This window comes from Aegilops tauschii, chromosome 7 (genome assembly GCF_002575655.3).
Source record: "Aegilops tauschii subsp. strangulata cultivar AL8/78 chromosome 7, Aet v6.0, whole genome shotgun sequence".
In the NCBI taxonomy this organism is placed as follows: domain Eukaryota; kingdom Viridiplantae; phylum Streptophyta; class Magnoliopsida; order Poales; family Poaceae; genus Aegilops; species Aegilops tauschii.
In genome coordinates, this window is record NC_053041.3 from 418,735,169 (window position 1) to 418,807,257 (window position 72,089).

General features: G+C 46.6%; 2 protein-coding genes across 7 annotated transcripts; one reads left to right on the forward strand and one right to left on the reverse strand.

The window, feature by feature from the left end:
* The first annotated feature begins 43,334 nt into the window (after window positions 1-43,334).
* On the forward strand, window positions 43,335-44,919 carry LOC109743213 (uncharacterized). Its single transcript, XM_020302296.4, has 2 exons — window positions 43,335-43,895; window positions 43,990-44,919. Exons 1-2 carry the CDS (start codon window positions 43,551-43,553, stop codon window positions 44,587-44,589), a joined length of 945 nt encoding a protein of 314 aa, XP_020157885.1. The 5' UTR covers window positions 43,335-43,550; the 3' UTR covers window positions 44,590-44,919.
* Window positions 44,920-48,122: 3,203 nt separating this feature from the next.
* On the reverse strand, window positions 48,123-56,621 carry LOC109743211 (putative 1-phosphatidylinositol-3-phosphate 5-kinase FAB1D). 6 transcript variants are annotated; one of them, XM_020302295.4, is made up of 12 exons: window positions 56,386-56,621; window positions 55,495-55,622; window positions 54,266-54,973; window positions 54,025-54,169; window positions 53,580-53,927; window positions 51,674-52,612; window positions 51,223-51,545; window positions 50,950-51,076; window positions 50,701-50,865; window positions 49,195-50,601; window positions 48,850-49,110; window positions 48,123-48,764 (listed from the first exon to the last, which is right to left on the reverse strand). In XM_020302295.4, exons 2-12 carry the CDS (start codon window positions 55,518-55,520, stop codon window positions 48,408-48,410), a joined length of 4,806 nt encoding a protein of 1,601 aa, XP_020157884.1. In that variant the 5' UTR covers window positions 55,521-55,622; window positions 56,386-56,621; the 3' UTR covers window positions 48,123-48,407. The 6 variants fall into 6 exon arrangements, with proteins under 6 accessions (XP_020157884.1, XP_020157881.1, XP_073359979.1 ...); XM_020302292.4 differs by having other exon boundaries at window positions 51,223-51,548; XM_073503878.1 differs by lacking the exon at window positions 56,386-56,621 and adding an exon at window positions 55,785-56,083.
* Window positions 56,622-72,089: the final 15,468 nt, after the last annotated feature.

The following is a 72,089-nucleotide window of genomic DNA, read 5'->3' on the forward strand; positions in this document are numbered from 1 at the left end:
TAGTTTACTCATCATATATGTCGAGATGCCATGCCCATCCATTATCAATACATATTCCATCTGTCATCATACCATGTTTTCCACTCAAATGCTGTTCTTGTGCATCAGACATCAAAAAGGAAGAGGGTGATTGCCGAACCTGAAGGAGCACCAGCAAAGTCCTTGAAAAACATGGTGGCGCCGGAGAAATCAGACAGCACCCCACTTATATTGGCTGTACAACCAGTGACACAAAACGTAGGACCGACTCCAGCAGACTGTACCCATACTTCACTGGCCACACCACTAGCCCCACCACACAGGACCTGCACTCCAGCAAAAGGTATACCGATTTCATTTGCCATAGCACCAGCTGTACCACAGAAAAATCCCACTCCAGCAAAAAGTACAGCAAGTCCACCGGCCGAAGACCTATCCCAACTGCAGAGACGGCCAATTCCTGCAGATTGGAACCCCATTCCATTTATTCCCAGTTTAAAAGACAATGCTTTCAATGTTGTTAGGGACTACGTGCATATATTCCCATCATGGGAAGATTATTGTGAAGACAAACACCATTTTCACATCTTCCTGTCCAACTTACATGTAAGTGCTATTATTCATGGTTATTATTTTCCTGTTTTCTGCTGATTGAACACATCAATGATTTACATTACATTGTTGTAACTAGGCGAGGGTCAATCTGGATAGTCATGACGAGCAAAGCTTGCTTGTGCTTTTCAAGGAAGCATTGTAGCAGTATCGGTGTTACCTGAGGAAATCACACTTTGATGGCAAGTCTATAAACGAATTTCCGGTGAAGTCTCCTGTGCTAAATTTAGAAGACATTGAATGGAAAAACCTTGTTATGCACTGGTCTCGTTCCCAGGATGAGGTACTGTCTATGAAATCACATGACAATTTGAACTTCTACTTTTCCGCATGTGTCGTACGGATCTTTTTTGCAGGAAATATGCTCGAAGAAGAATTCCGGTTTGACAAGAACGATAGGATATCGCAAATATGCTGCCCGCTGCTTTGCTCTTGTTAGTACCTGTTGTCCTGTATCACTGTACTTGCATACATACCTGGTTCATTATGTGACAGCAGTATGCATGATAGCTTGCTTATCAATTGTTCGCTCCAAATTATCTGATCTATATGAATGGTTACATTAGTATATAATATATCCACTGCCAATGTTTTTTAGCTCTGCATTGTTCTTGTAAGTACATGCTGTCCTTTATCAGTGTACTTATAATGACAGGTAGTTGTTCATGTACCATCACTCTGCAGCTTATTTTCCTTTGCCCTCCATTTTCTACACATCAGCTTACTCTTACCATAAGGTTGGTACTGAAGAAGTTTAGCTGTGCATTGCTCTTGGCTGTACCTTTTGCCTGTATCACTGCACTTACATTTATAGCTACTTGGTTATGTAGCATCACTCTTCATCTTATCTTAAATATTCTCCATTTTTCGTATATTATCACATCTATATTTACTCTTAACAAAATGTAGAATAAAGGCAATGCTTTTGAAGAAGATTCTGTGGTAAACTTCTTGAATTGCCCCCCCCCCATCAGCATGGACAAGGCCTTTATAGAGCCTGTCTTCACCAATAATGTAAGTTTGTCCATCTCAAGTCTTCAAACTTTGTTGTATATATTTGGTTAGGCATGACTGCAACAGCTGTTTATTTTTGGTGTTTGCATCAAATTGCTTGTTTAAAGTTTATTATGTAGTTCATAAACAAAAGTTTGTCCTTTCTCAATTTAAGTTTTCAGTTGTACAACCAAGTTCCTTCTTCATACCATGTAAATTAAACTATACAGAGCAAGTGATCTTCTTTTGCACTGCATGTATGCTTCTGTTCTTCATCCGTAATCCAGTGGTGTGGTGAACCTACCCACTACAGCACAATGTCATATTCTGCAATGTCTTAACTATGAACAATGTCATATCATTCTACTATTATTTAAACCGTCTCTTTATTTGCCAATCTGAAATGGTATAAATTGACAGCACACTAACCATTGATACTTATGAGTTCTTGATCTGTAATCCAGTGGTGTCGTGAAGCTGCCAACTCCTTCACAATGTCATTTCCTGCCATGTCTTGACCTGAACAATACCATATTGTGTTAATGCAATTTTAAACTATGTCACTTTATTCGTCAGTAAGAAATGTGATGAATTGTCAGCACTGATACTTTTATGTGCAAAACCTGTCATCTGTCTGCTTGTTTATCTTTCAGAGTGAGGAAGATATAAGTGTTGAACAAGCGCAGTCTCATCATCTTGCTCAGCTGCTTGCGCTGCAGCTCCCAGCAGGGCTAACCTTTCTTGAACTCTATTGAAATGCTGTCGGTTTTGTATATTATTTTGTCGGCGTGTTTATTTGCACTGGTGGCGATCTTTGATGCCCAGTGTATGTAATCTGCTGTCTGCTTGTGCTTTATTATCATAGTGGCGAACTTTGATGCCCAGTGGATGTAATATGCCGTAATTTCTTTATTGTATAGTCTAGGTTTTTTCTTATTCACGATGCTGAAGTTATTTTACTGTATATATATCCTGTCTTCGCAGTAAACCGGCCAAACCGTAAAATTACGGTACATAATCGGGCCGTCATGCAATCAAGATGTAGGTTGGGCCTGAAACGTGCCGAACAGCTCACTGGCCGGCAGCAGCCCGAAATGAACCCCGGTCCATGATTGTGCGAATCAAATCACGGGCTTTTAATAGGCCAAAATTGTCTCGGTCCTTGTTTGGCCCAATCAGATATCGGCTGCGAGCAGGCCGGATGCAAACCGGGCCATAGTTAGGCCCAACTATATGACGGGCTTTTAACAGGCCGAAATTAATATAGGGCCGAAATGTTAAACGGTCCTTTAACAGGCCAAAACTAATATCAGGCCGAATTACTAAGTGGGCCTTTAGCAAGTGGGCCCAAAAGCATAGTGTCCAGTTGACGGGCCGAATCTGATATGGGCCATAATTGAGCCCAAAGCCTCTTAAAGGGTCGGACCTGATCTGGGCCGTAATTTGGCCCAGAACGTGGTAGGCTTTTAACGGGCCGGATCTCATATGGGCCACTATTAGGCCCGGAGCGTGGCAGGCCATTAATGGACCGGATCAAATATGGGCCGGCATTTGGCCCAAAACATGGCAGCCAGTTAATGGGCCGGCCTACTAGGGTCCTCAAAATCTTGTGGGCCTACAGCTGGGCCGGCCCATTAATGTCGGTGAAATCTCGTGGGCCTTTAGCTGGGCCGGCCCATTATGATCCGCAAGAATCATGTGGGCCTTTACCTGGGCCGGCCCATTATGGCACACAAAAATCTTGTGGGCCTTTACCTGGGCCGGCCCATTATGGCCCGCAAAATCTTGTGGGCCTTTAGCTGGGCCAGCCTATTATGGTCCGCAAAATCTCGTGGGCCTTTAGCTGGGCCGGACCATTATGGTCCGCAAAATCTTGTGGGCCTTCAGTTGGGCCGGCCCATTTAAACTTGATGGGCCGGTCCACGTGTCAACATATCATAGGCGCGTCTCGCCCATTGGATGAGTGACACATGTGCAACGCGGACCTGACACGTGTCTCCTCCAGCCAATGATGATTTTACACGTGGAAAATCCCCATTGGTCGGGGCTGTTAACGGGTTATCGGATCCAAAACCCGACCCAATAGCTTAACGGCGTTCCGTTACGGTGGATGCCACGTGTTGGTCACCCTTGACGAAAGCACTTCTGTGACGCGCGATTTATCGTCATGGAAGTGGACACTTCCGTGATGATAATTTTGGTAATGTCATGGAACACTTCTACGACAGCACAGGTATGACTATCTTGATTCTGTCATAAATTTGTCATGGATGTACATGCATGACAAAAAACGAGACCTACTGTGACAAACACGTATCATCACGGAAGTGTATTTTTTTTGTCGTGAGATCAACATGAATATAGAGTGAAATGTGATAATCTATTTTCCATGCTTAGATGAATAACAAAGCCATAAACGTTTCACACAAGTAAGATGAGGGTACAACCTATCTGGCCGCCATCCATAGGAGTGAGCATCATTAGCTGACTTGTCGATGGCCCTGCAGTTGTTGTGGCTGTCCATGTCGGGCACGCACATTCAATGCAGGGAATTGTTGCGTGGGGTCTATAGCTCCCTTCTGGTGTATGCTTCCCTTGTTGGAGCAGCTGCGGTGAGTCAGAAGACGGTGTGGCTGAAGATGCAGAAAACGCATAATGTTAAGAACGACACATCTCTCTGATCTGAAGAAATACCCTAAGAGATCAACAGCAAGGTACGAGAGTGGTCACACGTCTGTTGACTGAAGATTAAATTGGGGTCACATGATTTTATTTTATTTTGGTACTATCAGATCTGCGCCGGATGGCTTGATGGCCGTCTTGTGCCTCCCGGCTGACACTGTTTGGGATCTTCCCCGAAGAGCCAGCGACCACCGGTAGAGCAGTCTGCCTTTGTCGTCCGTGGCCCCAACCAAAACCCCGCTCCCGCCCCACCGCACTGCCGTGGTTGCGCCGCCCCCGGGCCAATCCACAGAGACTCGCCGTCATCCAGATCCGGCGGCGGCAGTACCTTCAACCCACGCAACTCTAAGATAGCCATCTAAGCGCTGCTTCTGCGGCGAACTTGCGCCCCCGCACCCTTATGTTAGATACCAGCCAACCGGCAGCCTAGGAGCTCCGCCGCCTCGAGGGGTGTTGCTTCCCATTGGGAATCGATTGGCCCAGAATAAAAATTCAGACAACTGACACCTAAACAAAGTGATTTGAGATGAGGGTGCGACCTATCTGGCAGCCCGGTGAAGTAGGCAGCTCCAGCTGCCGAGTCGGTGAGGCCGGCGCGGTTGCGGTGGCTACCGGAGGCAGGGAAGCAGAGATGTCGTGACGATCGACGGCTACGGGGAAGCAGCGCCGGGGCTCTGGACGGATCCGAAGTTGGAGCCGCTCCGGTGCTGTGAACAATGGCGGGGGTGAATCGGCTTCGGTACGGTTCACGCGGCCGTCGTCGAGGCAGCTCCAGCAGCACGGAGTAAGAGGCACACGGCGCAGTGCACGATGGCAAATGGACAGCGTCTCTGGCATTAGGAGGAGGGCGGTTGTGAATTTGGTGCGGTGGGGGCGCCATGGAGGAGGGGCTGAGGTTTCGCGGCTCGGGAGAAGGGAGCTTCTGGGGAGAAGGTGATTTGGCGCCCACGAGGTATGAATGGGGAATTGGGAGGGGAGTGGAACCATGTCTTACAGACGCATTTGTCTGAAATGTGGGGGGAGTTACAGTTCTACCCCTGCCTTTAGGCTTCTCGGCTTGGGTCTGTGTGAGGGTCAGGGATAGTAGAGTAACTTTGCTTCTCCCAAATAGTGGGCGCGCGCGATTTCGGGCAAGGAGGGCGTGTTTTGAAATATAGTGGGTGCGAGCGATTTCGGGCGAGGAGGGCGTGTTTTGAAATATAGTGGGCACGAGCGATTTCGGGCAAGGAGAGCGTGTTTTGAAATAGTGGGTGCGAGCTATTTCGGGCAAGGAGAGGGTGTTTTGCCGACCATGGTTTATGAATTATTTGGTACATGTCATTTTGGACGAGGAGAAGGCGCGCTTGGATGAAGTTACAACCCTACTCTCGATGTACAACGGGCCAATTTATGTGTGTCCCACATAGGCCGGTAATTTCACGTCTCCCATTTATTTGCTCGAGCGAATTCCACCGAGCAGAGGGTGTTTAACAGTTCGTTCAAATTTTGGGAGAACGAGCATCCACGTCTACCTTACCAAGTCGATTTGAATCAAATTTTGAAATATTAGCCTGCCACTTCCTTTTTAGATGGAGAGATGATGCTCGGGAGTAATGTCTTTTTACATGCTCGTTGCTAACGATTTACTATATGACAAATAGTTGACCCACTCAAAAACGGGAATCAAACCCAAAATGAAATATCTCGATTCAATGAAATAGCTTGTTCACCAGGTCAAAATAGTGAACTAAATCCAAATTGAACACCTCAATCGAGTAGCATGTTGTACAGTATTATAGTACTCCATGAACATGTTGAAAGTCAAATTAATGAACTTGTTTGATATATGCATATCTCCGTTCATGTGTGGATTGCAGAAAACATGTTCTCCAATTTAAATATTTGAATGCAAGTTTATATCGAAACATGGTTTATGTCAGTCTTTGATGCATAAAACGCGACCACCCCCTCTCCAGGACTCCTGCTCTCTCTCTCTCTCTTGCCGACAATCTTCAATTATGTCATATGCATCCAACACACAAACCTTGTTGGTCCCTCTCCCTCTCTTTGTGTGTGTGGGGGGGTCTTTCTAGTTCGCATGCATATATATACTCCATATATAGGTCTCTCTCACACACTATGTATGATTATCTAGTCCAAGTTAAATATCTTGGGTGGACTCATCGTACGCACACAAATTCCTTGGCTCGTTGCCCGTAACTCTCTCATGCACCACTCTGTTGTCTTGAAGCTCTTCCCTCCCTCTCTCAAACTCTCCATCTCCCTGGGTCACACATACACATGTGTATCTCTCTCGCACTCGATAGACCCATCTAAAACTCTATCTCGCTCCCTCGTTGTCTCTCCATCTCACATGCACACACACAATCTCATGCCTATCCAAGTATGATGGTCTCTCACTCAATTATAGGTACAAGCAGTCCCTCCTATATGTATATGACTAGCTAATCTTAGTCTCCATCACAAACATGTGCATGGTCTATCTCGATTTCTCTCGGGGGCATCTTTCTATCGCGCACGCACCTCCCTCGATCTCCCACCCATATAGTCCCCTCACGATCTCGAGGGGATCTCTCTATCACAAACACACCCTCTCTCCCTCCCCATGCGTCCATGTTCTCCATGCGTCCCTCTCGACCTTTGTTCCTTGTTGGCCAGACCTCTATTGGACATGTGCTATAGGGGTATCTCTCTTCGTTGCAAACAATCATGCACTAGCTATCTTCGTGTATCTCCTCACCTCGCTTTTCTATCTTGGAGATGCATGCGTGATATGTTTGCATAAGAAACGAAAAAACACACCCTCTCTCTAATTTATCGTTTGTTGTCGCTTTCTCTTTCACACACATACTCTTTTTGCACACTCACTCATTCTCCTTCACAGGCACTTGATCTCTCTCGACTTAGGCACTCTCTTAGGTCCATAGCATATAGATTTATTTAAAAGTCAAAAATCACAAAGTTTGACCATGTACGTGGAGAAAAAGATTTGCATCTAGAACGGCAAACATATACCATCAGATTCATCATGAGATGTAGTTTTGTATGATGTATCTTTGGTATTGTAGATATAAATAACATTTGCGTAAACCTGGTCAAAGTTTCCAAAGTTTGACTTCTAAAAAATTTACATGCAGTGCATTATTGAGCGGATGCAATATCTCTTTCCCCCTCACAGCTATCTGACGCACCACTCAGCCTTATCGGGGCTCCTCTATCTCTCTCAAACTTTATATATCCCTGGTTCACACATACATATGTCTCGCTCGCGCTATATAGACCCATCTATCACTCTCCGCCCTTGTTCTCTCTCTATGTGACACGCACCCCCCCTAAGTACCATAATCCCTCACTCCATCATAGGCGCACGCACTCCCCCCTAAGTATGATTATCTCTCACTAGACATCAGGAACACACGTATTGTCTCCTTCCATCCATACATCTATCTCGATATCTCTCGGGGTATCTTCTATCGCGCACACACCTTGTCACTCAATCTCCCACCCATGTAATCCCATCACGATCTCCAGGGGATCTCTCTATGACAAACATACACCCTCTCCTCCCATTGTCTGCATTTTCTTCGTACTTCTCTCTCGACCTCTCTCCCTTGTTTGTCAGACCCCTCTTGGCCATGTGTTAGGGGTCTTTCTCTCTCGGCTGCAAACAACCACACACTATCTCCTCACCTTGCTTCCACTGTCGAAGATGCATGTGTGATATGTTTGCATAAGACACGCACGCTTTTTCTCTACTTTTATCGTGTGTTGTCCATGTCTCTTTCACACACGCACACACACTTTTCAGTCACTCTTTCTATTTCACACACACTCTCTCTAGTTAGGTACTCTCTCACGTCCACAAGCATATGTATGTTTTGAAAAGTCAAACCTCAGAAAAGTTAGACCAGGTATATGTGGAGAAAAACATTTACATCTGGAACAATCATTAGATTCATCACAACATGTACTTGCTTCATACTATCATTTATCTTTGGTATTGTAGATATAAGTAATTTCTTTATAAACTTGGTCAAAGTTTCAAAAGTTTGACTTTAAAAAAAATGTTGGCACTACATTATCGAACGGAGGGAGTAGCTCTTTCTCTCTCTGCTATCTCTCATGGGCCTCCCCTCTCACTCGAACTCTCTATACCGAGGGATTATACGGTCACTGTGTCAGCGTATAGCTTTGTATATTGTTTAGTTGACCGGTCAACCAGTCCACATGCTGCCTTGTCAGCTCGTGTTCTCTATCTTCGTGTGCTGGCCCATGTGGCAGTGGGTGAAAATAAGTAAACTAGAGGCCCATCTGACACGCGGTGAAGTAAACAAAGTTGAAACCACTCGGGGTAGCACCCCGCACACTAGTAAATTGAGGGAACACTTCTTCCGCGTCAAGGAAGCACTCGCGCACACTTCACCACTGCGCGGCGGCATGCACAGAAGGACGCACTCGCGCACACCCAGCACACAACACACACCAGCACACGTGTACACCGGCATCGCCACCGGTTGAGATGGACGGCGAGGCAGCCAACAAGCGGAGGTGGCTCGAGCCAAAACCGTATCTGGCGAGCCTGGACTTCATCAGCAGCCTCCCCGACGACATGCTGCTCTTCATCATCGGCCTCCTCCCCACCAAATCTGCCATGCGGACCGCCTTGCTCTCCCGGTGGTGGCGTCCCCTCTGGCGCCGCATCCCCCTCAACCTCACCGTCGACAGCCACCTCTGCGATGGGGATTGCAAACGCATGGCCGCAGTCTCCATGATCCTTTCATCGCACCCTGGGCCAGCCAGACGCCTTGACATCCGCATGTTCAGTACCAACTGCAAGGTCCAAGCCAAGTTCGACGAGTGGTTCTTATCCCCCACCCTAGATCAGCTCGAGGAGCTCAGCTTTGAAGCTGGACGATGTCGCTATCTGCCGCCGTCCGCACTCCGCCTCACGCCAACGCTGCGCCGCGCTAGCTTCAGCTCCTGCTATCTTCCCCAGATTAATGTCGCGCCCACCCTTCTTCTCCCTCAACTCAAGCAGCTCGACCTCTTCAACGTTGTCATCTTGAAGAAGGCTATGGAACACCTGCTCCACAGCTGTACTGCGCTCGAGTACCTTCATCTTGAGCAGATCCACGGGTTCATTAGCCTCCACATCGCCTCGACGAATCTTCGATGGATTTATGTGTCTTGCTGGCCCCACAACAAGACATCAATTGGGAAGAGATCACTCTAGTTGTTCCATGTTATGGTCATTGAGAATGCGCCTTTTCTTGAGAGATTGCTTGTATCTGATCTAGAAGGTCCAACAAAAATCAGGGTCATTGACGCGCCGAAATTGACAGCGTTGGTGTACTCGTCTGCCAAATTCTCCGAACTCTTTATTGGATCCATAATCGTTCAGGTACATCACTCATCTTCTTCTCCCTCTTCTTGAAATTCACATTTTAAAATTTCTTCTTGATGTATTTATGACCGTATTCCATAAAATGATTCTCACAAGCTTGACCCAGTCTCTACGCACAGTGAAGATCTTGGCAATAAAATCTATCGGCCCCAATCTGGATCAAGTTGCTGGATTCCTTACATGATTTCCGTGCATGGAGAAGCTACTCATCGAGGTTAAACTTCTTTCCTATGATGACAAGTGTAGTGTTCAAAACTGCATCTATGCACTTCACGAAAGAAATGTTTTTAGTATTTTTTTCTCACGTGATCACTTGCATTGTTTTTTTGTTGTACTACTATAGTAGCCTAGGCTAGTCATAGTGGAAAGTAACTTAGACTAGTAACTCTATGGTTACCTTAAGAGCAAGTACTACCTCCATCTTGGTTTACTCTTCCTATTTTGTAATATCAAAATTTTACCATAGATTTAACTGACAAAATGTCAATGCATGTCACTAAAAATTATATCATTGGATTCATATTTGAACATAATTTCAAATGGTATAATTTTTGGTGACATGCATTGGCATTTTCTTAGGTAAATCTATGGTCAAAATTCTACACTAAATACGAGGTAGTACAAAAGTGGGCTATGACGTGCCAAATTTACTTGTGATGCATTTGGCATCGATGCCCCTCCATTGCTCACATGGTGCCCCAATCTGGATCACCTACTTTGCTCCAGTGCCAAATTAACTCACGCAATGAAAAAACACTTGCGTGGGAGAGAGAGGACTGAGGCAATAAAAAAACACTTGTTTGGGAGAGTGAGAGGCTGGTGTAGTTGGTTTGATTGATTTGTTTATACATGTGGGTCTATGTGCATAGTGGTGCCAACTCTCTCACATCGCGAGAGCGGTGCAAAATCTTCTGATTTGACATCGACGCGTATTATGTGGCATACTTTTGAAAAATATGGCATCGGCCACATAGTGGAAGGCAACAAATGCCCAAGCTCTTCACGTGCTCCTAGGTAAATGAGAGGAAAGAGAAAGAGAGAGAGAGAGAGAGAGAGAGAGAGAGAGAGAGAGAGAGAGAGAGAGAAAGAGAGAGAGTGAAAAAATATCACTAGCCAGCCAACCCTATCGTATGAGCGAATGATATTGGTACCTCTTGATGACTCGGCAATCTTATACAGCCAGCTGCTCTAATATGTTCTCTTCTTTTGCAGATAAAAAAAGACCCGAAAGTGAAAAATGTGTTGCACTATAACAATCTCATTGAATGCCTTGATCTCCATCTTATAGAAATTGATTTGATCGACTACCGAGGCAGCACATCGGAGATTAAATTGGCCAGGTTCTTTGTTCTGGAGGCAAGTGTGCTCAAGGTAATGAGGTTTGGCGTTCTCTGGCGCAACAATGAATGGCGTGCTGATCACCGCAAGCGTCTAAGCCTAAATGACAAAGTCTCCGCATAAGTTGAATTTGTTTTTGAAACATCAAGTGGCCAGAGACTCGAAAATTTATTTGCCCATTAGTGCCTTGTCAAGGCGGTGGATTTTAGTTTGTACGATAATGCTGCATCCACCTAAAGTAACGAAAGTTCTTACGTAAACTTCCTAGTAATTCCCTCTTCGTAGGTGCAGCATTACTCCTAACATTTGTAATATCAGTTTGAAACTTGTAATATTGTTGTGTCCTATTCCTGCGTTTTCAAAATCCTGCGAATCAAATAGGTCCTGAATTGGTGATGATGTTGTGCCTGCCATCTTTCACCAATAGCTGCCGGATCTAGATCTGACGCATACAAACCAAACTTCTCCAGTTTTGCAAAAAGATGCCCGCACTTGTTCCATATTTACAAACAACTCCTTGTCTCTCACAATCAGCCTTATCTCCTCCCCAGCACATCTAGAAGGCCATGGAAAAATCTGGCGTGATGGCCGCTGCCGGCGCCGTCCACCCCCAATCTTGGTGTTCCGTGCAATGCACGGGCATCTACGCACGGGAAAGTATGTCGAACAAGGCTAGTTGTAAGCAGGCTAGCTCTACAGCCATGATGATGGTGACTGTAGACGGTGAGGGTGACTATGGTATGCCGAACACGGCGCCTATCCTCAGGAGTCATCTCTGGCGCAGGGTCTTGTCACTTCACTGTGAGGAGCAGCACGTAATAATTTGACCAATGGGTAGTACAGTACTACTACATTGGTTGTACTACTACTAGTACTAGCACCACAGTCTGGATTTAGTAGTACTACCACGTCCATCTGGATTTAGTATTTGACTAGCAATATCTAGTAATGCATGTCACAAAAAATGTACTACTCCCTCTGTAAATAAATACATGGTGTATTGTTTTATTCCTTCCGGTAGATGGCTCAAATCTGAAGTCTCATCAATCAGACTACTATTGTACTCACCGAGCGCTCAGCTTTGTAAGCTACCAACAAAAAATTGCAATCAAAGACTACTATTGTACTCCCTCCATACTGGTGCATTAGTCACGTTACGAAAACCAAATAGTAATCCCAAAACTTTTAGGCGCGGTGCATTAACTACCCACCTCGTTCCCTTTTTTGCCATGAAAAAAGAAATCACCCAATACGAGACGTGGGGTGCGTATGCATCCAATGACTTGAGACTACTCCCTCCGTCTAGGTGTATAGTCATCTTAGAGCAAGTGAAAAAGAGAAGTGGGCTCTCATGCAAGAGCCTAGCTATATGCAGATTCCTAGGCCGATATACAATAAATATGAAGAAAGAGAGAGAAGATGAGAAAAAGTAGTACTCTTATAGCCAGCCTTATAGCTAACCTTATTGTATGAGTGGCTACAAGTGATGGCTCTATATGACATGGCAACATCATATAGCCAGCAGCTGGCTATACTATTAACCATGCTCTTCGGTTGTGCACCATGACCAAGACGAAGGGGAAAGCGAGAGAACTTAATGTCTTTTTGCTAATTAATAGGATTACATGCAATGAACTAACCACTGCATGTCATGTTTGGTAGTCTCAAGTCATTGAAAGCATGCACGGCCCACATCTCTTATTGGTTGATATGTCACGAAATAAGAAACGAGGAGGGAGTTAATGTACCGTGCCTAAGTGTTTTGGAATTATTTGGTTTTCGTAAGGTGACTTACACAACATTTTTGGTTACATGCATTAACATTTTATTACTTAAATCAAAGGTCAAAACTTGGCACAAAATGCAAAGGGGACCAATAAACCAATAAACATCAAAGTTCTCATGTTTGGCCCCAACTAGAGGTCCGATGAGATGACTATACTGCACCGGCACGGAGGGGGACGCAGCTTCATTGACTTACTGCACCTGTGTTTGGGTGTATGACACGTGGGCCCAACAGGTGGCTGGCCCACCTGTCATACAGCCAAAGGCATGTGCGGTAGAGGGCCGAGGAGTAGATGGCCAACACACACGTGAATGCAACGTAGTCTGCACTTCTCATATAAAGGCTCCCTGCTAGTCCAATCTACAAAATCCTACGCACCTACGCACCCTAACCGAGGGCAAGAGTGATCACTCCAATCGCAAGATCAGTTGACTAGAAGCTAGACCCATGGAGCCGATGAGCACGAGCATCAGCCGGCTGTGCCAGATGGTCTACGACGCCGGCCTGCGGCCCGGCACCGAGGAACGTCTCCAAGTCGTGCTTGAGGCCGCCAGGGCGAGAGGCCGCTTGGACGATAGCTTCATCTCCTTGTTCGACGAGGTCCTCGTCGGCTTCCTCGACAAGTTCACCGTCGTCAAGAAGCTCGCGGACAACCTTGACGTACGCCTCCAGCCCACGGGCCCAAGCTCTGCGATGCCCGCCACCCTCAACGGCCTCTATGGTGACAACCTCTTTGACGCACTGGTGGCCCTGCGACTGCCCGCCGTCGTGCCAGAGAATGTCCACCTCGAGGTCGCGCTCGCTGCACAGCGCCTGGTACAGCAAGACACCATCGACATAATCACCCACGTCTACGCACAAATCGTCCACAAGGACTACTACGTGCCAGAGGAGGACGATATGTCACTGGCCTTCTTGGACCATAGGGCAACCTTCGACGGCATTGTTAAGAAGCACGTTGAGCTCGCCGCCAACGCCGCTGCTCCTCACACGTCGGTTGGTGACCCAGCGCACTAGGGCGTGAGGATGTCATTGATGGATTAGTATGTATCTTTATCTTTCCGTCAAATCCATGTAGTAGTATATGGTACTACTAGTAATTATCTTACCTTTCGCATCAACTTCATAATTTTTGTACGTACTCCATGCATGAACCGCGCCAGAACCAAACTTCTCATTACTCTTGGGAAAATCATTCTTTCTATCTATCGGTCGCGCCATGGAGCAGAACCAAATTTTACAAGTTACAAGTTCAAAAGGAAAAGCCTGTTGTGTTCTTGTCGCACCCCCACACGGTTGGTCCGGCAAGCCGCTCAAGGGGGAATGCGTGTTGTGTTGCATTTTCACTTACAAGTGGGACCGTAGTTGAGAAAACCGACTATCGGCAAACCCCCACCCCGCCCACCGCGCGATGGCTGAGAAAATAGGAGGGAGAAGAGATGGATGTAGCATGGACTCCAAGAAAATTGGTGTCGGATGGGACTCGTGTGGGTGGCGTGTGCCGTACTGCTAGACGTGAATGCTAGTTATGGCCCATGCCACCCCACTATATCGAGCCTATATCGAGGTGCTGGTTACGTAGAACAAATTTCCTGAAGTCCGTGCTCAGCACTCCTCTATCTCTCTTCTCAGCCAGCCAGCAGACGCGCGGAGCCCATCGTCTGTTTGCTCACATGCGGTCCCACATGTCAGTGAAAACGCAAGAGGACCCACTGAACCTGCACATCTTTCACCTCGACGTGCTGGTGATGAAAAACAAATCCAATAAAGATCTTCGGTGGCCGCTTTTGGAGTTACTCAAGAGTAGTAAGATTCTATTTAACCCAAGATGCACATCACGTGGCATCAATTACCACTCCTTTTTCTTGCATGACACGACCTGGATGCTGGATGTCCCACGTGTCGGCAAAAGGAGCAAGAACTCGACCAAATCTTCTCCACATTTAGACCGGATGACTAGGAAACACGGCAAGCCCTATGCCTACATCATACTACGTAAAAGCCCACCTCACGCAGTCACGCTATCACCATATTTCTCGGCCTCCGTGCGACACCTAGCTGTAGTTGATCTAACTAGAACTAACTACTGGTTGGCTCTATGTGACGTGGCAACTTCATACTACTACGGATGCTGGCTATACTACTACGGCACTAACACTCCAAGAAGTGAGTCAAAAACCATTTATAAATTGAGTTTATGACATGCATATGCAAATGTACCATTCATTACATACAACAAGTCATCACACACAACGACAATGAGGATACATGTTGGATTATAGATTAGTTCCAACAAAACTTTCTAGTAAATACTAAAGTTTTCGTCACACAACAAATAACAAGCAATGAAATGAACTTCAGCTCAACCAATCCTCGGCGCTGGAAACGCTTGCTTTGAACCAGAAGAGTCTGTCTCGGAAGTGCTAACTACTATCAATATCGAGACCAACGCAGGACTGATCATCCAGGCTGAAGCAGCCTATTTCATGACCCATATTGTGATAGCCACGGTAGGGAAGCATAGCAATGTCTGAGGTATAGATACAGTTGCTTCTCATAAATGGTAGTAACGTTGTGTCAACAGCAGCTGGATCGCCTTTCACCATGATTGGATAGTTTTGTCCAAGGAAGAGCGAGTTTCCTCCAAGAGTATCAATACTAAACCAGGGAGATGGTGCTGGCGCTAGCACAGTAGTATCCATCCCGAATACCCTGCAACGGATGTTGGAATAGGTCCGGAGAGTGCGACCATGGGAGACAACACCTGCTTCCTTAGTAACATCAGCGGTGCCCTGTATACAGACAAGAAGAGGTGATCCATCGGAATAAGTTGCCAGGCGCCACTAAGTATATGGGTCCTCATGCTCGTGATCATTATCATCGTCATCTCCCCCTTGGTTATAAAAATTTTCAAGTATAGGTGGTGGAATGTTCACAGGACCTTGGAAACACAAGAAGGTTAATTAGTAAAGGGAAACTAGCTAACCCGCATGCATGTGGATGAAACAATTATAATTACGGTGGAAGACAAACATACCGAAAGCATAAGGATTCCATGCAAAAACAGTGCCGCGAGTGGTGGCAGCAAACACAAGACCCTCGTATTGAATTGCATCACAGTACACATCCGTCTATAGAAACTGATTTTTGAGCAATATCCATCCAGTCGAACTATGAAGGAAGGCAACAAGCTTGTCGAAGATAGCAACAACTCCATAGTCCATTAAATCCCAAGAGCGGTCGGGAACTTGACAAATTGCTATCTTCTGTAGACGACAGTCACCATGATCGTAGTTGAACGTACGTAGAATACCGGTGTGCTCAACCTCTGGGCAGTATGAGATTTTTGGAAGTGGAACCCGGTGACGAGTGTACACATTCACAAGTTCCCACTCGTAGTTGTACCCAATATAAACAACCCACACTGGTACAGCGACATGCTAAACAAACGGTTTTTAACCCCTTTCCGCGACGGCATTTGAAACTGTCGCCAAGTGAGTGTGGGCGATAGGGGGTCCTTCCCACACGACCCAGAAATCGTCGGGGATAGGCCCTCCTGGGACCCATGCTGGGGCCATGTGCGATCGGGCGAGGCATCAAAACCCAATCATTTCTGTAGGTATGTACATCCCACATGGTAATCCAAGAAAATCATTTCCGTAGGTATGTACATCCCACACGGTGAATCCCAGAAAATCATTTCTGTAGGTATGTACATCCCACACGGTGAATCCTAGAAAATCATTTTCGTAGGTATGTACATCCCACACGGTGAATCCTGGAAAAACATTTCCATAGGTATGTATATCACACACAGTTCTTTGTGTGGAAATGTTTGTGCAAGGTGGCCTAACGCAAACAGTTCGCTGCCGGAAGCCGTGTGTGATTGTTAGTTGATCGAACACGCCTACTTTCTAGAAACCGTGCGGGTTGTTTGAGTTCATCGCCCACGGTGCTCTCTGAGTAACCGTTTGCAATAGAAAACCCCAATAAGCAGTGTAATTAGCCTATTATTGATAATCCATGTACTAATCAAACTGATATTTCTTATAAAACACGCCAGATATTTCATATCCGTATAAAAGCAACCAGTATTTCATAATCGAATTACATCAGATAGCTTCGGCACTCAATTACGCCATTACACAACAGCACCAAGTTTCACATGCAGCATAAAAAAACCTTTGGAAAGTGGCATCATACACGGTAAATAGACAGATGAACCTCATCTGGGAAACTGCAGAAGCGGAAGGCAAATATTGAGCCTTTAGTGATGTTGAATGTCCTTGCAACTTTAGGCCGGTGGCTATGGATAATTGCCCGCCCAACCTTCATCCTCTTCGGCAAGACTTCAATATTGTACCGTGGGTGTTGAATGAATACCTTCCACGCCTCTTGACCATGCAGGTGGTTTGAGAGGTAATCGTCGGTGAACTGCTTTGGAAAGTACTGAAAACAAAGCTATGCATAAATCGCTGTTGTAAATTTTGAAATGGTGCAAGGGGTAAAAACAAGGTAAAAGAGTTGGTACCATCCTATAGTTGACTGATGTCTTCTTCATTGTGCAAACAAAGATCTTGCTGTTATTCGTCGCAAGTTTCTTCATCCTAACAATCTTTCTGAGTTTCATGACTTCACTGATATTCATGGACATCTCATTTTCCCATATGCAAAATGGGTCGAACGGTGGGTCTAAGCCTCTGACAGCGGGACCTACATGTGCAAGACCAAATTGTAAGAAACCTAAATATTAGAATGATTCCTGCAATTGCACAATAATGTGCTATTAGCCAAAGGACCCTGCTTGAACAAACCTCGATGGTAAACCGCAGTGTCTCCATTGTTTCCCTGCAACACACATAAGGAAGATCTTGATCAGGTTAACTGAGAGTTGCCATACTATCAGTAGAATATGTATTGAGTACAGCCAAATTCGGTTGGTGTCACATGCGTAACAATACAAAATTGTACCCACAGCAAATGAAAATCAAATTGCAGAACTGAACCAAACAGTTAAATGGAGAGCAGACCAAATGAACCAAAATAGTTAACTGAGCACGACATTGCAGAATAGAAACATGTATTAGAAGATAAGACAGTTAACAAAACAAAGAATGCTTGAGAACAGTACTTTGAAATGTAGCAATTGTTGGACCAAAGTGTTAACTGAACATTACATTTTAGAGGACCAAACTGTTAACTGAACATCAGATTGCATATTAACATTACAGAGCACAAATCACTAGAAGGCACTGGCGGTGGCCTCGAGAAAACATCACGAACTGTATTTTAAAGTAGACAACCACGTGGCGATGTCGACGGTGGCCTCGAAGATGAGGTGCTCCTCCAAGATCTGGCGGTCGACACGCATGGCAGCCATAGCAACCTCGTTCATGCATGCGGCCACATACTACTGAGCTCCACGTTAAACTGCGTGCAAAATGGCTGTGGGCAGCGCTTAATTGGAGGAGGGGGGCAGTGATTTCGGTGGAAGGTGCCGCTCCGTCGGTTGGGGCATGTGGGACGGGAAAGGAGGAGGATGGTGTGGGTGGGGTGTGGATTACCTGACCATATCGACGAGGCCACGCGGCAAGAAGAAGGGTCGGCGGCGAGGAGGCCATGCAGCAAGAAGTAGGGTCGCCGGTGAGGAGGCGGCGCTGCAAGAAGAAGGGTCGCCGGTGAGGAGGCGGCGCTGCAAGAAGAAGGGTAGCCAGCGAGGAGGCGGCGCTGCAATAAGAAGGTTCGCCGGCGAGGAGGCTGAGCTGCCAGTAAGCAGCAGTGAAGCTTTGAACTTGGAAAGCAAGGAGGAATGGTGGAAATGTGGCTTTTGGTAGGAGGGAGGGGCGGGGAGATAGATATTTCCGCGGTGGCAAAAACAATTTCGCTCGGTGCCGCGAGAAACTGTCGCGCCAGTGTGGTTCAAGCGAGGGAGGTGGACTGTAGACGACAAAGCTTCCTGCGTAAGCCTGACAAGACGGTGCGCCAAGATATTTTATATGGCATCCACACGATTCTTTCTAGTAAACTGTTTGTGGTATACCTGATTTTTTTCATTATGTTTTGAAAGACAAAATGATGTTACGGAGGGAAAGGATGGTGTTTGAATTGCTAGAACATTTACGTACAGTGAACATGCAACTATTACATGAGTGTCGTGCTTAAATTTGGAATTATTCCGGGTTCGTTTGTCTTTTTTATTCAATAATTGAGTTTCTGCGCATTTAATGTGCATAATTCAAATTTGAACTACAAGCACATGCTCCAATGCACCCCAAAAATCGCATGTGTGTCTTTGGGTGAATTTATAGGTCCCATGCAAGAAATGGGAATGAAATTCAAACATCTGGGCGTCGTGGCTCGGCCGGAATGATTGAGAAACTTGGTTTTTTCATTCCTGTAAATCCAAAACATGGCTGAAAATCATGAAACTTGGCATGGTGTCATGACATGGCACCAACATGTTTGAGTAAATTTTTTGGCCGAATTGGGACAAGCTTTGGTGTAGGCTTCTTGCAAACCGGAGCTTCCCTCAAGAAGGCTCTTGGTTCCGAGAGGGACGTGTCACCTCCGTGTGCGAAACGACATACGTACACTGCCTTCTCCCGCCTTAATTTTTTTACACTGGCAGATTAGACCAAATAGAAGTATCATCCTAAATTTTGGAAGTATTCTGGGTTCGTTTGGCCTTTTTTATACATTAATTGAGTTTCTGGAAATTTAATGTGCATAATTCAAATTTGAACTACAAGCAGATGCTCCAGTGCACCAAAGTTGGTTGAAAAATCACCTGTGTGTCTTTGGGTGAATTGATAGGTCCCATGCAAGAAATGGAAATGAAATTCAAACATCTGGGCGTCGTGGCTCGGCCAGAAAGATTGAGAAACTTGGTTTTTTAATTCCTGTAAATCCAAAACACGCCTGAAAATCATGAAACTTGGCATGGTGTCATGACATGGCACCAACATGCTGCGGTAAATTTTTTGGCCGAATTGGGACAAGCTTTGGTGTAAGCTTCTTGCACACCGGAGCTTCCCTCAAGAAGGCTCGTGGTTCCGAGAGGGAACGTGTCACCTCCGTGTGCGAAACGAGATACGTATACTCCCTTCTCCCGCCTTATTTTTTTTACACAGGAAGATTAGACGAAATAGAAGTATCGTGCTAAATTTTGGAATTATTCCGGGTTCGTTTGGCCTTCTTTATACATTAATTGAGTTTATGCGCATTTAATGTGCATAATTCAAATTTGGACTACAAGCACAGGCTCCAGTGCACCAAAGTTGTTTGAAAAATCACATGTGTGTCCTTGGGCGAATTTCTAGGTCCCATGCAAGAGATGGGAATGAAATTCAAACATCTGGGCGTCGTGGCTCGCCCGAAAAGATTGAGAAACTTGGTTTTTAATTCCTGTAAATCCAAAACACGCCTAAAAATCATGAAACTTGGCATGGTGTCATGACATGGCACCAACATGCTGCGGTAATTTTTTTGACCGGATTGGGACAAGCTTAAGCTTCTTGCAAACCAGAACTTCCGTCAAGAAGGCTCGTGGTTCCAAGAGGGAACGTGTCACCTCCGTGTGCGAAACGAGATACGTATACTGCCTTCTCCCGCCTTAATTTTTTTACATAGGCAGATTAGACCAAATAGAAGTATCGTGCTAAATTTTGAAATTATTCCGGGTTTGTTTCGCATTTTTATGCATTAATTGAGTTTCTGTGCGTTTAATGTGCATAATTCAAATTTGAACTACAAGCACAGGCTCCAGTGCACCAAAGTTGTTTGAAAAATCACATGTGTGTCCTTGGGTGAATTTATAGGTCCCATGCAAGAGATGGAAATGAAATTCAAACATCTGGGCGTCGTGGCTCGCATGGAAAGATTGAAAAACTTGGTTTTTTAATTCCTATAAATCCAAAACACGCCTGAAAATCATGAAACTTGGCATGGTGTCGTGACATGGCACCAACATGCTGTGGTAGATTTTTTGGCCGAATTGGGACAAGCTTTGGTGTAAGCTTCTTGCAAACCGGAGCTTCCCTCAAGAAGGCTCGTGGTTTCGACAGGGAACGTGTCACCTCCGTGTGCGAAACGAGATACGTATACTGCCTTCTCCCGCCTTAATTTTTTTACACCAGTAGATTAGACCAAATAGAAGTATCGTGCTAAATTTTGGAATTATTCCAGGTTCGTTTGGCCTTTTTTATACATTAATTGAGTTTATGCGCATTTAATGTGCATAATTCAAATTTGAACTACAAGCACAGGCTCCAGTGCACCAAAGTTGTTTGAAAAATCACATGTGTGTCCTTGGGTGAATTTCTAGGTCCCATGCAAGAGATGGGAATGAAATTCAAACATCTGGGCGTCGTGGCTCGCCCGGAAAGATTGAGAAACTTGGTTTTTTAATTCCTGTAAATCCAAAACACGTCTGAAAATCATGAAACTTGGCATCCTATCATGACATGGCACCAACATGCTGCGGTAATTTTTTTGGCCGAATTGGGACAAACTTTTGTGTAAGCTTCTTGCAAACCGGAGCTTCTGTCAAGAAGGCTCGTGGTTCCGAGAGGGAACGTGCCACCTTCGTGTGCGAAACGACATACGTACACTGCATTCTCCCGGCTTAATTTTTTTACACAGGCAGATTAGACCAAATAGAAGTATCGTGCTAAATTTTGGAATTATTCCGGGTTCATTTGGCCTTTTTTATACATTAATTGAGTTTCTATGCATTTAATGTGCATAATTCAAATTTGAACTACAAGCACAGGCTCCAGTGCACCAAAGTTGTTTGAAAAACCACATGTGTGTCCTTGGGTGAATTTATAGGTCCCATGCAAGAGATGGAAATGAAGTTCAAACATTTGGGCATCGTGGCTCGCCCGGAAAGATTGAGAAACTTGGTTTTTAATTCCTGTAAATCCAAAACACGCCTGAAAATCATGATGGCATGGTGTCATGACATGGCTCCAAGATGTTGCGGTAATTTGTTTGGCCGAATTGGGACAAGCTTTAGTGTAAGCTTCTTGCAAACCGGAGCTTCTGTCGAGAAGGCTCGTGGTTCCGAGAGGGAACGTGCCACCTCCATGTGCGAAACGACATACGTACACTGCCTTCTCCCGCCTTAAATTTTTTACACAGGCAGATTAGACCAAATAGAAGTATCGTGCTAAATTTTGGAATTATTCCGGGTTCGTTTGGCCTTTTTTATACATTAATTGAGTTTCTGCACATTTAATGTGCATAATTCAAATTTGAACTACAAGCACAGGCTCCAATGCACCAAAGTTTTTTGAAAACCACATGTGTGTCCTTGGGTGAATTTCTAGGTCCTATGCAAGAGATGGGAATGAAATTCAAACATATGGGCGTCGTGGCTCGGCTGGAAAGATTGAGAAACTTGGTTTTTTAATTCCTGTAAATCCAAAACATGCCTGAAAATCATGAAACTTGGCATGGTGTCATGACATGGCACCAACATGCTGTGGTAATTTTCTGTCCGATTTGCCAAGGCGCACACATTAACAATCAACAAAGTCATTTTGGAACAAGTGTTGTCACGTTACAAATCGGAAACACAAGTATTATTGAAACAGTGGGCGTTCTACTTACCAATTACGTGCCGCCACGCGTCCCCTTTTTTTATTGGCTAGGAGGTGCCGTGCGGGGTAGCTATTTGTGTACGGGAGGCGTGCGATCAGACCCCTACGCGTGCTCATCGGGAGGAGAGCCCTTTGACCGCTACCCGCCACGCACCTCCCTCCCAACGTCCCCATTAATGGCGCCCGAGCACCTGTTCTACGGTGTGGTTATATGTCTCACTGGACTGAGATTTAAGAGAGAAAAATGAAAATCTGAAAAGAAAGTTTTGCACGGATCTTGATGTAATATCCGGCGGACCTATATAGCATCGACTGCGACTTATAGCAAGCATGATGAATATAAGGACGATGACTATGGATAATAATTTCTTACATATTTAGGAACATAATTAAAAAAAGCCACATGCGGCAACACCCGAAATACACAAGGGCAAAAGGAGAAGGAAGACAACGATCTGGCTCGCTGATCTCTACTTTGTTGATGCGTTGCTGCAGGCCGCGGGAACTAGTCTCCGCGGAGAGCGGCGATGAGCTCTTTCTTGTCGTCAAGATGCTGCTTGAGAGCATCCACGGATTCCTCCACCAGCCTTCTGCGCTCGATGCGCAGCATGGCATTCTCGTCCATAAGTTTGACGATGACGCCGGTCCTCTTCAACAAGGCAGTGGTCTGCTCCTGCTGCTCCGCACTTCCGACGATCTTTGCCCTCAGCGGGTCGTGCTCGGCCTGGAGCTTCGCATTGCTCTCATTTAGTTGCTGGATGATGTCGGTAGACTGTTCAAACGAGGCTTCCAGGTCATCCTGCAACCTCGCCCGCCTGGAGATCTGATCCATCTGCCTAAGGACGAGGGCACGCATGCGCCTGTAAGAGTCCTCGCCTGCCCGCGAGACATTTTCCCAGGCCGCCGCGGCGCGGGAGGACATCTCTGTTGCATTCGCAGCGCGGCGGGACATCTCTTCTGCTTCCGCGGCATGGGCGGACCAGTTTGCTACATCGATGGCGCGGCGGGACCTCTGTGATGCTTCGGCTGCGCGGCAGGACCTCTCTGCTGCTACGGCCGCGCGACGGGACATGTTGGCTGCTTTCGCGGCGAGCCGGGACATCTCTCGTGCTTCCGCTTCCAGGCTCGCCTCTCCCTGGTGGCAATCTCTCAACCCAGAACTCACGCTGGCCATGGCAGACGCAAGGGAACGATGATGAATGACTTGTTTGTTTTTGTGGATGAGGAGTTGAGGAGGAATGTGCAGTCATCTTGGAGTAGTAGTATTTATAACCGAGTAGTAATACGCTCCTAAGTGGGAAACTGTTTAGGTTTTGATCGGTGTGAACAGGTTTGCAATTTGGAATGTGACGGGACGCATCCTCCTTGTTCTTCTAAAAAAATTGTGACGGGACGCATGCTCAAAATTTACTGACGATTATAAGTGCGGCACTATTCCCGGAAGGCGTAACGTGGGCACGTACGCCTTCTCGGCCGCGTACGTGGCGTTTGCACCATAGGGTGCACCGCAATAGGCAATGTCAGCACACGTCTTGTTGCAACAACCGTGCGCGCTCGTTATTACCATCGTGCATGCTTCTTTTAATTAGAATGTGTGTGCCCGTCTAGCGCACACAGGTTGATCTATCTAACTGTTTCAGTTTGTTGTGGCTAATCGCAAACAGTTCATCCATGTGAAGTGTATGCCATCAATCGCAGACACTTTGATCTGGCTAACCCATTTCTGTTCTGTTGCCTAATCGCAAATAGTTAATCCTTCTGAAGCGTATGCCCTCAATCACACACACCTTCATCTGGCTGCCCGTTTCTTTTGTGTTGCCTAATCACAAACAGTTCATCCGAGTGACCCGTATGCTGTGTATCGCACACGCCTTCATCTGGCTGCCCGTTTCTTTTGTTCCTCCTCATCGCAAACAGTTCATTGAACTGAACCGTATGCCCTTAATCGCACATGCAACTAAAACCTGAACCATGTTTGATATATCCGTCATCGCAAACGTTTTAAACATTTCTGACGGTTTTCATACACCATCGTTTGCGATTATTGCATCGCACACAGTTTCTCGAAGGGTCTCTGACCGTAGTGTCGCGTTAGCAGCATCCTGCAGTAGTGCCAATCTCCATTTGCGCCTGCCCAGGCCTTACCCTCAAGCGATGGCATCTTAACATCACACGTATCATTATCAAGCGGCACCAACTTGCACAAGGCGAGGCCTTCGTCGTCCGCGCGCCAGTCAGCAGGGTCACGGGGAAGAAGATGGGGAAGATCAAACCGCTCCTGGACCCTTGGGTTCATTGTAATGATGTTATTAGTTGAGTCGAGAATGGTCTTGAACGAACCTGCCATGCTAGCCGAGGTGATGATGTCGCACTGATCAATGAGTTCCTCCACCACATCATCATTCAGATTGGGGCAAGAATAACGGGGTCGTTTCTGGCCTGTTCCCTCCATGGAGAATATGATCAAACAATGTCAGAAGGAAGGGTGAAGGCAAATGGAGGAGGGACGAAGAGCGTGCGACAGCAGTTCCAAATCAAGAGGGAAAGGCGAAGAGTCGGTGGACGGTTTCCACGGTACATGAAGAGGCGCCCCGGCCTACATAGACGTCCGTTCGAAAATTGTACAAAAGGATTCGCCGTCGTCTCACTGACATGTTGGAACGGGACCACATGTCAACGAAGAGGCTAGTGGGGAGCGGACGGTTACCATAGAGGTCACACACTGACGACAAGGCCGTCCTGTCAGACCTAGCGCCCGCGCGAGATGGCTTCCGTGCCCCACACGAGCGAAGCCACTTCGCACCCCCACACGGTTGGTTCGCCACGCCGCTAGGCCAACTCCAGCGCGTGCAGCTCAGACGCGCGCTCGCTCACCCCCTTTCCCTCGACGCCCCGGAGCTACCCAACCACGGCTACGTGTTTTGCGCACCCGGCGGCCAGATTTGGAGCGGATCCGGTCAGGCTTGAGCTCGCCCGGTTGTGGGAGGCCGCGCCGTGCCATGGACTGGCCGGGCACCGGGCCGGAAGGCCCCGGCAAGGCCGCAAGGCCGCATGCAGGTACTGACTCCTCCTCTAGATGCTCAGATCTACACCGTCGGTGGTCCGCCGGCAGATACATGAATGGCGGTCGGTCGGGCTCGGTGCTGGCCCAAAAGCTCGTCGGCGCACCGTTGCCACTCATTACGTGCAACGACTGCCCAAAGAAGGTCTTGCGCCGCGTGTCTACAACGCCGTAACATCCCGGATGGGTGTTCATCAAATGCTCAACCGATGGGGTATGTGCTACTTTAGCCTCGGTTGTGCTCTCAGATTAGACTAGTTGTGCTAACTTAAAATTTTATTGTGTAGGATGGATGCAAGTTTTGTTATTGGGAAGAAGAGTACATCGATATATTGATAGAGCGCACTTTAGTAGATGTTCTAGCACTTCTAGCTAGCATAGAGGCTAGAGATGAGACTAGTGCACTTGCTGATAGAATAGAGGCTAGACATAAGACTAGATGCGAGGAAGCAACGCCTACTTCTTTACACTCGAAGAAGAAAGAAGCACGCAAGATCGAGCCTCCGCAGATCAATAATGAATGCATCGAGAAGGCACTAATCCAACTTACAGGAGCAGTTATGGAAGTTGGATATCTTCTAAAATGTATTCTTGTGGTTCTTGTTTTCTTTGGTCTTGCTTTTCTAGTCAAATTTTGGTGATGTATTTCCATGTACCAAAAATCAATGATGAAAAAAATATGTGTTTGCAAAGAAAAATGTACGCGGCCGGAATGCGTCCGCGCGTTGGGCGCACGGCCACCGCATCCGAGAAATGGACCGAACACGACCCCATTGCCCTACCCAAATGGACAGAATCTTGGCAAACTAGAGGTCCGTCTGGGGTCGTGTGTTGGAGTTGGCCTTACGAGTGGGACCGCACTTGAGGAAACCGACTATCAGCAAACCCCCACCTCGCCCGCCGCGCGATGGCTGAGTTAGAGAAACAAGGAGGTTGAAGAGATAGCTGTAGCACGGACTCCAAGAAATATGGTGTCAGATGGAAGTCGTGCTGGTGGCGTGTGTCGTACTCCTGGACGTGAATGCTTGTTCTGGCCCATGCCACCCTACTATATATCGAGGATTCGAGGTGCTGGTTACTACAGCGAACACATTAACATATGGCCCACCTCACACTATGGCCAAATTTTCTGGAGTTTGTGCTAGGTTAAAAAGTGTTCTTTGTGAGGGTGGGTGGCTGGTCTCAAGTTTAAAACTTGTTGTATTACGTATACGTAGACGTAGAGATAGTGCGGCAGCTTTGAAAGTTTGAACCCAAACATCAGAATGCAATTTCTACTGGACTCATCCGAGGACCCAGGATGGTGGGATTCGCAGCTACAGTAAAAACACCCGCCCGACGCGCGAAGCATGTGAAGCTAGTAAAAATAGTAATACTATTGTTGATTGGACTCATCCGATAACCTGTTGCAATGCACGTACAATTATGTATTCGGAAAATATTTTTTTGCCTCGTCGCAGCACCCACTCAGAGAAGCGACTCGAAAGCCATTCATAAATTTAGTAAGTTTATCACAGGCATATCATTTTATTACATACAACAGGTCATCAACCCACAACGAGGATACATTATAAATACTAAAGTTTTCATCACACAACAAATAACAAGCAATGAAATGAACTTCAGCTCAACCACTCGTCGGCGTTGGAAACGCTTGCTTTGAACCAGAAGTGATTCTCTGGGAAGGAGCAGCTACTGTCAATCTCGAGACCAACGCAGGACTGATCATCCAGGCTGAAGCGGCCTATGTCAGGATGCATATTGTGATAGCCACGGTAGGGAACCATAGCAATGTCCGAGGTATATAGATATGGTTGCTTCTCATAAATGGTAATAACGTTGTGTCAACAGCAGCTGGATCGCCTTTCACCATCATTGGATAGTTTTTTCCAAGGAAGAGCGAGTTTCCTCCAAGAGTATCAATACTAAACCAGGGAGAAGGTGTTGGCGCTAGCACAGTAGTATCCATCACGAATACCCTGCAACGGATGTTGGAATAGATCCGGAGAGTGTAACCATGGGACACAACACCTGCTTCCTTAGTAACATCAGCAGTGCCGTGTATACGGACAAGAAGAGGTGATCCATCGGAATAAGTTGCTAGGCGCCACTGAGTATATGGGTCCTCATGCTCGTGATCATCATCATCGTCATCTCCCCCTTGGTTATAAAAATTTTCAAGTATAGGTGGTGGAATGTTCACAGGACCTTGGAAACACAAGAAGGTTAATTAGTAAAGGGAAACTAGTTAACCCGCATGCATGTGGATGAAACAATTGTAATTACGGTGGAAGACAAACATACCGAAAGCATAAGGATTCCATGCAAAAACAGTGCCACGAGTGGTGGCAGCAAACACAAGACCCTCGTATTGAATTGCATCACAGTACTCATCCATGTACGAAAATTGATTTTTGAGCAATATCCATCGAGGCGTGGAAGTAAGGACGGCAACAAGCTTGTCGAAGATAGCAACAACTTCATAGTTTGTGTAATCCCAAGAGCGGTCAGGAACTCGACAAATTGCTATCTTCCGTAGACGACAATCACCATGATTGTAGTTGAACGTACGTAGAATACCGGTGTGCTCAACCTCTGGGCAGTCTGAGATTTTTGGAAGTGGAACCCGGTGACGAGTGTACACATTCACAAGTTCCCACTCGCAGTTGTACCCAATATAAACAACCCAATCTCCATTTGCGCCTGCCCAAGCCTTACCCTCAAGCGATGGCATCTTAACATCACACGTATCATTATCAAGCGACATCAACTTGCACAAGGCGAGGCCTGCGTCGTCCGCGCGCCAGTGACCAGGGTCACGGTGAAGAAGATAGGGGAGATCAAACCACTCCTGGACCCTTGGGTTCCTTGTAATGATGTTATTAGTTGAGTCGAGAATGGTCCTGAACGAACCTGCCATGCTAGCCGAGGTGATGACGTCGCACCGATCAATGAGTTCCTCCACCACGTCATCTTTCAGATCGGGGCAAGAATAACGGGGTCGTTTCCGGCATGTTCCCTCCATGGAGAAGACGATCGAACAATGGCAGAAGGAAGGGTGAAGGCAAATGGAGGAGGGAGGAAGAGCGTGCAACAGCAGTTCCAAATCGAGAGAGAAAGGCGAAGAGTCGGTGGACAGTTGCCATGGTACATGAAGAGGCGCCCCGGCCTACATAGACGTCCGTTCGGAAATTGTACAAAAGGACTCGCCGTCGTCTCACTGACTTGTTGGAACGGGACCACATGTCAACGAAACATGGTGTGTACTTTCTCGTGCAAAATGCGATCTGGCCGCGTTGGCCCGAGGTGCCGCATTAGTTATCGACCTTTATTTTTTTAATGGCGTGTCGTTCAGTTTTGAAGCACGACTAATTGGTACTGTATGCAGAGAAAATATAAACTACTCTACCACTACTCCACCTCTAGTACTAGTAGTACAAAAAAGATATATAGGCTAGAGCTTCAGCGCTTTCTTGCTAAGGGCTGCCCACTTGGTTCTCACACTATCACCCTCTCTCCAGATCTAAAAAAGATGGCCTCTCTCTCCCTCCTCACCGGTGGTCACAGATTCGCCGGAGAAGAAAAGACGTGCAGCGTTGATGCACTCGTCGTCGGCGAGCGAGGTCACGCATTGACGACAAGGCCGTCCTCTCAGACCTAGCGCCCGCGCGGGATGGCCTCCGTCCCCAAGCTCGCTGCCGTAGTGTGTGCGGAGGACGACAACCACGAGCGAAGCCACTTCCCGCCGACCCTCAGGTATGCTACCTCTTTTCGAACCATACCCTTGTTCTATTGCCCCATCTGCCACGTCGCTGCATGTGGATCTTTTTCCACTCCACCATCTTCCCAATTTGCTATCCTCTGCTCTGCTGGTCACGCAGACAAAAACCTTAACTTGCACTATTAAAGGAAACCCTACTTCATGCAGACTAATCCATGTCTGGGTTGAATAAGGAAAGGAAGGGAGACTATACTGTCCAAGAGACTAGGCATCGAACCCGCATGTAGGTTGAAAAGGGGGAAATTAGTAGCTAAGGAACGAGTCTCGTGTCTCTTGGTTGAAGAAGGGTAGAAAGGCATGACAACGCAATAGAGAATGACCAGGTCGATCGGTTTGTTGTCCTCACATAGGAAAAAGGTGGCTAAAGAGAACAAAAATTGGACGTAATCCACATATGCTGCCTGGATATTTGTTGCTCTGGGCAACCATACCTCCCTCACCACTCTATGCGTCTGTGGCGGTACATCGTACTGGTGCGCCCACTGTCCGAATGGGCCTCCCATGCTCTTATTGCCACTTTTTTGCTGTTAGTATAACGCTAGCGGTCAAGTCAAGCAATGCTACTGCTAAAGTAATGCCAGCGGTCAAGTCAAGCAATCCATCGTAGCGTCGTTGTCGTCTCGCCAACTATTGCTTCTACAACTATCGCTAATGCATAGTGATAAAGTAAAGAAATTACATGGCAATTGCATTTCATACAATAAAGCGACAACCATAAGGCTCATGTCAGTTGCCGATAACTTCTACAAAACATGATCATCTCATACAACAACGTATATCACATCATGTCTTGACCATATCACATCACAACATGCCCTGCAAAAACAAGTTAGACGTCCTCTACTTTGTTGTTGCAAGTTTTACGTGGCTGCTACGGGCTTCTAGCAAGAACCATTCTTACCTACGCATCAAAACCACAACGACGTTTCGTCAAGTTTGCTGTTTTAACCTTCAACAAGGACCGGTCGTAGTCAAATTCGATTCAACTAAAGTTGGAGAAACAGACACCCGCCAACCAACTTTATGCAAAACAAGTTGCATGTCTGTCAGTGGAACCGGTCTCATGAACGTGGTCATGTAAGGTTGGTCTGGGCCGCTTCATCCAACAATACCGCCGAATCAAAATAAGACGTCAGTGGTAAGCAGTACGACTATCATCGCCCACAACTCTTTGTGTTCTACTCGTGCATATCATCTACGCATAGACCTAGCTCTGATACCAATGTTAGGGAAAGTAGCACGCAATTTCAAAAACAAATCCTACGATCACACAAGATCTATCTAGGAGATGCATAGCAACGAGAGGGGAGAGTGTGTCCACGTACCCTCATAGACCGAAAGCGGAAGCGTTAGGTTAACGCGGTTGATGTAGTCGAACATCTTCGCGATCCAACCAATCAAGTACCGAACGTACGGCACCTCCGAGTTCAGCACACGTTCAGCTCGATGACGTCCCTCAAACTCTTGATCCAGCAAAGTGTCGAGGGAGAGTTTCGTCAGCACGACGGCGTGATGACGGTGATGGTGAAGTGATCCGTGCAGGGCTTCGCCTAAGCACTACGACAATATGACCGGAGGAGTAAACGGTGGAGGGGGCACCACACACGGCTAAGAAACTGTTGATGACCTTTGGGGTGCCCCCTGCCTCCGTGTATAAAGGAGGAGAGGGGAGGAGGCCGGCTTAGGCGCGCCCCCAAGTGGGGAGGAGTCCTACTAGGACTCCAAGTCCAATTCGGACCCCCCCCCCTTCCTTTTACCGGAGAGGGAGAAGGAGAAGGAAAGGGGGGCTGCGCCCCCTAGTGGGGAGGAGTCCTACTAGGACTCCAAGTCCAATTCGGACCCCCCCCCCCTTCCTTTTACCGGAGAGGGAAAGGGGGGAGGAGAGGGAGAAGCGGAAGGAAAGGGGGGTCGCGCCCCCTCCCCTTGTCCAATTAGGACTCCCCACGGGGGAGCGTTACCCCCTTGTGGGTTGCCTCTCTCTCCCCTATGGCCCATGTGGCCCATTATTTCCCCCGGGGGGTTCCGGTAACCTCTCGGTACTCCGATAAATACCCGAAACACTCTGGAACCATTCCGGTGTCCGAATACTATCGTCCAATATATCAATGTTTATCTCTCGACCATTTCGAGACTCCTCGTCATGTCCGTGATCTCATCCGGGACTGCGAACAATCTTCGGTCACCAAAACACATAACTCATAATACAAATCATCATCGAACGTTAAGCGTGCAGACACTGCGGGTTCGAGAACTATGTAGACATGACCGAGACACATCTCCGGTCAATAACCAACAGCGGAACCTGGATGCTCATATTGGTTCCTACATATTCTACGAAGATCTTTATCGGTCAAACCGCAATGACAACATACGTCATTCCCTTTTTCATCGGTATGTTACTTGCCCGAGATTCGATCGTCGGTATCTTCATACCTAGTTCAATCTCGTTACCGGCAAGTCTCTTTACTTGTTCCGTAATACATCATCCCGTAACTAACTCATTAGTCACATTGCTTGCAAGGCTTATCATGATGTGTATTACTGAGAGGGCCCAAAGATACCTCTCCGATACTCAGAGTGACAAATCCTAATCTCGATCTATGCCAACCCAACAAACACCTTCGGAGACACCTGTAGAGCATCTTTATAATCACCCAGTTACGTTGTGACGTTTGATAGCACACAAGGTATTCCTCCAGTATTCGGGAGTTGCATAATCTCATAGTCAAAGGAATATGTATAAGTCATGAAGAAAGCAATAGCAATAAAACTTAACGATCATTATACTAAGCTAACGGATGGGTCTTGTCCATCACATCATTCTCCTAATGATGTGATCACGTTCATCAAATGACAACACATGTCTATCGTAAGGAAACTTAACCATCTTTGATTAACGAGCTAGTCTAGTAGAGCCATACTAGGGACACTGAGTTTTGTGTATGTATCCACACATGTATCAAGTTTCCGGTTAACACAATTCTAGCATGAATAATAAACATTTATAATGACATAAGGAAATATGAATAACAACTTTAATATTGCCTCTAGGGCATATTTCCTTCATCTTGGATGTTTTATATGCAATTATATGCTATTTTATATCATTTTCTTGGACTAACTTATTAACCCAGTGCCTAGTGCCAGTTGCTGTTTTTTGCCTGTTTTTGGTTTTCCAGGAAATCAGTACCAAATGGAGTCCAAACACTACGAAACTTTTTGATGGTTTTTTTCTGAACAAGAGAGACCCTAGAAGTTTTGGGAGGAGACCAGACAACAACCGAGGAGACGACAAGGCAATAGGACGCGCCTAGGGAGGTAGGCACACCTTGTACCTTGTGGGCCCCACGGGGCTCCGTCTCTCCTAATTCCACCTCTATAAATTCTCTAGAATCGGGAAATCAATAGAGAGCCACCCAAAACACTTTTTCCTCCACCGCAAGTTTCTGTTCTTCCGCGGACCCATCTGGAGGCCTTCTCCAGTACTCTGCAAGAGGGGGAATCGATCACGGAGGGCTTCAAAATCATCCTTGCTGCGTTCTGATGATGCGTGCATAGTTCGCCACAGACCTACGAGTCCATAGCTAGTAGTTAGATGGCTTCTTCTCTCTCTCTCTCTCTCTCTCTCTCTCTCTCTCTCTCTTTGATCTTAAATACAATGTTCTCCTCGATGTTCCTGGAGTTCTATCCGATGTAATCTTCTTTTGCGATGTGTTTGTTGGGATCCGATAAATTGTGGGTTTATGATCAGATTATTCATGAATATTAATTGAGTCTTCTCTGAACTTTGTTATGCATGATTGTTATAGTTTTGTATTTCTCTCTGATCTATCTGTTTGGTTTGGCCAACTAGATTGATTTATCTTGCAATGGGAGATGTGTTTTGTGATGGGTTCTATCTTGCGGTGCTCTATACCCCAGTGACAAAAATGGACAAGACACGTATTTGTATTGTTAACATTAAGGATAAAACGATGGGGTTTATTCATATTGATTGGGTTTACTTTGTCTACATCATGTCATCTTACTTAAGGCGTTACTCCGTTTTATATTTAATATCATAGATGCATACTAGATAGCGGTCGGATGGTGGAGTAATAGTAGTAGATGCAGGCAGGAGTCGCTCTACTTGCCTCGGACGTGATGCCTATATACATGATCGTTGCTTTGAATATCGTCATAACTATGCGCTTTTCTATCAGTTGCCCAACAGTAATTTGTTCACCCACCGTATGCTATGTGCTCGAGAGAGGAGTCTCTAGTGAAAATTATGGCTCCCGGGTCTACTCTTATTATAGATAAAAACACAAAAATACCTTGCTGCAATTTTATTTCTTTTATTTTGCTTGTAATTTACTTTATTATCTACCACTACAAGATTTAATCCTTGCAAGTAACCGCCGAGGGGATTGACAACCCCCTTGTTCACGTTGGGTTCAAGTATTTGCTTTTGTGTGTGCAGGTGTTGTTCACGAGGTTCTGTGTGGTTCTCCTACTAGATTGATAACCTTGGTTCTTAACTCAGGAAAATTCTTATCTCTACTGTACTGCATCATCCTCTCCTCTTCGGGGAAATCCCAACACAGCTCCCAAGTAGCACCCCACCATCGCAACCCCGCTCCACCAACCACCCGCAGCAATGCCACCCGAGCAGCCATGGTTGTATGCCCGCATCTGAGCCGCGTAGTCCGCCCACGACCAACACGCCTCCCACTGCCAGGACTGCCGCCCTACCACCAGACCACCTCGAGAGCCACCAAAGGACACCACTTTGACCAGATCCACACCCCCAGTTGCCTCTGGGACCGCCGACGGTCACCCAGCCTCGAGAAGAACCATGACCGACACCGGCTGGGGGAAGGGGAGGAGCGGCACATGGCCATGACCGGCACCCCTGCGCCGGCAATGGGGCGCACGATGGCGCACCCGTCCTCCTACCAGCCTCCCCCCCAAACCACATGTTCTGCCCTCTAAGCCAAAGGTCCAGACCAGCCGGAGAGCACCGACTGCCGCCCGATGTCGAGAGGAGAGATGGCAGCGCCGCCGCCGCCGCATCCATGGGAGACCACTAGGGAGGTCCTCCCACGCCGAGCGCCGCCATCCAGCCGCAATGGCCTGACTGGATGGGGCCACCCACCTCCAATACTGCCCCTCCCCACCAGAGAGCCACGGCGAGAAAGGCCGCCCGCGACCTTGTCGCTCACGACCCGCAACGCCGGAAAGGGCGTCGAGGTGCTGCCGTGAAGTAACCACCGCCGTCACCGCCCACCGGCCTGCACCACCGCCATGCCGTTCGTTGTGCCGCCGCCACGCCACCGTCGCCGGCCCACGTCGGAGTGCCGCTGCACCGCCGCGCACGGTATCGAGCACCGCGTCCCGGCATGTTTTTTTTAGAAAAGGAGGAGGACCCTGGCCTCTACATCTGGACGATACATGCAGCCACTTTATTAATTATTGACACAAGACCTTACAAAGTCATACAACAGTAAGACTAAAGCCACCGTCTAGGCAACATCTGTTGCTACTCTTATCCAGTTGATGCAGGGATGCTGATAGTCTGGGTCTAATACCAAACAGACCTTGCAGCCAAACCTAACATCTAAGACCTGAGGTCCCAACCAGGACGCCTGCCGGGTATGGGGCACCCACCAGTCTGGCGCACTCCTCAACCTGGACGCCTGCCGGGTATGAGGCCACCGCAGCTACCTGCCACCAATCCATCTTCAATGATGTACTGTTGCATCTACCTTGCCCGGTCAGCTGTCGTCGACGCCACCACGACGCCAGACAAGGCCACCATCTTGCGCTCGTCCATCATCACACGCCCACCGGCGAGACCCCGCTGCTCCATGCCGCTGAGACTCGCCGTTGTCGACGTGCCAGATGCCACGCCGCTCCTCCGACGCGAAACACCACCTGTTGCCACTGGTCCCATCCCCTCCGTCTGCAGTTCCTCAAACCGAGCACCCAAACGCCCCAGGCGGCGCCTCCAAGAAGGGTACGACACACGCAGTACCACCGCCGCCCAATCTAAGGAGATTTAGGGTTTTCACCCGGGCATGGGGTCGGGGTGGAGGGCAGGGACCTCGACGGCGCCTGTAAGGAGGAGCACGGCGACCCTGGTCGTCGCCACTGTCGGGATGAACGAGTCATGCAGAGTTTCCTCCGGTCTGATGTCACCTCTACCAACCCCCGCGAACGCACCGAGGCCGACGACCGCGATCGTAAGCCACCAAGTGCAGCGGGGAGGAGATCCACCGGCGACTCACCGCACGTGAGATCTGGCCCGCGCCACACCCCCCGCCCCGCAGACGATGACCGGGCTTTGCCCGCTCGCGCCCTTGGCGGCGGCGAGGGAGGGGGGAGGAGGAGGGGAGCGGAAGCGGCAGTGCTGGGGTTAGCCTCCCGGACGCTCGCGGGAGCGTCACGGGAGGAGGCAGGGAAAGATCATTAACGTCAACCGGACACTGGCCCGATGGCTTCATTAATTCGAAGTCGGGACTTTGTGCCTTTTCTCTAAAAACCACGGACCTCCCCGGCACTATGATGCAAGGTCTTGTTTGAAAACAACAATGACGGCGAGTGTCAATTGGGTCGCAACAAGGGTTCGTAGTAGGCTCTCCATCATGTTTGAGGAGTTGTACTATGTGTCCTGTTCGTTGTGGAGTTGGAGCTGCTGTGTCACGGTCCACATGGCGATGATGACAAGCGAAGGATGGCCAGCATATGATGGACGAGCTCAACTCTAGCCCTGCGCATCTCTCCAACGATGCCCGTCATGTTCCATGAATTTATTTTATTTTTTTTGCGAGGGAAAACAGAGTTTTATTCCATATTCAGAGAGTTGCAGTCGAGAGTCAAAAGATACTCAATACATGGTGGTCCAAGGTGCATCCACACAGCTGTGGTACATTCTATACGACTATAATTTGCCAAGCGATCGGCAACTCTATTTTGATCCTAGTTAATTTCTGGGGAATAAACACCCCCTCTCTCATCAACTCCTTAATTTCAGCCACAAGATGACCATAAGCAGAACGAACTAGTCCATCCCCTGATAGACAAGATAAAGCCTCGGTTGAGTTAGATTGTACCATGATTGGAAGACCGCAATGCTGTATAGCAAGTGCCATCCCTTGCATGATTGCATGTATCTCCGCCTCCCGTGCATCGTTACAATTGAAAATAAACCGATATGCTGCAAAAACAACTGACCCATCATGTCGTCGGAGAATCATTCCTGCCGCTGCCGCACCGGATTCCTGAGAAAATGATCCATCCACGGACAGAGCAACATAACCATTGGTCGGTGGCATGTACAATCCTTTTTTTCGGTAAGACCAAATCATCAACCGGCATTTTACCCTTGACAATTTCTTCTGTACTATACTTGCAAGCATGTCCAATAGACTTTATATAACTATCCAGATAACCATGATGATCGGTATATATTAGTGGTGTTTAACTTGGTTCACCCAGTTTTTCTGTAATTAGATGGGCCGTTCTCACTCTCTTCCTAATGAATAAAAAGAGTGTCTTTCACCTCGTTTCAAAAAAATATAGCCATCATCTATTCATATTTCGGAACACCAGTCAGTCTCGAGGTGAGAGATATTGTCGACCGATTTGGGGGCACATCATCATTTTTCTTGTAAGCACGTCACTGCTTGTAATAGCATCCAATCAATGCCCTTATTTCCCCCGTTCCTTTCAAGCGACTGGACATCTACATTGAAAGATAGCACTGTGGAGTTTGGCAGACGTAAAAGGGAAATCACCCCAAATAGGCCACGATCAATTGAATCAAACAAACACCATCAATTCCATGTCAGGGCCCGGGGCCTCCCTCTTTCTCTTCTTGTAGCTGCCCCAAAGTTAAAGGAATTCCTCATTATTTCCACTGTGAACTTGGAGAGATGATTCCTTGCTTGTATGTATCCGTGGCGCAGACGATAAAACATAAAAAGCGAACCACAGCTGTGCATGGATCGAAAAAGATGGCGGGAAAATGCGGTCAGAAACTTAGCTGAAACAATTGATTTGCGTTTCCCCCTTTGGGCAACATAAAGCGTATTCCTTGTTTGTCTCCGGAAAGAAACCGGCGTAGCCGCGGAGCTACAAGCCACAAGAGAAGAGCTAGCTAGCTACTAGCAGAGATGGATCGACGGAGGTGAGAGGAAGGGAAGGGAAGAAAGGAAACGAGATCCTGCCAAAAGTTTAGGTTTGTAAAAGCGAGGCAACTTTGCAGTTTCCATGCATGTCTAGCTCCTTTACAACTTGGCGGTGAAAAAAGTGAGAGAGAAGAGGAGACGCTTTGTTGAGGTCTAGGGCCCCAGCCCCGACCCCCGACTGCCCGCTCCGATTCAGCGCAGGAGGCGAACTGAAGCAAGCACACTTGACTAGCTGTCTACTGCTAGCTAGCTAGCTAGCTAGCTAGGCCTACCTGCTACTACTCGATCGATCATGCATGCATGGATTACTCCTAGCTAGTAGCCGCCATCGCAGCTCAAACACACACACATTATTTGCCATGCATCGATCTCTTTTCAGCCTTTCTTTTTACCTCAGATTCGGTGCAACATTATGACTTTGGATATGAGCATCTCATCGCGATTCAGAGTGCTATGTAGTTTGTCCTTCTCTCCCCCTCCCCTAGCTAGCTAGGATGTTCCAGGCAGCTGTTTGCTTCTGGTTCATTTCTCCCTCTCCCTTTCTCTTTTTTTTTTTTTGAGTTACGATGCACCCAGTAATCTTTATTAAATTATTCAACAAAGTTGAAAAACAAATGCGTGGATCAACCCAAAGCCATATTTTTTGACGATCTTTGTCGCTACACCTAGAAGTTCGATGGTGTGCCCTCGCCTCGAACCAATGCACACCATCTAGTCCGGTGGCCTCACCAAGCCACCCACGGCGAGCCAAGAGCACCAACTAGCATATCCTCAACGTGCACCGCATGCACGCGTTGTAGAATCCGCCGCCACCATCTTTTGTCATCCCAACTCCAGGAGAGATCAACACATAGACCTTGCACGTCCAACTACGATCGACACCACCGTGACACCAGGCAGCGCCTCCATCCTGTGTGCGTCCATCAACCCCCGACCACCATCGAGACCCCCGCTGCGTCACGCCACCGAGACTCGCCATTATTGATGTGGTAGAAGCCATGCTGCTCCACCTTCGCCACCGCGCTAGAGCACGCCGAGACCAACACCCTCCATGGAAGCCTCCACTGGTCCCTCTGGCCGTTCTACGACTCCAAAGATGATGCTCCAAGGGGAGAGATGACGCAAGCACGCCGCCATCATCCGATTCGGGAAGACCGAATCTGGGCTTTCCCCCGAAGCACACAAGGAACAAAGACAGACCCACGATGCCTCCAACAAGGTAACGACGGGTGCCATCGTCGATGGTTCCGGCCAAGGCCGATACAAGCTTTCGCTAGCCGATTTGCACCAGACACCGGCCGGGCCGCCGTATCCTCTTCCACCTCCAACGCAACGCCCCACGGGAGCGACCAAACCGCCACCGGGAAGCAGCAACCTGCCACACCGCCAGGGTGGGCAGTTGACGGCGGGGAGATCACCTTCTTGTGCCGCCGACGAAAGGACACGCACACGCCGAGCCAGGCACCCACGTGAGATCTGCCACTATCGCGCCCAGAGCCACCGTGGAGGAAAGCCCCGCCACCGCCATCATCCCCCACTCGGGCTTTGCCCAACGACAGTCCGATGGCGACGGGGAGATCGAAGGCGGTGGTGGCCGAGCCCTAGATCGCCTGGGGGGAGCAGCGACAGTCTGGGGGCGATGAAGAAATCGAAGGCGGTGGCGGCCAAACCCTAGATCGCCAGGGTGGGGAGAGGGGGGGTGTGTCAGGGGCTTGTTTTCGTCTCTCTTTTTTTTTGTAGTGAAATGAACTTAATTTCACCCACTTTTCTATGTGTGTGTTTTTTTTGAGAAATTTTCTCCAATGTTCATCTACCAAGAAGGCAAAAGCATTTCCTTTCTGAGGAAAGAGGGAACAAGGCAGGGCCAGGCTTCTCATGAGTTTGGATGCATCATTTGTTTGTCAAATCACATGCACTCTCTCGCTCCATCGATCCCTTCCTCCTGCACACAGTCACGATCGATCGACGGATGGATGGATCGACGACATGCATACAGCCGGTCTGTCTGAATCAATTAGTGCACGCGTAGCCTGTAATTTGATGCTGCCAGTGCCATGCCATGCATATACCGATCTTGATTGCCGCTGCTGCTACTCATGGCGACTTGTCCGCAAACCCAGGAGGGAAAAGGGAGCCCTGCCGGCCGGGCCCGTAGTAAACCATCCATCCATGGATCATTACTCGACTCGAGAGCTAGCTAACCCATAATGCCATCTGTCAGCCTTATGCATGGCTGCTGCAGCTGCAGAAGAACATCTTTGCTGTCTACTGTACGTAGACTGCTGCTGTCCGAGCATGCATGCATGCATTTTTTTTTCTTTCCAAAGTTTTGGTCAAGTAGACGCTACACTGCTGGTACGTGCAGCTACAGCGCCCCTAGCTAGTAGTATAACCTAGCCAGCTACAAAATGTACTCCTCAGCAACTTTGATCATGAGATGTACTACTGATGTAGTACTAGCTAGTACTGCTAGCTATGTTTGAATTGAATCCATCTATCTACCAAAAAATAAGAGAAAAATTGTGTTCGTCGCCACGTACGTACATGCATGCTATAATTTGGACTGGACATGCATACGCGCGAAATTAATAGCGTTGCTTCTCATGTTGCCACCAGCCCACATGGATGCTAATTTGGACGAGACATGCATACGTGCCATCACTGACGACTCCATCCTTACATTGTGGAGAAGTTACGTCCAGCCGGTAAGGTTGCCAACAAGTATGTAAGAAGACAAATCGCCGTATGTAGAGTAACATAAATGCATGCATCCTACCAATGAAAATGAAAAAGGAAAAGCGTTCGGTTCATTTGTTTGTAGCATAGGGTCCCAGAATTAATCAAGTGGCATGATTCACTGCACGTCCCTCCTTCTACATACACTATGATTTCTTTGTTGTTGTTATGCTTAATTTGTGTTGCACTCAGGTGATGAACTGAAGAACATGATGGTGATTATACACGTAGGGCTGGCTGGTGCGCCATGATTACTCATTACTGGAGAGAGCAGGTGAGCATAACAGAGAGGACAAGAAGAATATTCACGGGTCAGCCATGAGTGGCGTGGAGCCTACCGGTCAACCACGGACACCCATCAAGCATATAAAATAATAACATGCCAACTAGTATCATGCATGCATGTCCTAATTCCTATACACTAGGCAGCCCATGGAGCGTTCAACGTACGGCAAAGCTTATGGATCGTCTCGTACATGGATCCTAGTTAACAACAATACCTTTTGGTCTTGGTTAGGGCAAACAACATACATCCCCTTTGATTTCCCCAACCAAATCCACATCCTCCTCGCCTTCTCCCAAAACCCCACGAGCGTCCCCTCCCCTCCATTTTCTACACATTTCACCACGTCCACCGCACGTACCAATAAAGTTAAGGTTTGAATGGAACTGGACCAAAATACTACGAGCATTATTAGGGGCCGAAAGTTTGGTCAAGAAGCTAAGGTACTCATAGGCACATCAAGAAATATTATAATTACATAAACCTCCTAGCTATATATGGGCCGCTGGATTAAACACCCACCATATGGCCGATGCTCGACGCGTGGTCACAACCGTCTACAGTTTCCCTCTCCTTCCCAACACAAGCACATCTCTGTTGAATCCGTGGCCAGTGAACTTGTCCACTATTTCTGATGGCTCACCATGCATTGACATTAACAAACCCTATCACCACATTGTGACCCCCATTCGGCCGACCCACCGTTGAATTTAGTTGTACAACATGCAATGCAGTGCCGTAGCCAGGATTGTGCCAAGCCCCGGGAAAACCTTGGGCTAAACACTAGCTACAGTGCTAAATAGTGGTAAAATCGCTACATAAACGAAGCAATATATCCTCACGACCCATGCTGTGGCCCTGGTAGCCTTAGGCTTGTCTGCGCACCTGATACAATATATCCTCACATACGTTAGAGTAATGAAGGTGAACCTAAGTCTTAACTTTACTAAACTATTCCCTCTGTTTCTAAATATAAGTCTTTGTAGAGATTCCAATGTGGACTACATATATACAAAGCAACATGAGTGGATCTACACTCTAAAATATGTCCATATAAATCCATATGTAGTCCTTATTGAAATCTCTAAAAAAGACTTATATTTAGGAACGGAGAGAGTACAAAACAATCGTAATCTTAACCTTGTAAGAGAGGAGGGTGGTGGCAAATCGCCAACCGTGAGGTCCGTGACCTGGATCCAAAGTTGTATAATTGCTTCTCGAAAAGCATACATTTTAGATATGTTCACGTGTTTTGATTATTTTTATATTTAGAATGTTTATTGGATACTTGAGGAACATATGCAAGATTTGTATTTGAAAAGTATTTTGGTGATATTACAATTTTTATACAATGTCCTAGGGGCACCACAATCAATACTAGGGTCATTGCTCCGATGGGTCCAGGCTCCACCGCTCGAGGGGGTGTGAGGGGAGAGGACCCCACCCTCAACCCCCGCAAGGAATGAGGCTGGGGCTGACCGCGGGTTAGGGCCTTGGCGGTAGCGGCTAGGGTTTCTTGCGGCCCTCAGGTCACCAGAGGAGTCGCGCTATTATTTATAGATTTGTAAATTTTGAATTTGATGTTTGAAGTTGATATGCATTCATAGATTTTTTTTCTTGAAAAGTATTTCTGATACTGTTGTTACTAGAATTTGTTGTCGTGTTGGGTCAAAGCTGTAGATGGTGGTTGTCCAACAAACGCCAACTTTCCAAGGAGTAGATAGAGGGAGTATATGCTGGCACGTACGACCCAACATGTGCCCTAGAGAAACGGGGAGGGGAGAGGAGGGGAGGCCGGGCACGGGCATATATTGGGCATGATTGCTGGCCGGGTTGGAGGCCCGGGTGAGAGGGAGACGCCTCAAAAGGCGGCCACGCCATGGAAATGGGGTTCTTGTAGCGAGGACAGAGGGAGATTTGTACGGGTACAAGGAAACCCATCATTCCATTCCATTGGCATCCCATTCCAGCGAGCCGAGCCAGCAACCATTGATCCACGGGCAAGTACAGCACAGCACGTCCTACTAGCAAGGCTTTTCGACAAATCTCTCGGATTCCATGCCCGCCTTTGAAACTTTGTCCTCCTCCTCCTCCCCCTCTGCTGCTTCTCTGCGTGACACACATTGGTGCGGTGCATGCCAGGCGTACTACGTCTAGAAGAAGCAGCAGCTCCCGCCGTTCAACTCCTACCCACCCGGTTACACTACACAGACAAAAGAAAAGAAAAGAACGAAAATACATAGTACTACAGTAGTAGTAATGCATTTGGCTGCAACTGCCATATGGTATATGTCGCATTAATTTTGTGGCTGGAAGCAATGGCGAGCGATGCACTCTGTACGTAGTGATATGAAAGTGTAATGTGGGCACCTAACGCACATAACGTGGGTTTCCAGAAAAACGAAGAGGGGCTCCGTTGAGGGGCAGACAGGGGAGGGGCAGCGTGTGTTTCTCTTTGCTTCCCTGCTGCTTGATGGTGCGCCCATCCGAGGCCGGCACACAGGCCCCCCACCCGGATTCAATGGCTTGGCTGCTGCAGAATATGGAAAAAAGGCAGCAATGCCAGCTGCCAGCTCCAAGTGCTGAGTACTGCTGCTGGCGCATTTTTTTTCCTTGATTAGCACCAGCAAGTAATTAATCGCCTGGGGCAAATGGCAATGGTCCCCCTTGAGCCTGGAAGGAGTACGTACAACTCAAGACAGGGACGGAGCGGAGTGGAGTGAGATTCATGGGAAAACTGGCTTGGCTGGGTAGCTGATAGGCTAGCTGACTGAGTACGTTTTCCCATGCATGCTAGCTACTACTAGTACTCCTCTCTCATGGCGAGGCCAAGGGATGGCAGAGTGGTGGTCATCAAGAGAGAAGCGAGCGAGCAGAGCAGTCTTGGCAATGGCGATGGCCCTCTGCCCAGTCCCCAATCATCCTTCCCCCTGACCGCCGGACACCCCATCATTGCTTCCTCATACACCAACACACTCGCCTCCTCTCCTCTCCCTTCCATCCTCTATATATAGGCTGATCCTCTGCTCCAGCTCAGCCTCAATCCCCCATGCACCACCACACTCTGCTCTCACCGTTCCAGCAAACACACGCACAAACTTGAGTCGGCGGCAGAACCAGTCATGAACGGCTTCTACTCGTCCATCGCCCACGGCCTCGACGCGCTCCACGCCACACTGGCCTCGTCGCCAGACGCCGCCTTCATGTCGGCGCCCTTCCTGCAGCAGGCCGCGGCGCTGCTCCGGTCGCTGCACTCCCAGCTCGTCCACCTCGTGCAGCGCCTCCACCTGCCGCCAGGGGAGAGCTGGCTCGACGAGTACATGGACGAGACCTCCCGCCTCTGGGAGGCCTGCCAGGTCGTCAAGGCCGGCGCCTCCGCCCTCGACACCTACTGCGCCTCCGCGGCACGCATCGACGCCGCGCTGGACGACTGGCTCTGCAACCCCAACCCCCACACCGCCCGCCAGGTACGCTCCTCTCCTCTCCTGCCTCCCTATGCGTGCATGCTCAGTTGCTCACGCCCATAGCTTTGGCCTCCATTGATCACACAAATGCGTGCAGGTGATGCGTGCGATCAACGCGCCACGGCGGCAGGCCGTGGGGCTGGAGCAGGAGAACCGGGCGCTCGCCGAGACCAGGATCGACCCGGCGTCGCTGCTGCTCGACGACCGGTCGCCCGTGGAGTTCAAGCTCAACGCCTTCAACGGCTTCCGGGGCGTGCTCTACGCGCTGCGCAACGCCAGCTCCTTCCTCCTCATGCTCCTCGTCTCAGGGACCGTCTCCTGCCTCCCGGACCTCGCCTGCTGCGCGCACCCATTCCGCACCTCGGGCGCCGGTTACGTCTCCTCCATGGGCCGCCTGCGCCAGCGTGTCGCCGAGGAGATGGAGGCGGTCGCCGGCGAGCACTCCGGCTCCGGCATCATGATGTACGAGTTCCGGCAGGCCAGGGCCGGCATTGAGAGCCTCAAGACAGAGTTCGACAGGATCGTCGCCATGGGGTACGGCGACCCTGGCGAGATCACCGAGAGGGTGGAGATCATCAAAGGATGGGTCAGGATGCTGAGGTCAGGAGCCGAGGGTGTCGTCGGCGAGCTGGACGACTTCTTCGATGAGATTGTGGAAGGCAGGAAGATGCTGTCGGACCTGTGCAGCCATCGCTGATCCAAGCTCACAATCTGTACTTCTGCAGCAGCTAGCTGAAAGCCTGAAACAAACAGGGCATGGTAGATAGTACAACAAGGCTAACAAATTAGAAACAAAAAAATGTGGGTGTTCTTCTCTCTTGTGGTTGGGTAATCTAATCTAGCTGCTCTCTCTAGTCTAGCTATCATAGCAGCTAGTGTGTCTATACATATGTCCTGCACTGGAATATCATCATGCTTGTATTCTTCCTAAGCAGAGCGGGGCAGCAGGTGGTAGTGGCAGGCAGTTGGTGCTTAGGCCTATCTATTTGTCAGAATCAGAATCAGAATATATGTCCAGTAATTTTTAGGGGATCGATCTTAGAGGATGAATTGGTGATATAATAGTTGATGGTGAAAGGAAGAATCTGCATCGGAAAAGGAAAGCAGCTCTTTGCCCTTTTCTCGAATTGGAAAAGTTCTGTGGAGATGTGGGCAGCTTGTTGGGCAGAGACAAAAAGAGAGTTCTATAGGGTGTGTTAGAATGAGCCCTTGTGCTTGTCATCTTTTGCAACTTCTTTTTGTTCTTTGGCGCTAGGCTAATCACCTTCCTTATCATTGATCACTCCACTAGCTGCCGCGGCAATTGGCAGTGCAAAGATTGATTATTTTACTCACGATGGAGAAGATGAACAAGGCATGATTCTCAATATGATCTCCGACAGCGGTCATCGTTTTGGTTGCACAATGATGGGGTGACCTTCTGGAATCCGAACATGATGATCACCCCAAACTTAAGAGGCATCGGTTTGAGGAAAAGGAGCTGCAGCTGCAATGCAAAATTGATGGATTTGAGCTGCTTTGCAGGGTTATATACAGTAGAGAAATGATGATAAGCAGCAGCGTAAACCATGCTCCATACTTTGGGGAAAAGCTGACCATGAATCAACCAAATCGAATCACTTTTACCGAAATGGCGGCACCAGTCACTTTTCGCTAAAGTAGGATCTGCGGCAAAGAACCAAGAAAACATCAGTGGCATGTCACAGTTATATCTATCTTCAAAATTTTATCAATTCACCATCAACTGCTAAACAAATGTATGTGTTTACGTTCTCTAAAGAAAGCAAGTGTCTAATAAAAATGAACTGAGAAAAATCTAATGCAACCTTCCTATTTAGCTTTCCAGCTACTGGAAGAGTTTCATGACTCCAGAAAGGAGTTGAAAGCAGAGTTTGCAGAGCAGAGCAATCACACTCACACCTATGATGAATAGGTACTGGTTACAGAAAATCAACAGCTAATGGGAACTTCACAGAGGCTAAGAGTAGCAATTGCAGACATTGTTCTGAACACAAACAGTATCGCAGAACACAGAACTGAAGCATGGTACCAGATATAACAAATCGAAACATGTATGATACCAAACTTGGTCCTTATTACACTCCTAAGTTCAGATTTGAAAATATGGTGAGATCGGAAAAATCAGTGAAACTACGAATCAGTGATGCTAGGATGAACATCATTACACACATTAGGACCTTGTCCATACAATCGTTTTGCAACCTCCTATGCTCCCTGATGGCAGGACTTGCATACATGCAATCATGATGAGCCACTCTAAAATGTTCTAAAAGTCCTCCTCTGGTCATACTCTTACTGCTAGTGTATGCATGCCCTCCTGCAAAAGGAAAAAGTAGAAAAGGGGCACATGCCAGCCAAAGTCGTGTGGACTATAACTTCCTTGAGTGATGATGGAATGACAAACAATTTGCCTTTTGCTACTATATTCTTAAGGGCGGCAAGTGTCAATAGCTTCGTATATTCTTGTTTAAGTTAACTGAGTGAAAATTTTGGCTTACTGCAGATTACAGCTGAAGGGAAATTGCAGCCAGTTTCAAGTGGCGCACTAACTTCTGGAGAAATGTGCTATGGTCTACTTAAATCGATACAGCTCATAGATTCTGCAACAAGTAACCTCTGCTGGAAAAGGAACTGAGGCTTATTTTTAAGCTTTGCCCATGCATTGACTCCAGAAGTCATAACCCAATGCAATCTTTTGTCATGAAAAGAAAATGTCTAAGCTGACTCTTAGGCACACTCTGACAATACACGATTGCTTAACTGTCAGACATGGGCCATAAGTTTCGCAAGAATATATGGACCATCAGAGTATGGACTATTTTAACAGCAATGAAAACATCTAAATAACCAAGAATTATGTAGAAAAGCACAAACAACTTCAAAACTTTCAAGAAAGGTGAGCTTAAAAAATTGCCAGGGGCGAGTACATTCAAACTTCAGCATGGCTGCAAAGTCAGCTGCGCAACCAAGGATGCATAGAATTTATATCTAATTAAGAATCAAACAACCGGTACAAAATAATTGAAAATATATTACTCTAAAAGAGCATGGCAATTCTTGGCCATTACCAATCAGACTACATAAACCACCACTCCAAATGCTGTATATGATATGTGTATTAGTAAGCAGACTTGATGCAACGAAAGATAAGAATGCACATGAAACACCAATGAATCGCTGCAATCCCCGCAAAACAAATCATTTAAAAAATAGCCGCAGGCCAGATTACAGTATGTGTGCTAGTAGGCAGAGTTACGCAAAAGAAGTAAATCAGGAAGGTTAATATGAACTAACTCATCGGAGTCTCGCATGTTCATTACAGGAATCTCCTCATGCCAACGTTCAGTATTCAGACCTATGAACAGCAGACACTAGCTGTTAAATTTCAGCCATCACATGCAAAGCTCTTGCGATCAGTTGTTCAGTTATCTGAGCAAGGAAAATAACAGTATAATTAAACTCCAACATGATAATTCTCCCTACTTGATCTATTAAAATAACATAATTCGATTCTGGAAAACAAAATGTAGCATTACATTAGTACAGCCCTGATCAGCGCAGTTTGTAATGTCTAAAAGGGGTGAACTAACAGGTTAATTTTAGGAGCAGTAAACTGCTTTATAACATTAAAGATTTTCTTTTCACAAATATAGAAGAAAAGTTTAGCACATAAAACAACAACCAAAATTAGGTACATCACTAGGCAGCTACTCATGATCCAGAACAAATGACAACTGGCTTCTTCTCCTGTGAGCTACTTCCTGAAAACAAACGAAAGACAAATTGCACTGTCTCTTTGCTATCATAAAAGAGACTTGGGCATAAATAGAAATTACCACAAAATTCCAGAAACAGACTATACAGAACAAACAAGTGAGCGATGATCTCACCCCTTCTAATGAATGATAGATAGCAATATGCATCAACCCAGTAGATCTGCAAAGTTGTGCAGCAATAAAAAGTGATTGGCAATAATCTGCAAATAGACAATGTCCATTTAACAACCAAATTTGCACTTCAGGATGTGCAGTGAGATCAGGAGGCACTTAACTTGCTCCTTTGCTTTCCATGTTAGCAATTATAGTGGAGTAATGAAGGAAAAATACTAATCAAACTTGTGAAATTTTAAAAGAGGCTGAAAGTCCTCAGACAGTGAGCTGCGTCGGACGCTAAGAACTAATTTAGCAAGAAGAAAATGCTTCAGTGTCATAGGTCCAAAAATAATCATATCAATTTTGTAAATTTCACTATAATAATTGTGAAATTCACAATTTTCATTTGTATAGGTACATGTACTGTGGACTTCACTTGCCCCAGCAATCTGCCTAAAAATTGCAAACTTCTGGAAAGATCAATAGTGAGACCTTCATATGCACACCATTTTACAAAGCGAAACTTAGCCAATAACAACAACAACAACCACAAACGGATAGGCTTCAAAGAACTGTCAGAGGAGTCCGGACAGAATTAGGCACATGCCTCAGCTGAACAGAACTAGATTCTTGCATCAGCCTCAATTGGATACTGAAGCAGGTTATCGCCATTGTGGGCTTCTGCCAACTTGTTATTGCTATGACCAAAGGATTTGTATGGCCCAGAAGAATTATCAGGACTCCAAGTATCTGGAACTGCGAGAAAGTACTTGCCCATGAACTTTCTAAACCTTTTCTTGTAATCCTTGGGAGAAATTACAGTTGGTAAAACATTCTTTGGTACCAAAGAAGACTTCGCCCATGTCTCCAGTTGCTTGTCCCAAGTATATTGCCTCAAATAATCAATAATGCCAAACACAAGTTCATTCTTTTGTTTGTCCACTCCGACGAGCAGAGAATAGTCCATAACGTTAACCGCCTGCAAGTACAATAATTTTGTTAAGACATATTAATATGAAAAATATGATGATTACTTTAAATTGGAAGATGTGCATTATACATACAGTGAGAAAAGATGTGTCATTCCAGATTGCGCGCTGCAAGAGATGTTTTGTTCTTCCACCAATATAGATTGGAGATACATTCATGTCCTCCACAAAGTTCTGATCCAAGTAAACAGTGTCAGGGTCATTTGAGTTGGTGATGTGTCGTGAAAACATAGCACCTTTAAGATCATAAATCCGTGAAACGTTGTGCCCAAACATAAGATTTTCCATCACCATCAGATCCATCTTTATCTCTTTGCCATGCCTTATTTGCTTAACCTGAAACAGCAAAGTTTCAGAAAAAATAGTAATAAATGGAAGAAAATAAATTGAAACGGAACTCTAGTTGTCGAAGTAAACTACCTGATAGATTCCTAATATTTTGGCAAGGCAAGTCTGGCTTCCAGTGTCTAAGGAATGGTAAACATGCTTGAAGTAATCAGGGGCAAATTTTATGAAGGATTCAAATTCTGTCTTCTTGATTTGCTTTATAATGAACCTGTCATCCAATGTCTTCGCAAATAAAGCTTTACTCTTTCCACCTTGAGCATCCCACTTCTTACATCGGCTTAATGAAGTAATATATGCAAGCTCAGATGGGCAGCACTTTCTTCGAAGGATGTAGAATTGATTAGCATATATACTAGTAACTGAATATTTGCCTTTGAGAGATACTTTTCCATTCACAGGGATTTCTGGATGCACCAAGGACAATAAAGGTGATGTATCATAACCAGAAAGGTCGCCAGATGAATATGATGAAATAGAAGATGAAATGCTTGCTTCAGAATCTATAGATGACCATGGTGATGAGCCAATAGAACTTTCAGATAGAAAGCTATAAGATTTCTCCATTGTTTTAGTATGCTCCCTCCTGGCATCCTCCGCCTCATTCACGACTGTGGTATCCTGCCGACGCTCCTCAGATATGGCAAGAGCACGAGCTATTATGCTAGAAACCTCATGCTCCAATACACACAGAATATTACCACCCGGGCCAACTGTGAAATGAGGAGAGTCTACCTCTTCATGTTTTTCAAACAGGGGAGATAGATGAGATGGAGAATAACGGTTAACAAGTTCAAATTTGTCCAAACTTCCTATTTGAATGTTCTTCCTGTAAGCCAGTTGAGACTCATGAAATGAACTCCAAATCCATCTTTCCCTCTCATCCCAATCAGAACTTCTGAACTTCCGGAGAGTGCTTGAATGCTGCTCCTGCTCCATGGAAACTGGATGCACCAGCATCCCATTGCCCTGTTGCTTTATATCCCTTGAAACGTCAGAAGGCGGCATTTTTTGGATTTGTGTCATGCTGTCAACCTCTACTTGACTAGTGCCAATGAGAGATCCTTCATCTTTACTACCTCCATTACAAGAAAGTTCAGAGTTCCCAACTCCCTGACTATCATCGAGCATGGGTTCTGCATTCTCACTTGATCCATAATGTTCAACGCAAATTTTGTTACTTTTGCACTCAGTGGTACCAGCTGCCTCACCAGCTTTCATCGTTCTACCACACGTCAATTCGCTAATTTGCTTGTCAATCTCATAGCTGGCCTCATTGATCTTATCAACGGTGTTTATAGGATCCTTGCCATTAGAAACATTTCCTTGTCCAGCAGATAAACACTTAATAAGTTCATGGAGCCGACGGTCCCATGCATAAAGTTCAAGTAGTATATCCTGATAAGACCAATTTATATTAAGAAGTTCATGTACAGATGAGGATGGTCTCCCATTTTGATTGGTAGTCTTTGCTAGTGAATCCTGCATGGCAATACAATGAAAGCCATTATAATTAAACAGAACAAATTTGTTTACATAACAAATTCGTAGGCTAACAGGAATGAAGACATGGACGCTTACCTCAAAATCGGCCTTGTCTTTCATTAACAAATCTTCGAGTTCAGAAAAGTCCGTTACAGGTAGAAATGTGCAAAAGTTGGCTGTAGTCATGCCATGATATTGATTCTTCAAGTGTTGAAGCAAACTTGCTACCTCGCAGAAAAGCGCCGTACCTCTAGCAAAAACCTTAAAAGATGCAACATAAAACATCAGTACTATGCATGCAACAAACACAACTACCAAATGGTAATGGTTGAGGATAAGACATACATGTCTCCTTTCTTCTTCAAACCAGTTCTGTCTGCTGGGGTTTTCGAAGTGGAGGGTGGGTTGTGGTTTGCAGGTAGTGTAAATTTGAACCGATGAGTAACGGAACATTGCAACAGTGGAGCCCAATCTGAAGTCAGTAAAAACAGAAATTGCCATTAACAAAATAGGCAAGAGATAGTTACATGCAGTTCTGATGCATTGCTATGCTAATGGCAGCCAAGGAATGTCTCTACTTAAATTACATATTTGACGTGAAAAATACATCTAGCATACCCAAAAAAGCGCAGGCAATCCCTGTTCACCAAATGACCACATATGGATAACCTTCTCGCTGCAGAGTGGCTTGAAAAACTGAGTTCCAGAAATTTCCCAAAAGAGAGATTTCGCGCTTCAGATGATATTAGCACTCTTGGGGTCGATTTAGATACCCCGAGTTCATGTTCACACCTCAGGCATCTGGTCCACATCCAGATTTTTCCTTCTGATTCGCCTGGTAAACTATGTTGAGACACTAGATGCTTCGTTCGAACAGTCAAATTTCCATTTTGATGAGTATAAGAGTATATGTGAGCCTCACAAGAGGAACAACTTGGTTTCTGCTACAAATAAACATTATGAGCCAAGTATCATCTGAGCCAAATTAGTTACAATTACTAACACAAAAATATGATATTCAATGTAAATAAGAACATACTGGACAAAATTATAAGTTACAAACTGGTACCTTATTCTGCAAAATGTCTTGCAAGTATCGTCCTAAGGACACATCAGAGTTCCCGTAGTAGTTTATACGGGACAGGCGGCTCTGGTCATCAGAGTTCCCATAGTAGTTTATACGGGACAGGCTGCTCTGGTCATCAGATATGACCTGCTTTTTGATGCATTGGCTAGACGTCAAAACCAGTATACTATGAGAATCAAGTGCATCATCAGCTTGATCTTTGTTAGAAATGTTCTCTTTACTAATGATAGTGGTGCTTTGATGTTCCCCATCTTCTGCCACGATGGGTGATTCCTCATGTTTGTCACACATACGAGAACTTGCTTCTGTTACATCTTGAGTCCTTTCTTGTTTCAAGATATCTTCTGGGTCATCCAAATTTTCACTGGAAACCGCAGACTCTTCCACCTTTGACCCAACATGAAATCCATTACTAACGATTTCGTTCCTGGATTCAACTCTGCCTTCTATTTGATTATCAGCTGTCTCTTGCAATAACTTGCCAGTAAATTCTCGTAATGGTCCTGAAACCGGTGATGGTAACCTTCCGGTATGAAGGAGCGGTGTTGAGCTATACGGGATATTAGCACCTTCTCTCAGTTCATCCAAAGAGCTGTCTGTGACTAAAATTGGATCATCTACGTCTGTATAACTGAGAGCTTTCTTCCCATCAGCATAGATATTACAAGTGGCGTGGTATAATCGAAGTGCTGGAGAATCATCATGTGAAGGAGGGATAGCACCACCCAGAACAGAAGTATCATAATCAATTGCTGGTGGGCCCATCATAGTATCTTGTGAAGTATTTTTATCATTTAAGAACACCCGCTGATCTTCAAAGAAAGACGTTTCAAGGATCAAGTGGTATGCTGCAAAGACCGTGTAGTGCATGACTTGCTTGACTTTCTTCAATTCTTCGGTGTTTGCTCCCCGTAGCAATATCTGGATGAAAACAACTCTTTGTCGCTCAGATCATTCAGCGGTGTATGAAACACTAATCGGACTGTCACTTACTATATATTCAGTGGATTGTGATTAGTATGCATGGAATGCAATCGATTGACATTTACTCTTCATAATTGATAAAAACACATGACACTGCTATGGAGATAACCACAAACAAAACTGGTATTGGTATTGTAGAGCATTACAAGTGTACACCAAGTTTTATCTGCTATGTTTTTTTTTGTCAAACACACATTTGTTTTCTATTGGGGAGTGAGTCAAGATGACGCGAAGTACAAACCGAAAACGCAACAGGAACAAAAAAGCTATGTAACAAAAATTTGCAGCCCTATTAAAAAAAACAAAAGGTACTAGAAAGTACTCCCTCCGTTCCAAATTACTTGACCCATATTTATCTAGACACGATTGTATCTAGACACTAAACAAGTATAGATACATCCGTATTTAAACAAATTCAAGTCAACTACTTTGGAACGGAGGGAGTAGCAAGCAATACAATACCAAAAGCACATAACCAAACATTTTATCGCTACGTTTGGCATGCCCTACCGAAATATAAGCAAGGAGCAGCTCATTTCTCATGTTTTAAGATACTACAAATACCGGCACTGCTATTCTCTCCCTCATAACTGAAAAGATATAGAGATCATGTTACTACATAGTATACATGCCAACTATTAAGAGTTAATAACTAGTCAACATAATAGACACATCGATCGTAAGCTAGAATAACGTTTGCTTTCCGGTTCCACGTTCATACAAAAGGATGTCTTGATCAGGAAGCTTTCAGGAAGAATAGACATAAGGAAAACTAGCATAATTTATTCATTTTGCTTTTGGACAAAAGAAATAACGTAACATAAATCTTAGGGGATAAAGAAGAATGAAACTGAAAAAATTGAATAAACGCACCATACAGGAAATAATAGCTAAGTACACATACCGTGCAACCCAGTGGCCTGGGAAAACCTTCCAAGAACATTAATGTTTTAGATAGTCTCTTCCCACCTTCACTAGCAATGTTATGCTCTTCAATGAATTTTTCAGTATGGAAGTAGTCACACTGCTTCAGCTTCGGTTGATCCAAAACTTCTGGAAATGATATTATGGGAGAACCTGTGCAGCGTGCAATTCTTTGCAACCGGCTGAGCTTCATATCAAGAATCAGTGTACAACCTTCTTTTAGTAGAAGCTCCTGTATGTCTCGTGAAACTGTTTTCTCAACCATTATAACATTGGGACTGCATATTTCCATCACTTTACTTATAGTCCTCTCCAGTTGGCCTTTTTCCTAATTGTTGAAGGCATAAAATAGAAGGTCATAATCTTCTACCAAAAAAAGGCGAACTGAATTTACTGTCGACAGGCATATATATGAAATATCCAACCTGATCCATTGAATTAAATGACGATAAACCAACATCAGAATGGCCAAGTACTCCTTTCAGTAGAAGCAACCTAGGATTGTGACAATTGGTCGGCATGTGCTTATGAGCAGTGTTCTTTTTGAAGACTAACCCCTTTATCACCTCACTGCAATCGAAGTTTAAAGGTGAAGGTTTATAATCTAGCACACATATAGAAATTAGATAATCTTTAAATATAAAAATTAGCTGACAAATGTTTCACCTTTGCCAACGAGTACCAGATGCTACACATTTGACCTTGATGTAAGATCCAGGGTCCATTTCATTTCCGATTTTTGCATCAGGTTTAATAAGAAGTGCAGCTTCCCATGACAGGGAGGTCACAATATCAAGCCAACTCTCAGTACTCTCTCCTTTTCCGAAGGGGATACCAGCAGAGGCCAGAAACCGACTGACAAGTATCTTGAGCTGCCCATTCATAGCTCCCAGCATTGCATTTTCTCGTTCGTCCCTAGGATTGGGGCTGTCCTCATGTTCCTCGCCAGTGGCTTGGAAACTTGACTGGCCCCACTTTATTCCATCACCATAATCATCATCGTCGTCATCATAAGCAATGTTTCCGGCAACACTATCAGTCTCATCTCCCTTATCTGCTGCTTCAGGCGGTATCCAGATGCTATCATTTTCAAAACCTGGGAGGTCTGTATTGTTGATTTTACCATTGGTACTTTCAGCCCCATCAGAATCATCACCAGACCTAACCGAGCGGTCATCAACAGAGGAGGCAGATGGATCACTGCTCACATCTTCATGTTTGTGCAATGAAGTGTCAGAGAAGAAATTGTCGTCTGTGGACAGATTATTGCTACTAGACTTGGAAGGATTCCTGGTCCCATTCTGTCCCAGATGATCAGCATGATGCAGGCGGTGAGGGGTAATATTACCATCTAAAACCTCTGATACAACCTCCCTGTCATTACCAAAAGAAGATGACTGATTCAGAACGGAAGTTAAAAAGCGCGCAGACGCAGACACATAAAATACCTGGCGAGATAGTTCCCTTGCCTCAAGGGCATTACTCTACCAAACTAGGTTATCAAAACTAAATATCTACGAGCTTAGCTGGCTGGAGAAATGAACAAAGATATCTTCCTTGAGCATGACCCCAAACACAGATGTCAGGTTAGTGTCGACGAATGGACCAAGAATTCAGGCGTGCAAAACGAGAAACAGGAAAATTAAAGGGGCTTGTTGTTGAACAAAAGACTGTGGTGAATTAAAGGCTAAGCAAGGTTGGGCCACGTGCATATTCAGGCGGGGTGAGAATTCTCTTCCATGATCTAAAACAGGGCTAAGCAAGTGTATCTGAGGTTACACAGTTGGGAGTGTTCAGACAGAGCCCCAGCTGAGCATCTGAACATGTGCATACTAGGAATGGGATGCTATTCAGAACAATGGCATCGGCGAGTCCTGGGAGTGAAATAGTAGTACCTTCGCGGATTCATGTCCGGGCACATGGCCACCGACGAGGGGGGGCCGTCACATGCCCTGGCTCCTCCTCCTCCTGACGCAGGCGGCGGCCTCAGATCTCTTGGGCGCTGGTTGTGTATGGCCTCGACCTGACCAGTTCAGCAAGCAAGCAATCACACCATTAATTAATTAAAGAGAAGAAATTACTACTACTCGGTCAATTCAAAACCCACCAACCGACAGGGAAACAGAAATTAAAAGCAATCCTCAGGGAAATGAAAAACGAAACGCATCCGTCGATCGGTGCTCACGAGGAGGCCGGAATCGGACAGCGGAGACGCCAAAACCGAGCGGCGCCTGATTCAGATCGCGCGAAATGTCAATCGAATCGCGCGGGTGCGACGCGGGAGTAGCGTCGACACCGGAGGGGGTGGGGAAACTGAAGCTGAATCTTACCACCGGATGAAGAGGAAGGAGATGGGTAGTAGTACTACAGGTAGTTGAAATCGAAGCAATTGCGGCGATCAATCCAAAGGCCAGCCTGTCGCCCCTATGATGGCGCTAATGGAACAACAAACCCCACACCCCCAAAAAAAGGAAGATATTGAAGAAGGAAATATCCAAGCGCGTGGGTCCAGGTCAGCAACGGCCCCGGGTCAGGCGCCGCGACAGAAACATCCCAATCCCCAATTCAAAGTTTGAAACCCGTTCCTTCCTCCTCCTCCTGTACCCATACCCACGACCTACCTACTGCTACGTATACGTACGCACGTACGTATGTGGTATGTTCTTCCAAGTTCATCCGGCCACCATGAGCAACGAATACGACAACAACAGCAACAGCAACAAAAAAAAAACACCAGGAAATCGCAAGAGAAGGGGAGATGGGAGGGAAGTGGATCTCCGCCTTACCGCGCGCGCGGCGGAGCTCCGCGGCGACGTTCAGTTCGTCGGAGTCGGGCGGTCTCGCGGGCCGACGGATGGATTGACGAGCAGCAGTTGGCCTGGTGGCCTGCGCGCGTGCGCGTGGAAGAAGAGTCGCGAACGGCGGGCGAACGAGCAAGGGAAGGCGACGACACGGGAAAGGGAAGAAGAGAAAAGTAGAGGGGGAGAAGAGGAGAGGAGGGAACGGCCGCAGCGCACGAAAGAAATACTTGTCCTCCACCTCGCGCTGGACCCCACGCTACCTGCACGACTCGTGTTGTCTCTGGACTTCTTCTTCCCGTTCGGCGGCAGAACGCGAGATGAGATGTGTAGAAAAAAAAATGGATCTGACTGGCATTTTTAGTTCAGAATTAATATTATAAGTATTATTTTTTAGTATTTGCAGAATTAATAATAAATAATAATAATAATAATAATTTTCGATTTGCAAAATTATTATGTTTTATTGCTGTTTAACCTACTGTGGCACGCAACGCAACAGATAGCGCCGACACGGTTTGGGTTGGTTGGTCCTTGGTCGCTAGCGGCCATGACCTGACGAGGACCTGGGCAACAAACGGAACCGCCTTCACACGCAAATTCAGCAGCCAGTATTTTGTTTTTCTTATTTGCCAAAAAATGTTTTTCTAATTAATTTTGCAAGGAATAATGGCCTGTTCAGATTGGTCTTCCGCGTCTCGTAGATACCCATTCAGTGACATTGACGTGTATGTCTTTGGCATATGGCTGCAAAACTATGCCATTCGTCTCATCCTACTAACTTTTCATTTTTATAAACACCAACGTTAGCATTCAGGGCTCTTTCCTTTGTAGAAAAATTCAAATATCCATTGGTCTTTTTTCTTTCCCATCAAGAACAAGCAAGAGCTTTCCGTGCTATTCCGTTGACAAATGTTCATTGTGCCGAGTCATGATATATTATCGTATAAACCATAGCCTCAAGTTGAGGCAGGTACGTTTAGTTCAGTAATCATATGTGTTGGTAACGGGTAAGTCATGAATTCACATGTCTTGTCAAGCGAGAAAAATAGGGGGTCCCTCGTGGGATGCCGCTGCCACGACATCTATGGGATTTGTGTGTCTTCACGGCTAGCCTCATCCTCCACTCTCTCCTCCCACGCCGCTACCGTTGGTAGCTGCTCGGGTAGCACGCAACCGTGGGGGGCTCCTCACCACATCTTGTTATGGTGGTTGTGGTGGCATGTCTTTCACGAGGTACCTAGCAACATCTTGAAGCCCGATTTTGGGATAACTTTGTGTGGAGAGGAATATCGGTCTTGGACTGGAGCAATCTCACACCAGCGGGCTCACCTGCTTTTCAGTGTGCTCCAAGGCGAGGGTAGTACACGTTGCGTGCAACACATCACTAGTTCGGATAATGATGAAGAGTCGGTGTAGTGGCACCGACTAAGTAGGTGCGGTATGCGATTCGATCGTCGTGGCTATGACGAACAGTGACACAACTATAAGTGACTATATAGCTTTTGTTAGTTGAGTCAAGTGATGAAGGATTTTCGACTTGCTGGGTGAAAGCCCCAATCCGACCTTCATTCGTTAGGTATGGCAACAACAACAACCGTGCATCATCACCTTCTTAAAAAAATCTTGCCTTCGAATATATTTTTAAGCCTATGCTGACAAGCCATTCACTGTTGGTTCATCCATGTCAGGGGAGAACCAGGGTGCACTCTAGGGATGAAAACCATTGTTTGGCCTTCACGGGATGTTTCGATAACTTTGATGTATGACTATTACCATGTTCCTGAAGACCATTGTCCTATGGTGTCTTGTTTGATGCTATCTCTGTTATATATTGTCGACGATTTAGTTGGATTAACTGGTAGGTTGTAAATGTAGAAGGTCGTCCGTTGCTAGTGGTGGATTTGTGTGTTGAAAGGTGATTCATTGCATTCTCTTAGGATTTACGTCCCTTTTTCGGCATCGGTGTCTTCGGAGATTGGGTGTATATGTCTTTGGCATGGTTGCAAAACCATTCCATTTGGTTCATCCTACTAACTTCACAGTTTAAACAACAATGTTGTCATGGTCATTGGAACATGCATTCGCCATGAGCTCTTTCCTTCATAGAAGAATTCAAATATTCATTTTCTTTCCCGCAAGAGCAAGCAAGAGCTTTGCGTGATATTCCGTTGCCGGATATCCATTGTGCTAAGTCATGATATTATCATAAAGTCCATAGGGTCAAGTTGAGACGGGTACATTTAGTGATTGTATGTGTTTTGTAACAGGTTGATTCATGCATTCGCTTGTCTTGTCTAGCGGAGAAAAATAGGGCTTCCCTCGTGAGTTGTCGTGGCGGATGCCAACTATAGATCTATGTGTCTGCCCACGTCTCCTTGTGGTGGTCATGGTAGCACATCTTTCACGACATACCTTGATATGGTGTGTGTTTTTCTTTTACCCACCATGTCCTCCATGAAACATGCATGGATCGTCTTGAAGGCCTAATTTCGGGATAACTTTGCGTGGAGTGGAGTATTGGTCTTTGACGAGAGCAGTCCAGCACTGGTGGGCACACTATTTTCCGATGCTCCATGATGAGGATGGTATACGTTGTGTGATGCACATCACCAATTCAGATAATGATCAAGAGTCAGTGAAGTGGCACCGACTAGGCAAGTAGTTGTGGTGTGCGCTTTGACCTCCACGGATTCAGCAAACAATGGTAAAATATAAGTAATAGTAACAACGCCGTGCATCATTACCTTCATATAGATGTTCTCTTTGAATACCTTTTTAAGCCTCTGGTGATCAACCATTCACTGTTTGGTTTATGTCAGGAAGAACCAAGGTTTACTCTAGGGTGAAAACTCGTGTTTTTTTTTCACGAATACGCAAAGCTTGCGTATCATTCCATTGATAGAAGAAGAAGAATGAGTACAGGGGGTACAACACATGACACAAACGCATGCAGGCGTGAACATGGTGCCCGGAGCAGAAAGACAAGGGATGCTCGGCCCAAACACAAGAAACATCACAGCTAAACCTACCAAACCCGAGCCAAGAGCGGCACTACCAAACCAACAAGAACTCCAACATCATCCGAGCCAAGACCGGGGACACCGCGAGCGAGCAAGATAGTGCCTTCAGGAAGGAGAACGGCGCCGAGGCTCCGTCACTATCCGGTCCGGGAGACCCGGACCTAGGGTTTCCCCTGAGCTCGAAGAGGGGCGCAGCTGAAGAAGGCCTTGGCAGAACCTCCATGGAAGAAAACCTGCGGGCGCCGTCGCTGCCAGCACCGGCGAGCCGAGCAGGGATCTCTCCCTGGCCTGAAGCTGAGTGATCCCATAGCCGCCGAATCCGGTACCGTAGATGGGGGAGCCAACGCTGATTGGAGTCACCGAGTCGTGGGGGGGGGGGGTTGGCGGGGCTGCACCTGCCGTCGGAGGGTGGCACCACCACCGCACCCAGGAGCATCGGAGCTGGCAAAAGGTGGGGGCTTTGAGACGTACATGGTAGGGCGGGCGGTAAGGCGAACCACGCGGGGGTCTTGCCACGACGGCTTTCAGCGACGCCAGCAAGCAAGGGCTGGAAGCACGCAGGCCGAGCTGCCGTGGCCTTGACCGTCGAGATTTCGGCGAGCTAGGTAAGCTGGAAGGGGCGCAGCTACCCAGCCGCCGGGCCGGAGCATCCCGGTGGAGGACGCCGGCGGCAAAGGGCACCGGAGAGACGCGGGCCTGTAGCCGCCGGGGCCGGAATGACACCAGCAAAGACCCGCCGCGAGGGGCCCCGAGTCAGCCCCAACCGCGTACACCTCGCTGCCACCACGCGAGAGCCACCACCGTGGCTTGGGGAGGGGGAGGGCCGTCGGAGACGAGGGGGCCGCCTGCACGAGAGGGCAGGCCGCGAACGCCCCGCAACCGGTCGCCGCCGCCAACTAGCAGGCTCGAGCAGCAGCTGGGAGGGGAGCCCGAGATCGCCGGAAGAAGACCGGGTCGCGGGCAGAGGAGGGGAGGCCCGTGGAGAGGGGAAGCTGCGGCGGCCGAGGATGGCGGGGGAGGGGCCGCGGCCGGCTGGAGATGCCGCGGGGCCAGGCCGCCCCGGGCGAGCCGGATCCGCCGCCATCGTCGACGGCGAAGAGGGGAGGCGGGGGGCGTCGTTGGGGGCGGTGGGGGCTCAAGGGGCCCAGATCCGCCCCGCCGCCACCTTAGCGGCGGCTAGGGTTCCCCCCGTGTCGCCAGAGAAGGGCGACGCGGGGGGGGGGGGGGGAGGGGGGGGGTCTATTTTGAAAGAAGGTCTCTGGTCGTGTTTGGTCTTCACTATATGGTTTTGGGACCATTACTATGTTCTTGAAGGCATTCTCCACTCGTGTCTTGTTTGCCGTTATTTGCGTTATATACTTTCAGCGATTTAGTTCGATTAAGCTTTAGGTAGTAAATGTAGAAGGACATCCATTGCTAGTGGTGGATTTCTCTATCGAGAGTCAATGCATGAAACTCCCTTGCATTATCCTTTCTCGGCATTGTCATACTGGGAGTTACACGCTTAAAACAACGGATTGCACATTGAGTGATGCATAGTTTGGGTTTCTCAAAGATTATTCTCTCTTGTGTAAAACAACTTCACGAGCCGAAACTACTTCACGTACAATGTGAAGTGTGTGTGAAACTTGCACGACAGTTTGATTGATTGGTAATGTCATACAAGTTTCATACAAAATGTATCATATGTGTAACGGTGTTCTTCACAAATAACACAAAAACAAACATATGTGAATTATGATAAAGTTGTGTTTATGGGTCTCTTTGATACACGGGAATATATAATTGCGGGAACTTGAAAACCCCTTATTCGGATGCCAGGGTCATGACATGTCAAAAATTAAAGAAATATAAAAAATACTTTCAATATGTATCTTGGATAGGCCAAATACAATACTTTCGAAAGTAGGCGCTAGTACACGTCTACACGATTGGGAAGAGGAAGGAGAAAAAAATGAAGTTGTATCAAAACTCTTGAAAGAAATTTCTTATGAGTGGGAGCTAATGCGTCTATTTTCTCTGTAACATGTATGAGAATTGCGTGCAATTATATGATCCAAATCAAGGGTCGGGAAAAAAAACTTATGGTTGCAACTTTATATTCCTCTGATATCAATTGGTTACCAAAAGGGCACAACTAAATATGTTATAAAAATCTCTCATTATTTATAACATAGTACAATCACAAACGCTCATACATTCATTTTTAGGAATGCAAACCTCCGAGAGACTGAGCCGACACGTCATCTTGAAATTGACGAAGTCACCACAAACACATTCATAGTCGATGGGAACGTCTCCTCCTAGTGAACACACATCCCCGGAAGACCTGAGATAAATCTAAAAAAATACGACCACAATGCCAAGCCTAGGACTTGAACCCTACTGGGTTGGTCCCACCATAGGAAATCTAACCATCTGAGCTACGCTTAGTTCGTTTGTCTTGGCTATTCAACCTAACTAAGCGTGTGCTGTTCGACTCCATGTGATGAGTTAACAAGACATATGCATCGTCGCTACCAAAACCAACAATATCCTTGTACAAACCTTATCAGGTTCGTGCATTAGAATATAGGATAAATGTGAAGAAAACATGCATGAGAAACAATCTTGCTACATGCTTACATGAGTGACAGGACAACGCTTAATTGAAGAACATGTATATTTCCCGTCAAATGTAGGCTGGTTTGGTTCAATACTCTGCAAATAAATAGGATTCGATCCTCTGGAATATAATGGGCATTATCAGCAAACTCCATTTTGGCTTTGTGAAATGGAGAGCCACATACATGTAAGATATTCCACCCAATTCCTCAAACGAAAACGGATATTCGAACCCATAGTCAACTTAATGCCCTTTCAACCCTAGATTGTTTTTGCCCCACATGGACAGTGAGAAGAGGTATTTCCCTCCCTGCAAAAAAAGAAAAAGAAAAGAGAAGAGGTATTTCCCAGGACAAAGACACTGGACATTTTCTTTGAGAGAAAAATGGCTGGTTATATCTGTTCCCGACAGGAAGAAGTAGAGGAGAAATATCAAATATGTGTATGTTTACACTACATGGGCTGATTTTATCAAAGCAGACGGGCAAATTTGACAAATTTGACCTATAGACGAAATTAAATCACAGAATGAACTGTCCGTGAAACTATTTCACGCGGCTGATCTTTTTGTGTGACGCCCGACACGAAGGCGCCACACTACACTGTGCAACGCCTCATAGATAGGCGCTACACGGCCAACGTCGCATCCGTGTGATCCGAAACTAAGTCAGTGTGCAGCGCCTGAAAGCTAGGCGCCACACTATACAGTGCAGCGCCTAGCTCCCAGGCGTTGCACTAGTGCAGCGCCTGAGAGCTAGGCGCCACGGATCAGCCGCGTGAAATAGTTTCACGGACAGTTCATTCTGTGATTTGATTTTGTCTATATGTCAAATTTGTTAAATTTGCCAAGCAGACGTGCGCAGGACGGCGTCGGCATCCTCTCTGCGTCTGATTGGCCGTTCAACCCCTCCTGGCTGACAGTGCTGGGCAATCAAAAGCGCAGGCAGGCACGCACGCACGAACTGCTAGCTGCTTGCTTGTAAGCAAAGTGAAATGATGATTAGATCCAATGATACATACAGAGCTTAATTAAACACTAGTTTTTTTAACAGATCAACTTTAACCTTAAGGAAATTACGCGTGATGAAATGGAGCTCAGTTAACTAATCGAGAAAAGTACAGGGGGAGGCATCACACTAGGTCGGAATATGCGTGTGTGGTCAAAGGCTGCGCGTGTTCTGACCTTTTGGGTGTTGGGTGTTGGAGCAATCTTCACGTCACGTACAAAAGATTCCTCCCTGGTCGAAAACTCTCCGGTGTTCCCGGTCTCTTTATTGTTTGTTTTCTGATTGATTAATGAATTGCCGGGTCGCCAGTGGCTGAAGGCAGTCAGGGAACACATGGATGTGTTCTGTTGCTTGGTGAGTAAGAATGAAAACACGGAGATAATATCCATATATTGTGCATTCGTAGCAGTAAGAGACACATGATCCGGCAACACTTAGCAGTTGGATTTGTTGAGTAACGTGATTATATTGGATACATAAGATAGACTAGGAAAGTATTCTGTCTTGTCTTGTACTTCAAATAAAATATGTACTCCTATATATATGTCCACGAGGCTCAAGCAATACATCAAACTACTACACCAAATCCCTCTCTCCCTTCTAACAGGATTAGATAGCCTGCTGTGCTGATGACGCTCTGCCACATGGACTATTATGCAACAGAGGTCAAAACAGAAAGGAGATCACAAACCCAAATGCTGCTTGACCTGATCCATGCGCCTGCCGAGTTGTAGCTAATCGATATGCACGAGCAATCAACTACGTACATACATATTGTGGTACTTTATCCCCAGCTGTGTGGTGGAATCTCTCTCGTTGGTCGAACGTGGCATCTCATGTTGCATAGAGACCGAGGACATACACTTCCATCCGTAAGAAAGAAGATCTTCTTTTCGCCATGAATGAAGACAAACAATAGTAACAAGTTCGTGATACTACTTCTGTCCAATGCACTAATTATGGGGAAAGTAACTTGACGAAAAATTGTAAGAAAGTCTTTGTAAACGGACGTGTACGTTGAGGGATTGACGAATAAAGTAGAGCTGGTCAAGCTGGATGAACATAACGCGGTACGACTTATTCGATCATATAATATAATTAAACAGCGGCATGTCTTGTATTCTCCTGCGGATCATATAATCAATTGGCTATGACCTATTCTATAAACATAGAAACATTTTTTGCTAATCCCCGTCTAGATGAGAATTACTTATATTTTTTGTGGGACAAACTTTCAATGTTTCATCATTTGTCATAACAACAACATTGGAAATCTCTACTCCTAAAGAAGGAGTCCGTAGGTCGTCGTTGGTTTTCGTTCGTTCCCCCCACCACCGATCGAAGGACCTCCCCCTCCACGATTTTCTCAACGCTAGCCCACCTCCAGTCTGATTCGTTTCCAAAGAAAGAAAAGCCCACTTATACACTTAATAATTGGTCAAGCCCCCGCGTCGCCTAACCTAGGCGACACGGGGGGCGAAGGCCGCCGGCCCAAAGCCCTCCTCGCTCGTCCTCTCTCCCCTGCCGCCGCCAGACGCAACGCCCGTAGCCTGGCCAGTGATGGCGGCGGCGGGGCTCTCCCCCTCGCGTGGTGGCTGCGTCTTCCCCTGGCGGCGGTGGCACACGGAACTGCGGGGCACTAGCGGCGGGTTTTCGGCGGCGAGTGTGACAGCGGCGTCAGCGCAGGCGCGATACCGCGGCAGAGGAGCCCCTGTGGCGGCGGCCCAGATCGCGGATCTCGCCGTATCCAGATGGGCTTTGGCGGGCCGGCGGATGTGGTGAGCGTCTACAGGCGGGCATGGTGGTGCCATGGCCGATCAGGCGGCGGCGGCCTGGATTCTCCGTCCAGTCCCCGGCAGCGATGGCGGCGGTTCGCGTACAAGTTGCTTGATGGAGGTCCTCTGTTCAGATCCGGGTGAAAACCTGGCCAAGGCCGGCAGTGACGGCGCTGTGAGGCGGCGTTTCCTTCTTGAAGGCATCGCCAAGGAGAAGTTCAAGACAGCTATCTGCTACCTCCAGGGGAAACCCTAGATCAGTAGATCGGATGACGGCGCCGCTCTTATGTCGTTTCCCCCTTGGGGGCGTCGTTCTTGAAGGTGTGCACGGGCTCGAGGGACTAGTGGACCGCTTCTTTGGTGGAGCGGTGCTTCATCCTACACATTGATGGCGACGGATCTTGACGGCGTGGCGTAGTGCAGATTCGGCGTCCGATGTGCGAGGATGGACTCGTGCAGGAGGACAACGATGTCTGGCGTCGTGGTGGCGTCGATGGCAGAGAGACCTGGCACGGTAGATGCAACAGTACAACTCTGAAGATGGTTTGGTGGCAAGTGGCTGCGGCGGCCTCATACCCAGTAGGCGTCCTGGTTGAGGAGTGCGCCGGACTGGTAGGTGCCCCATACCCGGCAGGCGTCCTGGTTGGGACCTTAGGTCTTAGATGTTTAGGTTTGGCTGCAAGGTCTGTTTGGTATTAGGCCCAGACTATCAGCATCCCTTCATCAACTGGATAGGAGTAGCGACAGGTGTTGCCTAGACGGTGGCTTTAATCTTACTGTTGTATAACTTTGTATGGTCTTGTGTGAATAATTAATAAAGTGGCTACATGCATCGTCCAGATGCAAAGGCCGGGGGTCCTCCTCTATTTCCAAAAAAAAAAACAGATTCTCGGGTTTTTTTCTAACATACCCAAATGGATGGTCATGAGAGCCCCACCGAGCCCGATCCATCCTCGTACTAATTGTTTCTTTCAAATCTTAACTTTCCTTAACGAGGCCATATATTCCTAAATCACAAATCATTCTACAAACTTTCCTTCGGTCTCATCCAGATCGTGAGTTCATGCGCCTCTCCCCCGATCTCTTCGTTGCCCTCACGACGGATGTGGCAGCATGGTGGGCGAGGCATGATCCGGCCCGGGCACGCATAGGAGATCCCAGGGAGCCACTCGATGTCCCCTCCTCTTCTGTCCCCCCTTGACGTCGATCCCTCCCTGGTCTTTTTATCCGCAACCGAGAAGGTCATCGCCGTCTGCCGTGGACATAGGATCATGTTGTGGCGAGTCCGGCGGCGGCCGGATTGTCACCATGGGCAAGGCAGTACGCAGCTGGATTCCCAAACGGAGATGGTGGCACTGCTGAGCGGCGGCAAGGCAATCCATCCATCCTCACACACTCATGTGTCTCTCTTTGATCCCATCCGCCTGATAGTTCGGTGTGAGCCGCCGCTTGCGTCCCGGAGTTCATTTCCGCTAGACGCAGCGCCCCACCGCGCCTCCCCGGATTCCCTGCCCCATGGACATGCCGCATTGCCATCACCCCTTTGCATCACTGGCCGGCACGATCATTGTACAAATTGCCGAAGAGACGAGCGCAACGGTCAGGGCTTGAGGGTGAGCCCGAGATGCCGAGGCATGCCGGCCAAGGGCACGGGCGGCGGCGAGTCTTTGCAGATGGTGAGCATGGGGCGGGGCTTGAGGTGGGCGTGCACCAGAGGCCGACCGATAGAGGCGCGTGCAGGTTTGTGCTTGAGAGTGCGCGGGAGCCGGCGCTACAGGCAGAGGGTCTGGCGTGTGCAAGTTTGTCGTGTTTCGCTTCTACGTGCGTGGTGTGGACCACGTACATGTATGATGTGCCTGCCCTCCCCGGCATGAAACTCACCTGGTTATAGATGCTTCATTAATAATGTTATAAATTGTATACAAGGATTGATTCTTGTTGATGCTCTTTCTCACCTTCATGATCTATATTAAATTAGACATAGGGATTGACTCATATGCTCACTACAGTTGATGCTCTTTCTCACCTTCATGATCTAGGCAAACTCAAGAAACAAGGATTGTAAGACTGGCTAGAAATTTCTTAGTTAATTCCATGTTATCAATGTTGTCCTGTAGGTATATATTCTCCACCTACATTCCTTATATTTCATTGCTATTTGCGAGCATGATATATATATATATATATATATATATATATATATATATATATATATATATATATATATATATATATATATATATATATATATATATATATATATATATATATATATAATTTTACAGAGGTTCGATTCATTTGCTCACTACAGTTGATGCTCTTCGTGTTGGAAATATGTCCTAGAGACAATAATAATGTGATTATTATTATATTTCCTTAATCATGATAAAGGTTTATTATTCATGCTAGAATTGTATTGACCGGAAACTTAAATACATGTGTGGATATATAAATAAATACCGTGTCCCTAGTGAGCCTCTACTAGACTAGCTCATTGATCAAAAGATGGTTAAGGTTTCCTAAACATGGACATATGTTGTCACTTGATAACGGGATCACATCATTAGGAGAATGATGTGATGGACAAGACCCATCCGTTAGCTTAGCATATGATCGTTCAATTTATTGCTACAGCTTTCTTAATGTCAAATACATATTCCTTCGACCATGAGATCATGCAACTCCCGGATACCAGAGGAATACTTGTGTGCTATCAAACGTCACAACGTAACTGGGTGATCATAAAGATGCTCTATAGGTATCTTCGAAGGTGTCTGTTGAGTTGGCATGGATCAAGATTGGGATTTGACACTCCGTGTATCGGAAAGATATCTTTGGGCCCTCTCGGTAATACAGCATCACAAGAAGCTTGCAAGCAAAGTGACTAATGAGTTAGTTACGAGATGTGATACGTCTCCAACGTATCTATAATTTTTTATTGTTCCATGCTGTTATATTATCAATCTTGGATGTTTTACAATCATTTTATAGCAAATTTATATCTTTTTTGGGACTAACCTATTGACATAGTGCCTAGTGCTAGTTGCAGTTTTTTGCTTGTTTTTTACTTCGCAGAAAATCAATACCAAACGGAGTCCAAACGCAGCGATACTTTTTGGAGATTTTTTCTGGACAGAAGACACACGACGGGCCAAAGAAGTACTAGAGGGGGGCTCCAAGGGGAGCACAACCCACCTGGGCGCGCCTGGGGGACCAGGCGCGCCCTAGGGGGTTGTGCCCATCTCGTCCGCCTCCCGCGCCGCCTCTTTGCTCTATAAATACCCCGAAAATCCAAAACCCCTAGGGGAGTCGACGAAACACAATTCCAGCCGCTACAAGTTCCAGAAACACCAGATCCAATCTAGACACCATCACAGAGGGGTTCATTATCCTCATTGGTGCCTCTCTGATGATGCGTGAGTAGTTCATGTAGACCTCCGGGTCTGTAGTTAGTAGCTAGATGGCTTCCTCTCTCTCTTTTGATTCTCAATACAATGGTCTCTTGGAGATCTATTTGATGTAACTCTTTTTGCGGTGTGTTCGTTGGGATCCGATGAACTTTGAGTTTATGATCAGATCTATTTTATCCATGAAAGTTATTTGAGTTTTGCTCTCTTATATGCATGATTGCTTATAGCCTCGTATTTCTTCTTTGAGTCATTTGTTTACTTAGGCCAACTAGATCGATTTTTCTTCCCATGGGAAGAGGTGCTTTGTGATGGGTTTGAACTTACGGTGCTCAATCCCAGTGACAGAAGGGGACATGACACGCATGTATTGTTGCTATTAAGGATAACAAGACGGGGTCTATTCCTACATGAATAGATCTTGTCTACATCATGTCATCGTTCTTATTGCATTACTCCGTTTCTCCATGAACTTAATACACTAGATGCATGCTGGATAGCGGTCGATGTGTGCAGTAATAGTAGTAGATGCAGGCAGGAGTCGGTCTACTAATCTTGGACGTGATGCCTATATAATGATCATTGCCTGGATATCGTCATGATTATTTGAAGTTCTATCAATTGCCCAACATTAATTTATTTACTCGTGATATGTCTCCAACGTATCTATAATTTTTTATTGTTCCATGCTGTTATATTATCATTCTTGGATATTTTATAATCATTTTATAGCAACTTTATATCATTTTTTGGGACTAACCTTTTGACATAGTGCCGAGTGCCAGTTGCTATTTTTTGCTTGTTTTTTACTTCGCAGAAAATCAACACCAAACGGAGTCCAAACGCAGAGAAACTTTTGTTGGGTAACGTAGTATTTCAAAAAAAAATCCTACGATCACGCAAGATCTATCTAGGAGAAGCATATCAACCATCGGGGAGAGTGTGTCCACGTACCCTCGTAGACCGAAAGCGGAAGCGTTTAGTAACGCGGTTGATGTAGTCGAACGTCTTCGCGATCCAACCGATCAAGTACCGAACGCACGACACCTCCGCGATCTGCACACGTTCAGCTCGATGACGTCACTCGAACTCTAGATCCAGCTGAGGCTGAGGGAGAGTTTCGTCAGCACGACGATATGGTGACGGTGATGATGAAGTTATCGGCGCAGGGCTTCGCCTAAGCACTACGACGATATGACTGAGGTGTGTAACTGTGGAGGGGGGCACCGCACACGGCTAAAAGATCAACTTTAGTCTATGGGGTGCCCCCCTCTCCCGTATATAAAGGAGGGGAGGAGGGGGCTGGCCGGCCTCAAGGTGGGGAATCCTACTCCTACTAGGAGTAGGTTCCCCCCTTTCCTAGTCCAACAATGAGGGGAAGGAAGGAGGAAGGGGGAGAAGGAAGGAGGGGGGCGCCGCCCCCACCCCTTGTCCAATTCGGACTGGGGGGGGCACCTCCTGGCCGGCCCTCTCTCCTCTAAGTCCCATGGTGGCCCATTAACTTCCCGGGAGGGGGGGGGGGGGTCGGTAACCCTCCAGCACTCCGGTTTTATCCGAAACTCTCCGGAACACTTCCGGTGTCCGAACAACATGGTCTAATATATCAATCTTTATGTCTCGACCATTTCGAGACTCCTCTTCATGTCCGTGATCTCATCCAGGACTCCGAACTACCTTCTATACATCAAAACACATAAACTCATAATACCGATTGTCATCGAACGTTAAGCGTGCGGACCCTACGGGATCGAGAACTATGTAGACATGACCGAGACTCATCTCCGGTCAATAACCAATAGCGGAACCTGAATGCTCATATTGGCTCCCACATATTCTATGAAGATCTTTATCGGTCAAACCGCATAACAACATACGTTGTTCCCTTTGTCATCAGTATGTTACTTGCCCGAGATTCGATCGTCGGTATCACCATACCAATCTCATTACCGACAAGTCTCTTTACTCGTTTTGTAATGCATCATCCCGCAACTAACTCATTAGTCACATTGCTTGCAAGGCTTATAGTGATGTGCATTACCGAGAGGGCCCAGAGATACCTCTCCGACAATCGGAGTGACAAATCCTAATCTCGATATATGCCAACTCAACAAACACCATCGGAGACACATGTAGAGCATTTTTATAATCACCCAGTTACGTTGTGACGTTTGATAGCATATTAAGTGTTCCTCCGGTATTCGGGAGTTGCATAATCTCATAGTCATAGGAACATGTATAAGTCATGATGAAAGCAATAGCAACAAACTAAACGATCATAGTGCTAAGCTAACGGATGGGTCTTGTCCATGACATCATTCTCTAATGATGTGATCCCGTTCATCAAATGACAACACATGTCTATGGTTAGGAAACATAACCATCTTTGATAAAAAATGTAGTCAAGTAGAGGCATACTAGGGACACTCTGTTTGTCTATGTATTCACACATGTACTAAGTTCCCGATTAATACAATTCTAGCATGAATAATAAACATTTATCATGATATAAGGAAATAAAATAATAACTTTATTATTGCCTCTAGGGCATATTTCCTTCAGTCTCCCACTTGCACTAGAGTCAATAATCTAGTTCACGTCGCCATGTGATTTAACACCAATAGTTCACATCACCATGTGATTAACACCCATAGTTTACATCGCCATGTGACCAACACTCAAAGGGGTTACTAGAGTCAATAATCTAGTTCACATCGCTATGTGATTAACACCCAAGAGCACTAAGGTGTGATCATGTTTTGCTTGTGAGATAAATTTAGTCAACGGATCTGCCACATTCAGAGCCGTATGTATTTTGCAAATTTCTATGTTTACAATGCTCTGCATGAAGCTACTCTAGCTAATTGCTCCCACTTTCAATATGTATCTAGATCGAGACTTAGAGTCATCCAAATCGGTGTCAAAGCTTGCATCGACGTAGCTCTTTACGACGAACTCTTTATCACCTCCATAACCGAGAAACATATCCTTATTCCACTAAGGATAATTTTGACCGTTGTCCAGTGATCCACTCCTGGATCACTATTGTACCCTCTTGCCAAACTTATGGAGAGGTACACAATAGGTCTGGTACACAGCATAGCATACTTTATAGAACCTATGACTGAAGCATAGGGAATGACTTTCATTCTCTTTCTATTTTCTGTCGTGGTCGGGTTTTGAGTCTTACTCAACTTCACACCTTGCAACACAGGCAAGAACTCCTTCTTTGACTGTTCCATTTTGAACTACTTCAAAATCTTGTCAAGGTATGTATTCATTGAAAAATCTTATCAAGCGTCTTGATCTATCTCAATAGATCTTGATGCTCAATCTATAAGCAGCTTCACCGAGGTCTTTCTTTGAAAAACTCCTTTCAAACACTCCTTTATGCTTTCCAGATAATTCTACATCATTTCCGATCAACAATATGTCATTCACATATACTTATTAGAAAGGTTGTAGTGCTCCCACTCACTTTCTTGTAAATACAGTCTTCACCACAAGTCTGTATAAAACCATATGCTTTGATCACACTATCAAAGCGTATATTCCAACTCCGAGAGGCTTGCAAGAGTCCACAAATGGATCGCTGGAGCTTGCATACTTTGTTAGTACCTTTAGGATCGACAAAACCTTCTGGTTGCATCATATACAACTCTTCTTTGAGATATCCATTAAGGAATGCAGTTTTGACATCCATTTGCCAAATTTCATACAATGCGGCAATTGCTAACATGATTCGGGCAGACTCTAAGCATCGATACGAGTGAGAAAATCTCATCGTAGTCAACACCTTGAACTTGTCGAAAACCTTTTGCGACAATTCGAGCTTTGTAGATGGTAACACTACTATCAGCGTCCGTCTTCCTCTTGAAG

What these genes read in the sequence shown, in the direction of transcription:
- LOC109743211 (XM_020302292.4), bottom strand. Translation starts at nt 55,520, where the DNA reads ATGTGCCCGGACATGAATCCGCGAAG. An exon ending in TCTGGTACTCGTTGGCAAAG is followed by an intron (nt 54,170 to 54,265) that starts GTGAAACATTTG and finishes CTTCGATTGCAG; the next exon opens with TGAGGTGATAAAGGGGTTAG. An exon ending in CATTTAATTCAATGGATCAG is followed by an intron (nt 53,928 to 54,024) that starts GTTGGATATTTC and finishes TTCAACAATTAG; the next exon opens with GAAAAAGGCCAACTGGAGAG.
- LOC109743213 (XM_020302296.4), top strand. Translation starts at nt 43,551, where the DNA reads ATGAACGGCTTCTACTCGTCCATCGCCCACGGCCTCGACGCGCTCCAC. An exon ending in ACCCCCACACCGCCCGCCAG is followed by an intron (nt 43,896 to 43,989) that starts GTACGCTCCTCT and finishes AAATGCGTGCAG; the next exon opens with GTGATGCGTGCGATCAACGC.